General features: G+C 33.6%; 1 protein-coding gene across 1 annotated transcript; it reads right to left on the bottom strand.

The window, feature by feature from the left end:
• Positions 1-26,656: 26,656 nt before the first annotated feature.
• LOC129222691 (uncharacterized) lies at positions 26,657-69,872 on the bottom strand. Its single transcript, XM_054857223.1, has 5 exons — positions 69,802-69,872; positions 52,643-52,778; positions 36,708-36,801; positions 33,790-33,931; positions 26,657-27,147 (listed from the first exon to the last, which is right to left on the bottom strand). The coding sequence occupies exons 2-5, from the start codon at positions 52,647-52,649 to the stop codon at positions 27,028-27,030; spliced, it is 363 nt and encodes a 120-aa protein (XP_054713198.1). The 5' UTR covers positions 52,650-52,778; positions 69,802-69,872; the 3' UTR covers positions 26,657-27,027.
• Between the last annotated feature and the right edge of the window lie 2,217 nt (positions 69,873-72,089).

Below are 72,089 nucleotides of genomic sequence, written 5' to 3'. Positions count from 1 at the left end.
TTTACATCGACATTCTCTCGATTTTCCGCCATGGGCTTGTTTTGTTTGCAACGTGCTTTTGGAGGAGTGACTTTTTAGACTCTTGCCGTTTGACTTTTTTTTAATGCGTAAACTCTGTTATTTCCAATTCACTGCATTGCAGACCGCGGAGTTGCTCGCTATTCTGTCTGATTTTTCGAAATAATCGTCTCCAATTGAAATTTTAGCCTTTTCTCTTGCTATTTTTGATTATCCTTTCGTTTTTTTTTTCATTACCAGTTTTTTTTTTTTTGCAAACTTTACACGCATAAGTGAAAATTATCTGCGCTCTTAAAATGTCTTCAAGTTGAATCTGAATCATCGATTTAAAGTGATTGCTGATGAGATGAAACGTTTACACCACAACAGAGGGCATCCAAAGGGAATTTTAGAAAGAATTGAGGTGAAATTTCAAGCTGGTTTGAAACATTGATGGGCAACCGTTCCTGCAGTTTTAACAATAGACTTGAGGAATTACAAAATTCCAATGTCATTCAATACAACATTCGCTAGAATGGAAATAGGGGGGGGGGAGAGAAAGGAAACGAGAAAAATAACGGCAGCACGAGTTTGCGAAAAACCCTGCTCATGCAAAGAGGGTAAGTTCGCAAATTAACCCACGATATTTGAGGTCTTAAAACGTTTATATCTTGGACAATCTAAGAGAGGAGAGGGGGGGGGGGCTACTCAAGGGCTGCAGTATAAAATATTGAAAAACTGAATTGAAAGCCATTTTTGAAGCTAGGAGTGCTTCAAGATTTCTCCTCCGCAAACTCTTAAAAATTTAAAAGTCAAAAATGTTTTGGCTGTCTTTAATGATGTAAAAATGGGAAGGGGGAGGTTTAAAAAAATAGAAAACTGGAGTATTAAAAATACTAATTTAAGCAATTTTTGGTGAATTTATGAGAGATGGTTTTGGTGTTCTAACATGAAAATGTTGTGGCTGATGTATTAGAAACTCTTTGAGACTGTACTTAAATGGACCTAAGAGAAAGGGAATTTGGGACCCTCTCCCGAAAAGTGTTTGTAATTGAAGTCATAAAACTTTTAGGTTGTCTTTAGTAATGTCAAGAGGGGGGGAGGCTCTCTTTAGGCGAAATTCTGAAAGTGGAGTCTTAAAAGTGCAACTTTAGACCGTCTTGGGGTTCGGGGTCCCCCTTCCCCGAAAATTATTCATGGTTGAAGTATTCAGAACCATGGCCGCCCATATGCAAAATTTAAAGGGTGGCTCAGATATTTTACCCATGGTTTAGCAGGATATTTTCCCCGTAGAGACCGATTTCAGTACAGATAAGAGTTATTAAAATTTGATATTTTTAATAACCTATTAATTATAGGCTGGAGAAGAAATGTTTTTCAGTTGTACAAAGAAAAAAGTACTAAAAGCAAGAAAGTTCTAATTTTAAAGGGGGGGGGATTTGAGCCCCCACTTGCCCCCTGTTTGGGTGCCCTTGTTCAGAATTCAGCTTTAGGTCATCTTTGGAAGCCTTAATAAGGGGGAATTCAAAGGCTTTCTCTCAATAAATTTTGGAACTTAAATTCTTAAAACTTCGGTGATAAAAAGGGGGAACCGCAGATTTAAGTCAAATTTAGTGAACTTAGGGGAAAGAGTTCGGGTGCTCTCTCCCCCGAAAATTTCACCATGCTGAAGTATTGAAAGACTATTTTGGCTATTTTTGAGTGAGTTAAGAGTTAGGGAATTCAGGGGGGGGGGTGCTTTCTCGAAACATTTTCGAAATTGAAGTCTTAAAATTTTGGGGAGTTGCTCTTTCAATAGAAAAATAATTCTCAAACACAAACTTACATTGACTTTATTAAACACAATGAGAGGAGGAGGGGGGGGGGGGGGGTATTCCGTCGTGTAGCCCGAAATATTTCCGTTTCTAAAATTTTTAGAACTCTGTTTTGGGCTATCTTTGGATGATTTAAGGGGTAGGGTATAGGAAGCTTCTTTCAAAAAGTTTCCGAAATTAAAGTAGTAAAACTTTTAGGCGGTCATAAGTCATGTTTTAGGTAAGGAAGGATACTATTCCTTGAAAAAAATTTAGAAACTGCATCCTTAAAAATTCAAATTTAGGACATTTGTGGTGAATTCAGAGGAAGGGGTTCGGGAGTTCTCTTCCGAAAATTTTTTGATGTTGAAATATTTAAAACGCCACTTTAGGCTATATTTGAGTGCCTTAAGAGGGATGTGATTCGGATGCCCTGTCTGGGGTAAGGATTCAGTTACCCTATTTCTTTTTTTAATTAATGAATATTGGAAAGTGTACCTCGTTTAATAAAATATAATCTACTTTACTGAAGCGGTTTTTTTATTGCTAATTTCACCACCTGCTATCTAAAAAAGAATTCTTTTTCAAATGAAGACTGTATGGGGGAATGGTGCAAGTCCATTATCATTAGTCGCCCATACCCTTCCCCCACCTTTCCTTCTTTTCTGGCGCTACCTTGGGAAACTTTCCAATCAGAATTGATTTATGTTGCAAAAAGTGAAAATCTTATGTCCCAAGCGATCTTATTGCTGCGCTGCAATAAAAATGTTTACGATCGGCAAAAAACTAATGGCGGGGAGCTGCGAACGCTTTTACCCCTTCCTTTTAAAACATCGTCTAAAATTACGTTTTTAGAACTTCAATTTCGAAATATTGCTGAAGAAGTGTTCCTGAACTCCAGCCCTACGATAATGCATTCAAAAAGCATATAAACGTATGAAAAATGGAGTGCAATTTCGTTTTTGAAGCTTCAATTTCGGGAAGAGCCCAGAGCGCCCCCCCCCTCTTTCTCTATTATTTTTGAAGGTCGCCCAATATTGATTTTGGGACTATCAGTTTGAAATAATTGATGTAAGAGTCCCTAAGCCTCCTTTCCCTGAACGTTACCAAAATGGCCTGCCATTGCGTTTTTTGGACTTCAATTTAAAAAAATTTCTAGGGGAGAGCTCCCAGACCCCCCGTTATTGGCGGTTTTTAGGTTTTTGGAATTACGATATCAAAGCGCCTAAATATTACAATTTAAAGACTTAAAATTCAAATTAAACACAGATTTAAAAACTGGCATTGTTAAAATCTACAACATTTATACGCATAAATTTTTACTTTAGCACGTATGCCCGGGGGGAGGGGGGGCTGAAAATATTTTCCGTCTTGAACACATTACCAAACTTGCACCCATGATCTCCCTTAACTAAAACTTTTAGCTTGACGACCACGATTTGCCATTCAGTCGTCCTTTTTGATGCCTAACCTTTTATTAAAAGAATTAGTTTGACGTTTGTCATTTTTACATCTAGTAGTCCTTTTTTACTAGCTTTGTAAATTATCCAGATTAGACATATATTATGCAGAACACTTTACTTTACATGCTTGAATTATTTTAAGTTTACGCCCAAGTAAAACCTTAGGGCAACTATAGCAAAAAAGCTAGGTGCCATGGTGCCAATGACTTAACTTTAACGTCAAACACTGACTGGTAGATCTCATTTTCTAGATACTGTTCAAATTTTACAAAATTCCTGAGTGTATTTTTCGAAAGCTTAAGTTATCCTTTCTTACAGACAAAAATGTGAAATAATTGTTGTTGAATATTTGCAGGTTTTAAATTAATATTTTTATCAAAAAAATAGCATTTTTGCTTTTTTCCCACCCCGCTTTCTTCCTCTCACATTTTACTGGCACTTAATATCGTTGAGATTTAGTTAACTGTTTCAAGTTTGTAATCTTTTTCCATGTGTCAGAAACCTGAACCTTACTTCCCTTACAGTATTTAATATACATTGTTACTATTGAAATGTTTAAATATATTGTTTCTGTGAAAGGTTTAAGATCTAAAAACCAATTTTGATTGTCGGAAGTTGGCAGCTCAGGAATCTGTTTAGTTTGTTTCCTTGGAACCTTGTTTACAACAAAAATACCAAAATGGTTTGTCAAGTTGAGAAATTTTTGCACATGATTTTTATAATTTTAAATTTAATTAATTGGCAAAACCTAGATGTGTGCCAATTAATGTTATTTCTACGGCAAAAGTTAATTTCTGCAATTAGTTTCAGAAACTTGCCTACCCTGCTATGTATGTATGATCCTTTCTCAGTTTTGGAAATCATTAGAAGAATTTTCTCTTAGATGCTGGATAGTTTATTACTCAAAAATGAACTTTTAATTATTAAAAATTAAGAAACACATTAATATCATAGCAGTTATCCTGTCCAGACTTACTACCTCACATAATGCAGTATCAGACTTACAGATGGATTTTTAAGTGCATATTTTCACAAAATATATTTTTGTTTTTGCATACAAGCCTTGGGCACATACTTTTTGCTTTCTTTTTCCTTTAATAAAAGCAGGCCAACATGTTTTGTTTGCATAAAATATATTGTTTTAATTAATGTTACATAAGTAAAAGCTAAATAAGTTCCTTCAACAAGTCGTTCACCACTGAAATATAGGAAATATGCATGATTGATGTACCTTATGTAAGATATATTGAGGGTTTAAAGGATCATTTTAAGATACGTTTAAAAATTAGTTTTGATTTGCAATGATCCTTTATACTATTTTAAATTTTACATGCTATAATACTATTTTAAATTTTATTAATCCAAAGCAACCATTATTTTCATTTATTTTGTGTGGGCACTGAGTTACATTTTCAGGGGCAAAAATAATCAATTGCATTCAAGATTATGAATCACTGATTTGATCTTTGATATCAGATTTCTTTGCTTTCAAACTCATTCCAGTTTACATGGTTCTAGTTCCATGCATTCCAGTAGTTGAGCATTTAACGCAGGTGACTTGGGCTTGACCCTCTGCCTGGAAAAAATGAATTCTCCATGCTTTGCACCAACATATAGTCAGTGCTCTTGTTGAAAAGGAATGTTCGCTACAATATTAGGTTTATTTTTGCATAAAGTATACAAAATTAAATTGGTTTTAAACTACCTTTAGTAATAAATCTTTTGTTTTTGAAATAACACTGTAATAAATAATCTAAACTGGCCTTTTTTGGCAGAATAACAAATCAACTATGCTATCTACCCTATAAAAAAAGTGCAGAAGCCCCAAATACTTTTCCCCTACTTTAGCACTGCGTATGGTACTCTTAAGACTTGATTAAAAAAGGTAGAGTGATGGAAAGAAAAGTTAACCTTTTCTGCTACAACTACATCATAGACTTTTCTCCAACTCAACCTTTGAGCATGAAGTCTTATTGCTACCATGCAATGCAGCATAGAACAAGCAAAGTGATTGGTCTATGCAGAAAATCAAACCCAGGTTGCTGATCAATCGGCTGTATAACAATATATGGTATGACCGTAACTGATTGTACACATACTGATTGTTTGTATAAGGAACAAAACATATGGCTGAAGAACAAACAACTGTAAAACACTTAGATATTTGTAACAACTGTAACTGTGGCAACGTAACAGTTCTTAGAATAGGAATATTTGTTGGTCTGCAATTTATTCCCCCTTAAATAACGTTTTATTCTAATTTTAAAAACCAAGGAACTGAAAAAGGATTTTCGTATTAGACTTTTTTTTTTTTTGAAGAGGAAAAAAATGTGATTTATGTGCAGACAAAATAAAAAGCTTTCTGCGAACACAAATCCTAACTCGAAAATTTTTTGCAAATAATTATTTTGCCTAACTCACCCTTGAATAAAGAATTAAATATATATTCAAATTAGAGACGTACCGAGTAGCACTTTGGCCGAGTACCGAGTACTCGGCCGAGTTACCGAGTACTCGGCCGAGTACCGAGTTACTAAGTACCAATTATATTTTAAGAAGAACCACTGACACATATTGTGATGATTTTTGAACTTATTGCAGTAGTACTATAGACCTCCTTTTCGAATATAATAGTTTTTAAAACTAAATTCCTGCTCAAATTGAATTACACATTACGTAAAAAAAAAAAAATTTATGTTAAAAATTTTACAAAAAAATTATTTTTTAAATTAAAAATAAATAAATAAAAGGTATGATTAATCAAGTTGGAATTAAAACAAAATATATCAATCTCTTAAAGTTCTAGTCCACCAAACATAAATCATTTTTAAAAGCAAATAAAACAAATCTGTAGGAACACTGCAGACACGTTTTTCTGCGTTACAAGGAACGTCTTTTTCAGTGCATAAAATGTGAGCTAAAGTATGTAAAGACATTCAACAAAAAAATCAGACTTTTGTCGGATGCCTTTAAATCCATGAGCTCACATTTTGTTCATTGAAAAAAGAATTCCTTGTAATGCCAAAACACATGTCTGCACTGTGCTTTTAACCTTGTTTTATTTCCTTTTACTTTTTAAGCAAAGGTATTTTTATATTTCTTATAACTAATTTTTGTTTGTAACAAAAATCCATTTTTAATGTAAAAATTCCATATTTTCTATACTTGCCTTTTTTGCACAATTTTTAATAAATAATTTTTATTAACTTTGGGGACATTAAAATAAAGATTTATTCCATTAAAGCATTACAAACTTCTTTTTCTCAAAATGTAAATTTGAATTGTAAATGATTGCAGAATATTATATATGCTTGCACTTTTTTTATAAATTTTAATATCTGTCTTGGACAATATTCAATTTTTTTCGACTACTCGGTATTGGCCGAGTATCTGATCAAAATTCGGCCGAGTACCGAGTACTCGGCAAATTGGCCGAGTAAGCCGAGTACCGAGTAGTTACCGAGTACTCGATACGTCTCTAATTCAAATATAAAAGAAACAAAAAAAAGTGTTTTTAAATTTTTTTTTACAATAACTTACAGTTTGTGCTTATTTTTCACCAACTGAAGAAAACTGCCAAAACCCTTAATTTTTTCCACACATGTGTTTTAAAAGCTTTAGCAGAAACAAACTAAGATTTTTTAAAATTTTCCTTTATATATATATTTTTTTAAATTAACGTTAGCAGATTTTAAAAAAACTGCTGAGTCAAAAAAAATTCTGCGAACGCCGTTCGCCGCGTTCTCATCTATATTATGCAAGACTGTTTATGTGTTGATTTGATTGCTTCCTCTTTAAATAAAACTTATTTTAATTTTTAAAATCAAGAAACTGCAGTGTAATTTTAGTGTTTGGGTTTCAGTATCATTTTACTAAAGTGATATGATTTATATGTTGAGTTGATTGATTATTTTAAGTTGGATTAATTAGTCTTATTTCAATAAATGTTTTAAGTACTTTATTAATATCTAAAAAAGTACTATTTCTCAAAAAAGGCCAATTATAGCTGAACTTTTACAAGGGTAAAATAGTTCTATTTCTTTTCAAGTTATTCATAGCTAAATATGAGTAAATGAAAAAAAAAATAACAACTTAATTTAAATTAACTTCAAATTAGTGACTAAAACTCCACTTTCATTTAAGGAAAAATATCAAATTTGTATTGTGTAAAAATTGATTCTTTGTTTTTTAATAAACCTTCAAATTGCTAATGTATTAGTGCTGCATAAAAATTTGTTGTTTAATACAATACATACATAGGTATATTTAATATTTTGCTCTTCACATGATGCTTGTTTTTATTGCTTTGGTTTAAATGCAATCAATGTTTATTGGTAAAATGTTGTGTTGGTAAACATTTAAATAGCTAATGTAACATTCTAAATGTCACTTTTAGCTAAGTATTGTTTTATAATAACTTTAGGGGGTAACAAGTTTTATTTCTAAAAAAGTACTTACGCTGTCGCATTAATGTTCACTGGTGTGCAATCGGTTTACGTTTCCAGTGTATAATACAAGTGTTCAGTATTAATATTTAAAAGGCACAGGGGAAGAACTTCATCAGTTGGCTTTTTCAATGATTTTGATTCCATCTAGGGGTTGCTGAAGTGTAGTTACTTTTCCAATAGTTAATTATCTCTCATGCAAAACCCTGTAAGTCAGCTGAAATATTTGTTTGAAAATATTCCACAGGAGGGAATTCCTGTTAGTCATTCAAATGTGTTTTTCTCAAAATTAGCTTTTTTTGATTGAAAGAGATTTTTCCCTGTACCCTTCAGTTGTGATTTACTATTAATGTACTTCCATCTTTTGTTTTTATTAGTACTTTTCTGTTTAAGGTCACTTAGTTTGGCGACTTCTTTATTTTCTACCTTAGCCACAGTAGAAAAATCGTTTTTAACGATTGGCAATCTACCTAAGAATTGAGGATATGAAGCTGTTGGATGTCAAAAATTTTTTAGCTTGCAATAGCTACCAATGAATAAATTAAAATTGCCAAAACTAAAAAAAAATGTTCCAAGTGAACCTTTAGCGGAAAAGTACCCTTTACTTGTGAACTATGGCAATACTTCAGATTTGTTCTAAAAGTTTTCATTCAAGTTCATGTGCTGTTCCTATTGCGGTGTAGCTGAAAAATTGTCATTTTGTATTATGTTTTTGTGCATCCATTCATTTATTATTCACTTGCTTCTAATCCAATAATAATTCTATTTCGATATAATGTATCAAACTTGTATGAAACAAATATTTTAATTTTAAAGTTGCTCTTTGGAACTGAAAATTAAATGTTTTTATGGTGTTTTACGATAGATAGCACATTTAGTTACTAAACAAAAATTGGTTTTGCTCTAACATGGACAAACATGAAATAGAATTGATTATTAATGAAAGCCCATAATCTTTAATTATTGATAGCAATCTGATCAATTGTATTTATTACTTTAGAATGCTGCATCAAAATTTACACCTCATTACAAAAAACCCATTAACACAGTGATGTAACTGTTTCACTAACATTTATTTCAATGCTTATTTACTTATGAATTCTACTGAAAATAAAAATGTTATGTTTAACCAGGCAAAGCCTAGTAGTACTGTTTGATGCCAACAATAATTACATTAGAAGCATTTCTTTGTTCTTAAAAATGTCAATTTGAGAGATTCTGTTAACACTTGGTGCCACAAGTTGACTTTAAAATCTTTCTTTAAAGGATCAAGTAATGCATTTAGCCAGAGTTTAATGCGGGCAGTGCCTGGCTTTAAGGTCATCTCTACCTATAATTTTATATTAATATATTTTTGAAAGTTGTTATAGAATATGTTAAGCAATTTTAAAGGTAGATCACTATTATTATATTTTAATTATTGGAAAAGAGGAAGTTGGTTTAATTAATTAGTCTGTTTAAGCATACAGTAAATGTTTTTTTTTTTTTTGCACATAATGTGTTTTTGTATGGTTGATGAAGAAAATAGAAATGAACATTTGTATAAAGTGCATTTATGAAGTATAAGTGTTACAATTACTTAAATGTTCAAATTGTTTATCTATTTTCATACAGTAAAAATGCACATCTACATATTTGGATTTTTAAAAATCTTTTATGAATAATTTGTTTCTCCTATAAGTGCAGATTTTTTAGTGTCTCTATGTAATTTGTTTATGATGTTGAGAATCATAAAAAACTCAAATAGCTGCTTGTTCTTACATTCATATGCTCATACTTTATGATGTAACATTGTATTATTTTTTGCATTTAATATGTTTTTATGTAGAAATAGTGCAACATCAGCTTTCGAACTTGAGCCGTTGTATCTGCCATTTGTTAAGCTCACAAAAAAATATGGGGGTTATTTCATTCTAGGAACTCTAGCAAGAAACATCAAAGATTGTTGGTGTATGGTATGGAAAAAAAAAGCAACTTCGTAAGTTACTGATATTTCATTCTTTTCATCATTCTAACTCCCTGATATATTTTGAGTCATTTTTACCGCTGAAGTAATTTGATTGTAAGCAAAAAAAAAAACGAAAAAAGGCTCATCAGTTTGATTAAAGTGCTGTTGAAATTATAGGATATGTAAGTAATTATTTGAATAACATCTGGAAAAAATGTTTTTAGCAAATGGGCAATTTTTTGCATTAAATTATTTGTTAAATTTGCATTAGGATGAATCTGGTCTTGATAACATTCCTGAATAATTAGATGCTGCAGAAAAATGCATATTTCTGTGTAAATTTGATTACAATTACATTTTTGTAGCGAATTTGTACTAATAAAAGCTGAGATAAGAAACATCAAAACTCAGTATATGAAATTTGTTGTATTTAGTTGATGTATTTGTTTTCGTTTATTAATTGGGTTTGAGTGCAAAATATTTCGTGTTTGTGAAATAGTTTTCGGTATTAAGAATCCTGAAAAAGCCAAAGAGCTGCTTGTATTTTTTATTTTATGTTCTCATATTTTATGCTGCTACATTTTATGCATATTTTTCTCATGTGCTGTTGAATCAGCTGTAAAAATAATTTGCTAAATAAAAATTTATAAAATAAAAATTGCTTTTTCTTTAAAAATAGTTAACAGCACTTTCCCAAGTAATCATTTGTTTAATGATGCAATTTATTAAATTCTGATTAAGGGATATGCAATTAAAAAGACCATCATAACGAATATACAAGACGTACTTTCCTGAAAGCCATCTTGCCTCCTCAAGAGGGATATTTTTGAAACAATTCAATTACTTTTGAAACAATGTAAAGTATTGAACTTGAGAAAAACGAAGAAGAAGGATATGTGCTCAATATTCGTGTAACTGCCAATTTTACCCATTCATTCTGGAGACTCCCAAATTTTGATACCTTCTTACGAACTCCATAATGGAGTAAGTATCTCCTGAATTCTTATCAAAATAGCAAAATTCCCTTAAAAAGGGATTTTTCAGTGATTATTTCAGAAAAAAATCCCTGAAGTAATTCAATTACGATCGCAAAAACGAAACCTTTTCATACATGAGTGTACATGTATGATTTTTTTTTTTAAATATATATATAAGTATATCTGGGTTGGGTTATTAGAATCAAAAAGTCAAAAAACCTGTCAATGGTGAAATTCTCAGATTTTTGTCAAATATAGTCATTATTGACATTTTTTATGAACACAAGATTTTCTCATGTTCAAAAAGGATTTTTATTTATAATAAACACATCATACCTATTAAGTTAACTAAAATAAGCTTTGAAATTTTCTTTTAAATCCGTTTATTATGCTGTAAAAATAGTTATGGGTAACAAAACTGTTAAATTCAGTTTCAAAGTAGTTCTGTTTAAATTTTTTAATGACTAAAACAATTACTTACAAGCATTTTTATCGTTCTAAAAACCCTTTCTATGTCAGGATTTATGCAATGACTTTTCAATTTTTAGTAAAATTAAAACCTAAGTTGATCAGCACTCAATGGTCATTTCTGTACCTCAGAGCCAGAAGGATGCAAGTCACATTATGATAATTTTACAGGAGAGAAAAAAACATTTTTCCTGCGCATGTAAAGAATGTGATGCACACTCTTTTAACCCTGATAAAATATTGAAAATAATTTTTTTTAAGAATTACGTTCACCTGGCTAGATGTGGAATAGGCTTCTACATATGATGCACTTATAAGCGGAAAACCGCAATTTTTGGACTTGCGTCAGTCTGGGTCTGAGGTACAGATGTATAAATTATCTGTATTATTTTTGACGATACTACATATTAATTTTCTTTTGTAATTAACTTCCGTTAACTAATATTATCTGTTCATAAATAAGCTAATATTTGCTGGAAATACAACCAAATTCTTTTAAGATTTTAAATGCTTTTGAAGCTGAACCTGCATTATATCCTGGAAATTGCATCAGAGTTCAGAGTGTCTCAGCAAGTTGCATTGTGGAAAGGGTCAAGGATCTTCTCCAGTTTTTGATTGATCCATTCCAAACTTAGAAATGAACTTGGTGTACAAAAAGCTTCAAAGCTGGTTTTTGTTACTACATGCTTTAAATGCATACTTTTAGCATAGAAAATTTAAAAATAGTAAGGTTTTTTTTGTTTTTTTTTTAATATCTTGCTATTTATAATACTTTATATTTTGGTAGCACCAATATTTATCTTTCATCCTACAGACAAGCAGCTTGTTGCATAAAAAAAAATATGTTTGGATTTTTTTACTGTGCATCATTTTGAAAATATGCAAGTCAAAAAGTTTCCTTTAGTGTATGAAATCAGAATTTAAAAAACTAAGAATCGCCTATTTAAGTAATTTAGCTGTCAATATTAATTTTTGATAAGTTTTTGACAAAAACTTGAGTTTATGACACTTGTGTCGAAAAGGGGTTTTTGACATAATGGTAAAGACATCTAAAACCTCCCAAGTGTCAAAAACTTGCCAACCCTGATGATATTTCATTTCCCTTTTTAATTTTTATTTCCACGAGAAGTACGGTAAAACGTTAGGGGAAGCTGCTGTACCCATGGATGGTTATACCTACGGACGTTGGTCGAGAAATTCCAGGTATCGTCGAGAGAGATCCTAATTGGGATTCAACGTGTGTGTCACAGCCCTCTCCACTACCCCAGGAAGATTTTTCGGTTTTGGTAAGATCCAGGGTTGGCAAAAACCCGGGTTTTTTTAAAAAGCCCATGGACCCAGGGTTTTTTGGGTTTTTTAAATGAAATGTGGGTTTTTTGTCTTTTTTTAGGGAAAATGTGGGGTACTTGTAGCATATTGTAGCGTAAGTATATGGACAAAGTACAAAAAATTTCTACGGGTAAAAAAAGCTGGAAAACTAGTTAAAATTCATAGTTTTCTGAAGAAAAATATAAAAAACGAAAAAACCCAATAATGGTGAAGTTTCAGATTTTTTAATTTTCTTTATTGCCAACAGTTAAGGCAAAGTTACTTCTCGAGTGATAAAATCTATTGTTCCTTTTTAATTACTACATTTTTTTTTTTTTTTTTTTTGCATTTTACTTTATTGTATTTCATTTTGTTATGCAAAACTACTGTAGAACCTCAAGTAGTTTAAAATCCCTTTTTCCTGAATTCCAGCTTAATCAAGACATTTCTTTGAATTTTATGTTGCCTGTTTTTCTATTTCTGTGTACAGAGTAAGAAATATTAAACTTTTTCGTAAGATAATGAAAATACTGTACCTGTTCTGTTTTCTGTCGACCGTTTGAAAAATCTGTTTATTTCTAAAAAATATACCTTGTGTTTATTCGAGATTTGTGACGTGTTGGTTAGCAGAAAATAATTCAAATGAAAGCCTTTAAACTGGATTAGTTTCCTCTGTACAATCTACAAATATGGAGAAAATCAGACGTGATAGGACTTGGTCAATATAATTTGAGTTATTTATTGACCAGTTAAAGAAAAAAGTTAAATACATTTATTTAAAATCTTTGAAGTATTTTTTAATGCCGTTAAGAGTTAGGAAATCCTATTAAAGTTCAAAATTCATTTTTTATGTTCATTGTCTGTGGTGAAGAAGATATAAAAAAGAAGTTTAAATTGTGAAAGTATTTAAATTAATTTTTTTAAAACTTCTCAGAAAATTTTAAAAAACCCAAAAGTGGGTTAAATAATGGGTTTTTTCAAAAAAAAACATTGGGTCCAACCCAATTGGGTCCAATTCGGCCAACCCTGGTAAGATCTAAGTTAAAAAAAAAACAAGCAATTTCTCTCTTTTTTTTTCGTCCGTCGTGGATTGTATTATTTATTTTTGTTGTAGGTATCATGTTTCCCTATATTTTGAAGGTTTTGTTTCTGATTTTTAATGTTGTAAAACTGTGGTCTAGTCGATGTGATTGGCTTGCAAAACCAAAGCGGCGTACCTTTGTACCCAAGGACACATAACCATATGTACCCACGGACGGCAATTTTTAGTCTCCTTGGGTCACACGTGAGTCTTCTTACAATATGAAGTACCTCAAAATGGTGCCTTGTCATCAACGTCCGAAATTTGCTCTCAACAATGAGCACGTGGCAGCAAAAAAAAAGTTAAAAAAAAAAAGACTGATATGAAGAACTTAGTTTTCATTCAACAACAAACGATAACGATTTTGGACTTTCAAAATTGAAACGAGCTGATGTGTACATCACATGACTTCCTTTTTCTCCAATTTAATGTCATTTTCTAATTATTGGCAGTTTTAATATGATTCAATATTTTACTCTCTAAATATCACCAACAGTGGCCAATTAAAACAAGATTTTAAAAAAAAAAATATTAAATCGCCAAGTTGGCGACAAAACTTGGCGAGCAAAAGACTGGCGATATATCGCCAAGTGTCCGCCAAATTATAGCACAACTTGAGTTTACATCGAAATTAACAATGATTTCCCCCCAAAAAAAGGCAAAAGACCCTCTTTGGAGCATACAAATGCAACCAGAAAGGAAGGTGCACAACTAGACCCTACTAGGAGTCTACGTATCAAATTTCAACTTTCTGGGACATTCCGTTCTTGAGGTATGCGACATACATACGTACATACAGACGTCACGAGAAAACTCGTAATTAACTTGGGGACCGTCAAAATTGATATTTCGGGTGACTGTACGTCCCTAGGCACATATCCACGTGTTGTCGGGTTTAAAAAAAACTCGACATTCATTTGGGGCCGATTTTTGGGTGAAATTTTTTTCGCGAATACAATACTTCCTTTTTGTAAAAGAAAGTAAAAAAGTGAGCATTTTTTTTTCTTTCGTTTTAAATATTTAAGGGAAAACTTTCCGGATTTGAATTCTTATACTACACTCATGTACATATGCACTTGAGAGTAATCTTAATATTCCTTTTCATTTAATTTATTAATAGCTCTTTTTCTTCAAAAAAAATTTCTCCTATTTTCAACATTGATGCAATGATTCATTAAAATGGACCTTTTTTTTTTCTTTTTGGAAAAATCCAACTATCCGAATGGTTCCAATTGTTTCGGATAGTTGCAGTTCAACTGTTCTTCCATCCAAGAAAAATGTTTGTGTAAGGGGAATAACTTTTTGCTTGGAAATACTGTTTCCAGAAATGGGATGGGAGACAATTCGCATATTTCCCTTTTCCATGACGAAAGTTTTTTATTTACTTGTCAGTAGAATCGTTATTCAAATGGTGCCAACAGTCTAGGCAATAATTTCTTGGAATTGTACAATCGAAATTCTTCGACGGTGGGCGGACATGAGTGCAGGTGGACGGTGAGCGGACTGCAATGGGAGAGGCAAATTACATACATTTTGAGCAGAATAAAATCCTTAACCTTGCGAAATATTTGGGCCATGGTAATTACGACTTGATTATTTCTCCAAAAGGTTGCTTTGCCGCGATCTTCGCATTCTTGCATACGAAAGTTCCTGATCACAGGTGAAACTTGATACGAAACGAACATGGATATGCATGAAATATGCGATAATTTTTCACTTCAAAATATTGTTAGGAATAGTTAGTAAGTAAACATACTAAAAGTCCCCGGTCCTATATAGCTAACAGTGGGAGGGAGGGGGGGGAGAAAATTTTGGGTTTTTCTAGAAAATGTTGGAAACGGTGGAAAAAATGCGTTTAAAATAAAAATTCAAGCTAAATAAACTTCCTATGAAACTGTTTCTACACATATATGTCAAATTTCCAATACTTTCCCGGGTATATGTTAGGTAAAATCGATGATTTTCGGAAAAATTCTTTCTTTTTGTCAAACATTGGCTCCTAGTGCCTCCCAAAATCAGTACTCATGAAAGTTGTCAATGACAAAGTTGTAAAGCTTTAAATTTTCTTCAATTTGATATGCTATTTGGTTATATTTCATTCAACCAATCAAAAGTTACAGAATTTCAAACACGCACTTTCATGGCATAACATTGAACACTTGCTACTCCCAAATTTCAAACTGACTCAAGAGAATCGCGCACTTGCTCTTTCCTCAATGAATTTGACAATCCTGATGGCAGAGATGGGCAGATTCGTATTCGTAAATCCGAATCCGAATTTGATTCACAGCACCTTAACGTGTCAATCCGAATACGAATACAATCGTATTCACAAGTGTGAATTCGAATAGATTCACATTTGCAAGTGTAAATCCGAATTCGAAATTCGGATTCATACCTATGAATCCGAATCCAAATCTATTCGGATTCAGGTTTATGAATCCAAATCATTCCTGATTCACATCTATGAATACGAATCCATTTGGATTCGCACTTGGATTCACTGAAAAATTCAATTTAAAAGGCCAATATAAATAAATAAATGTTTGTTTGCACTTCGCTTTCGAGTTTTGGGTGTTAGCGAGTTTTTGGATGTATATTTATTGGCGTCAAACCGAAAATTAACTTCCTACTATTTGGAGCCCCAAGTCGAATACGACTGGACCCAGGTTTTAGAAGTCCATAAAAAGTTAAAAATCATGGTTTTATGGTCACAAACGCTAAAAATTTCAGCTAATTTTTTGTACAGTCAAGTGCTCAAACTTAGGACAGTTTTGAACTTTTACCTTTAGTAGCATATTAATCATACGTTTTCCATTCGAACGAAGTATTCTATTTTCAGGATCTGCCTTACTACGTCCCTTCAAGACAATGTATAAGTGTGTAGATTTGTCCCTTTAAAAATAAAACAAAAAAATGTTCATTGTCCCAAGTTAGGGACTTCCCTCCCTAACTTGGGACACTTTTTATTTTGATCTTTCTTTCATGTATTCAGCAAAAGATAATAGTTTGGGACACCGGCTGTCATTTTAAAGAAGTTTATTTTACAACCCAATAAAGAAAAAATATCATTAGATACAAATAATATGATATTGTAAACTTTTAACGATGATCAGAATATACACTTGCCTCTGAAAACATTGAAGATCTAACCTGCCTTCTTAATTCTTTTGAATTTAATATTTCTGCTTTCCCCTCTTGGAAACATAAAAGCAATTGATAAACCCAAATAATTATTAGCACAGCTTATTTTTAGCTTTTAATGTTCCTTATTTCACATCATTTCACATTCCTTCTCATTCCTTCATAGTAACGTTAAATTCACTTCAAATGATTTAGCCTGATCTATACTTAGAGACTCATTTTCATTTGTAGAAGTAACAAATGTGTTGTTTTGACGAAACGTCTTTTGTTCATGAATAGTTTAAATTTTTTTACCAATGACAACTGTTCTGTCTTCTTATGGTATGACATATTTATTGTCATCAAAATATCGCTGAATTTATAAAAAAATTTATCCATACGCATTTGTTAATACAATTATACAGTTTTTTCCTCAATATTCTTTATAGACACTATGGTTTAATGCCTTAACTTGGAACAGTCTCCCAAGTGTGGAACATATTTGCAATTTCTCAAATTTATGAATAAATAAGTTCAACTGAATTAGTTGGGTGCAAATGAATTTGCCCAAAAGAGACACAGCTACATAGTCGAGATGAATTGTGAAACGAATTCAAACTAATGTTGCTCAGTTAGGGTAGGTAACCAAAGTTATGTCCATACTTAAAAATTGCATATTTTTTTGAAATTTTCAAACTTATAAAAATAACCCATAAAACTGATACATCAAAGTTCAACTCACATAGCCTCACAAGAAAACTATTAATTTATTCTGTAACACAGCGTTTCTTAAATTGTGTTCCGTGGATCACCAGGGTTCCACGGAGCTCTCTCAAGGTTCCATGAGACTTGAATGTTATCTTTTCACACATTTCAAGTTTTTAACTTAAAAAATAGATGAAAATAATGCCTTTTCAAACATAAAAATAAATTCCTTTTTCCTTTCGTATACTAATCTGAGCATTATTACTCAGCACTTCTCACCTCATGGCTTCAAAAGTTACCTAAAAATGCGTTTTAAAAACTTTAGTTTTGAGAAAAATACCGGATGAAGCTGTTGACTTCCGAACATCACAACAAACAGTTTAATAGTGACTTCAATGTTAAAAAAGTTTCGGGAAGGCATCCCAAACTCCCTTCCCTACAACATTATAAAATATTGCCTAAAATTACGATTTTTACGTCAGTTTCAAATTTTCTTCTTTTCATGCTGGCTATACTCTCTCAGTATTTATGACGGCAGTTTAAAGGACAATTTCAATATTTAACAAGTAAGGACCAGTTTAAGAAGCAGTACTCTGTCGTGATAAGCACAAAAGTCATATCTGTACTTTTTATCAAAACTGAGTTATTGTCACGACGCGGTTCGCAACTTATTTTACCTACGTACAATGCTTTGGGATTATTTGTGGATGAGAAATATATTTTAAAAAATCCTGGAAAAGTGGAACTTTAATCAAATGTTTGTAAAACTGAAAAGCAGTTTCTTATTTTGAGCTCGGCTGCAGATACGACTTTTGTGCTTAGCACGGCAGTACTAGTCAAGAGCGTCTAAATGTTCTAGCTCTGTGTGATTCTAATGTCAACACACAATGAAAACAAAGTCTGATTTATAATTAACTAAAAAATTAAAAACTTTTCGGTGTAAATTTATGTGAATTATTGATACAATTGTTGGTAAAACAGATTACTTATTCTTTTCCTAATAAGAAAATAAATGAATCGTGTAACTCATGCATAAATTCTGAGGTCACTTATTTTTAAAAAATACTCAGAATCACAAATAGGAGTGTATTGGTATTTTACAATAACAAATAATTATTAACAGTTATCAGTAATTAGGCTGCTCTATAATAAATTCCATTTAATTAGCAATTTCATGACAAATACAATAAACTCCCGATTATCGGCGGTATCGTTTTATCCGCAATTCGAACTATCCGCGGGTCTTTTTACCATTTTTTTGGAACGGTCATTAAATGATTTTTTAACCTATGATTGTGTTACTGTTCGTTTTTAGCTTTTACATATATATCTGTGGTAAAATTATCTAAACAAATCGAAAGTTTCAATTTACATTACTTTGGTAGAATTCCAATTTTAACATTTTTGGACCCATAACAATATCGTCATTTTTCTTCAGAAATTCACTAGCACCCAAAACTCGACCTGTAGCGAGGTACAGACAGACATTTATTTATTTATATTGAGCTTTTGAATTGAATTTTTCAGTGAATCCAAGTGTAAATCCAAATGGATTCGCATTCACAGATGTGAATCAGAAATGATTTGGATTCATAGGTCTGAATCTGAATTTCGTATTCAGATTCACACTTTCAAATATGAATCTATTCGAATTCGCACTTGTGAATACGAATGTATTCGTATTCGGATTGACACGTTAAGGTACTGTAAATCAAATTCGGATTCGGATTTACGAATACGAATCTGCCCATCTCTGCCTGATGAACAATAAAGAAGTATTTGTGGATTACTGCAACACAAATAATGTTTTAGGGGGTGGAGTGAAATTGTGACAAGGGGGGAGGAAAGAGTAAGAAGTGTGACATCAAGCATTTTTTAATACGAATATGTTCATAAAAATTAGTTTATGAAACGTACTTTTTGACAAATGGGGAGGGGGTCCAAAATGTTGAAAAAAAAAGTCTAACATCATTTATATGGACAGCTCCTTACCAAGAAATTGGACAAGGATTGGCAGAACTACGTATATGCTGTATGAATTAGCTCCATACCCATGGCATTATTTAACAAAAGTGAACTGAGGAAGTGCAGAAAGCCAGCACTTTTGTTAAGAAATTTGTTAGAAGTAATTAATAAGTAATATCCTGAAAGTCCTCGACCCTTTGGGGGGGGGGAGTTAAAAGTGGGAAAGGGGAGCCAAATTTTATGATTTTCGATTGTATCTCGGAAACCGCAGAAAAAATGTGTTCAGAATGAAAGTAAACTAAATTAATGTGAAATTGTTTTCATACATACATGGTCCGATCCAAAAGTAAAGAGCCTTCGTTTAAAAAGAGATTTATTGAGCTCATCGGTACAACTGACTAATAGTTTTAAAAATAGACACCTCCTGCAGCAATGTACTGCTGTACGAGGTTTTTCCATGACTCAGTGGCAACCCTGAAGTCCTGTTTTGGGATATCTGCAAGAGATGCCTTTGGATGTCCTCGATGGAGTCGAAACGTTTCCTTTTCAGTTTTAATAGTGGAAACAAAAAGAAGTCAGGAGGCCACAAGCCCGAACTGTAGAAAGGGTAAGGGAGCGTTGACTCGGACCTTTTTCAGTCAGAACTCTCGGCACAAATTTCCCGCAGACTTTCCGCATGTGCAACTTCTCCGTAACAATGCCTTGCACCGTTGTCTCCGATAAGTTCAGGGCTTTTGCTACTTGGTAGAGGCTCAAATACCAGTCCGTGTTCAAAAATTTATACATCGTTGCAAATTCACGTCAGTACGGGCCGAGGACGGGCGTCCAGACTGATGTTCGTCAGTCATCACCTCCCGGCCTTACTAAAAGCCTCGTGCCACTTTTCTACTTGCGAATGGGACAGGCACTCAGTCCAAAACGCATGTTGAAGCAATGCGAACGTTTGGGAAAGAAACTGGAAGCAAAATTCAATCTCTTTGCGTTGCTCTGACGAACTTTCCATTGCCGTGCAGTGGCGCCGACTCCATAAGACCTGAGGGGGCAGAGCCTCCCCAATAAATGAAGAAAATTATTAGTTACTAGGGGGCTATCGCCCCCTGCTCGCTATCGCTCGCCAACCCCCGGAACTGCTTACGCAGTTCCCTGTGGATCGCTTCGCGATCCATGCTCGCTTCGCTCGCTCGCTGTATGCCAATACATTAGCCTAGCTAAAATTTTCCGTAAAAATTAAAGTTGGTAATTGCATTTAGGTCACCATCCATTTAACCAATATGAAAATTACGTTCATAATGTTAATTTGTCTGCTTTAGCCAGATTTTCGACAGTTTAACTTTGCTGTATGTAAGATGACTGCCTTGGCAATGTGCACAACTTTACCATTATAGATACAAAAGTGTCTGTCATTGCTTTGGAGAGATTGCACTTCTACCTGTTGGTCCGCGGAAGGTATTTTATTTCCCTTCTACCACCCATTGGAAAACCAATGAAGGCATTCCCCTATCCGCCACCTGGGGACGCGCCCTCTAGGGGTTACAGGCTCCCCCGAGGGATGTATTTACATTATTTACACTCTTATATATTTACATATTTACACTCTTATATATTCTAATCTGAGAAAACTTCCTCATATACACAATTAAAAATGTCCCGTTTGGGAGCCACAACTGACACTGCTTCAAAAGATCTTGTTCTTGATAATGCCACATAGAGCTGGCCATGACTAAAAACAGGCTCAGAGAGCACCAAACATATTTTCTCAAACGTTTGTCCTTCTTGTTGTTATTCTGAATCCTTGCCACGTCACGAACAAAAAATGGTTTAACTAAAAACGCGAAAACTCGCCAAGGCTACTTTGCTTGCACAATACTAAAACTACTATAACCCTAAACAAATTTGGCGAAACCTTTCAGCTGAGAATAAAAGGAATAAAGTAAATTCTTTCTCGGTTATTCATTTTGAACTGAACTGTCGTACTGAAGCAGAGAATAGACGACGCTCAAAGCGCCTACGCGTTCAAAACAACATTGCCGATGAACATGATTGTGGAGCAATGTGTGAAGAATGCGAATTTTGTGGTGCTCTTTATTGGCAGAAAGAGCGTAATACTGCAAATAAATATACTAAATGTTGCCATGACGGAAAGGTGCGGTTACCGGCATTGTGTGACGCACCTGATCTGTTGAAGGAACTGCTGACTGAAAATTCCCCAGCCGCTAAAAATTATCGGCAGCGAATCAGAGAATACAACTCTGGAAATGGCTCGTCTTAAATTGGATTCAAGAACGGTTTCCTGCCTTCTTTGAGCTTTTCTTTGCTGATTGAGGTTGAAATGGGCCACAGCCCGACTCAAACTCATCTCAAAAAAAAAAAAAGTTCGTTGAGTATTCTGTGATTCAAGATTTCAAAACAACGTAGAAGTTTGTTTACATGATTTATCGGCGAAGTGTTGCCAACAGAGGTTTAGAAATTCACCCCTTCATTTGCCGGCACGTAAGAGAATTATATATATAGATATTATGCTTTCTAAACTCATAAATTTATCTTTTATTTTCCTTGTTTGAAGATAGTTTACCTTATAAAATAGATTCAGTAATGAGTTAAAACAAATAATTATTACGGTAGTAAGCAGGTTAACTGAAAACGAGTGGGTGACTAATGATAGTGTTACGGGTGCTGCAAGCACACTTAGAATTTGTCCCAGTGCGCGAACTTACGAGTCAAGTCTGTTGCCGGTGGGCAGCGCTGCGGCGCGCTCATCTAAGTGTTGCTGATCTGGAAAAAAATATGAGGGTTTGATTTGTATATGAAATGGGAGGCGTGAGAGTTTTGAACACTTTTTGGAATTGTGTTTAAAAGGAAAATCTTCAGAAAATGATGATCCTTCGCTTCCTCGGTGGGATTTTGTATATTTCGGAATCAACGTATATACCAAATCAGTATAAAAACAACGAAGCCAGCTCACCGCATATTTTCAAAATCCTAAACGAGTACTACAAGGCATTACATTGAGGTTTGTAAAATGGTGCAATCTTGTATTATTGGGCGGTTTACATCAACTGGACTAACACAGGTCATTGCAGTTGAACAAGAGTGCTTGCTTTTATTAAACAGAGGTGAAACAAATTTTGAAAAATCAACTGAGTTTTTCAAATATGACCTAGACATGAGAGACTGCATTTACATTTGAATATGTTAGCCAATATTACTAAGGAAAAAACAACTGGTCTTAAAAAACATGCGTAAATTAAATTACCTTTTTACAAAAATACTGTGCGTGTTTGCATTTATTTTTTCCTTTTTTCAAAGCCAAAAAATATGCTTCAGGCTTTTCGAGTTTTTGGGGTTCTAATGCTGATTATATGACTTTAAAATACTTAAAAAAACTTTAAATCTCACTATTTTTCATTTCAAATTTAGAAAATTTGGTAAAATTGGGATTTCATTTGGCGAATTGAGAATTTTCGCCTTCCGAAAAAATATTGGTTCTTCCCCCACCATTTCACTTAAATTTAGTAAAACCAATAGTATTTGCAATTCGTTAATAAATATCAATAATGTACGTTCTTGAGCCAAATGAGAATAAAAAAATTTCAGTTCTGTTTATAGCAATGTATTTATTATTATTTTTTTTTTTCAAAATAGTTTTAACTTAAAATAGAAATTGTTTCAAACCAATAGGAGAATGTATATTAAACAAAATTTACACATTTAATAAAAGAAGAAAATACAAATTATTTTTTTTTCAAATAAAAATCAAAGCATTTAAAAAAATTATTAAAAATAGGAAAGCAAAGCAAAACAGAAAGCATTGATAATCTAAAACTGACTAAAAAACGCGACCATTTACATACAGGCAAAATAAAAGCACGATTTTATGTTGTTTCTAGTGTGCACCAGGAGTAAAGCATGCGTAGTATTCGATTACAGCTGATGAAAAAACAACGCGGTCATAGGCGGATTTACGGGGGTGCACCGCACCCCCAAAATTTTTGGTTGGTTTTTCAAAAAAAAATAATTTAGTATATTATCACCCAGAAACGCAGTTGGGGGAAAAAAATTCACAGCTGCTATACTAGTAAATTTACTTGAATCCATTGTATCACCACACTTTGCTAGTGCAAGAAAAGCATAACTGTGCTTTCATATTAAGAATTAAAGTAATTTTATCCATTTAAAAAAAAAACCCTAATAAATAATTTCATGCAAATAAAGAAATTTCTCTAACAATTTATTCAAAAAAAAAAAGGACTGTTGCAACAAACTTTATCAATGAAATCTACTCCGGAATCAACTAAAAACCAACGTTTTTAAGGTAATTTTTCAAAAATTTTTGGAGGGGGACCCCCGGACATTTTGCTGCAGTCAGGGCTCGATTAAGACATCGAAGGGCCCTAGGCCAAATACATTTTGGGGCCCCCCTGTATTTAAACTTCATACCTTTAGCCATTTGCTGAAACAATTTTGGCCATAGACTGAAGTAATTTAAGCCATTTGAGGGCCCTAGGCCACTGCCTAGTTGGCCTATTCAGTAATCAGGGCCTGCCTGCCATGCTGCATCCAGGGGGAGGGGGCACAAGATCGGTGACCCTCCCCACAAAATGCTGAGTTGATGTTTTTAAAAAAATATTCTTTATTATTGAATGGAGGAAAAGTTCTCATTTTGGGAAAACACAGTTACTTTAAGGAAAAAAAAAAGAATGTTGGGAAAAAATCTTAAAACGAATTATGTGCCTCCCCCCCCCCTCCTCGCACAATCCTCTTTCTTTCATATCTCCTCCCTTTTTTTTCATTTTTCATTTTTTTTAAATTTCGTTTTCATTTTTTCTATTTCATTTTAATCTTTTCTAATAGTGCTTAAAATTTTTCTTCTCCGAAGCCTCTCTCCAGCCGAAGTTATTACAGAGCATCTCAAATTTCGTTTATTGGGCTTCACTTTCGCAAAATTTCCAAGAAAGATCCTCTAATCACCTAAAAACATTGAAAATCATTTAAAATTGCCTTTTTGGAGCTTCAGTTTTGAAAAACTGCAGTGTCCCAAACATTACCAAATATGGTCTTACACTCATATGTTTAAGACTTTAATTTTGGAAAATATTCGAACAACGGCCTCTGACCCCCTTTCTCTAATATTATCAAAAGATTGTTAATGTTTTGATTTTTAAAACTACTATTTCGTAACATTTAGTAGGAAAATCCTTTTTTTAATACCATGGAGTATTTCATAAGAACTTCATTTTTAGGACTTCAATTTCAAAAAATTTCCAGAGAAGAGCTCCAGAACACCCCGTCTGGTAACAGCATCAAAACTTGTCCACCATAGCGTTTTTGGAACTTCAATTCTGAAAAATTAAAGAGGTAGTTTGCGGGGGGGGGGCGTATTTCTATCTGTTTTTCAAAAAATCGATTGGAGACAGTCCATAAGTATCATTCCTAACTCGAACTATAAATATGGACTGTAATCACATTTATAAGACTTAAATTTCTAAAAATAGCCTTGGAGCCCCACGTACCTTTCTCGCCCATAAAATATTACCAAGAACTGTAAAACTGCGTTTTCTAAACTACTATTGCAATTTTTTTCTGGGGCGTGAATGCCTTTCTAAACCAGAAGCTGAATTCACCCATTGCTTCTAACAACATCAACTTTCGTTGAAGACTTTCTGCAGTTTGAAATGTTAAGAATTGCCAATCCCCTAATATTACTAAATATGGTTTACATTAGGGGTGCGACATCGATGTTTTACTTTCGATGTTTTTGGACCATCGATGTTTTGGTTTCGATGTTGATGTTTTTGCATTTTAATGAAAATTATCATAAAATTTGCTCCAATTTTCTCGCTAGGTAATTAAGTTTACTTATGGAGTTGCCAAAAAAAAAAATCATTTTTTTTTTTTTGCACCCATTTTATAAGATCAATTTTTCTGTGCAGAGGATGATTTTTGGGAATACTACAAGACAGTAGAAGATTGTTAAAGAGTGAGGTAGAGAGGTCAAAGCTATTGGGAGAACCTGACACTGGTAGTCTGATGCCAGAACTTGCAGTCTATTTCAAGGCTCTAGTTCTTAAACTAAAGGAAAATCCTATACGTTACTACGGTGAAAATTATAACTTTAAAAATTCAGAACTGGTAAAAGTTGCTTTAAAGTATTTGATAGTGATGGCAACGTCTATTCCATCGGAAAGAGATGTTTTTCTGACTGGCGGGATAGTCTGCGATAAGAGAAATGCGCTTCTGGGGAACAAAGTAAACAAACTTCGTTTCTCCAAACTGTCAACACCAATATTCGGAGTTACTTATCGATTTCCCTCACCAAGTCGTCCCTCTTTTACTTACAATTTGTGTTTAATTATTAACTAACAGTACAAGACATATTTCTTGCTCTTAAAAATAATTGTTGGAATTAATTTTGTATTTTTAAAATAATTAGCACAACTTTTTCTCATCATTCAACTGACGGTAAGTGCTATGATACACTTTTTCTTAGATTCTTTTTTGATGTAAATTTACTTTTAGTTTCATTCAGTTTGAAAATATTTCCCTATTACTATAACTAGTTTGTATTAATCGGTGCTTGTCTTATTATCAATTTTTGTCCTACTATAATACGCAGATGTTGCGAAATTATTCTTATAAAATTATGTTTATGATTTGAGGTTCAGTATTTTTAATACATTCGTACTTTTTTTTTGTATTGCTTAAATTATTGTAGTATATTCAAAAATGAATGTTATACCAAGGCTTCACTCGCGTTTAATTTTATACGCGTTTAATTTTTGCCATCGATGTCGCACCTCTAGTTTACATCGAGTTTTTTAGACTTAAAAGTGTGCGCCGCCCTAAAATTACTTTCTGATTTCGCCACTCCCTTGTTACTCCGGGAATATCCCCCCTCCCTCCAGATCCTCGTTACTGTTGCACCCCCAAAACTTTCGGCCTAAATCCGCCTATGAACGCGGTCCTTTTAAGACTTGACTACGGAGAGATAGCGGATAAACCAGAAGCGGAAACGGAATACTTCATTTGTAGTTGGTATGATCGGTAATATATTTTTCTAGCGCTGTCAAATTAATAATACTCCTTTAAAGAATCGTCAGAGCAAAATGAATGATCTATGACTGAATGACTATGATATAAGAGTAAAAATGGTCGATGATTTTGTTAGCAGGTAGCTATTTAATTTACTTTTAACTCTCTCCAAAATGGGTTGAAATTAGTAGCAGGGATAAAATTTTGCCGTTTAAATTGCCATAAAAGTCAAAAATAGTTGATTGACACAGAGCAGCCGTAAAAACCAATAGAACTAACCATAAAAAGCTGGATATTTCGTGGTCAAAGAGTACCTGCTCCAGAAAGTAGATACACCTCTATATTGGTTTATAATCGTCTGTGAATAAACTCTTAAATGAAATCTGTTATTATGTCATTATAGCTCATCAAAAGTAGAGATAAAATATATAATTCGAAAGTACAGTAAAAACTCATTATAGTGAATGCCAATACAACAAAACAATCGTTTCAACGAACTATATCTTCAGTCCAATTTTAACTGCCATTACAGTGCTTGATATCCATTACAACAAACTTCCGGTTGCAACGAACAAAATTGGCGGTCCGTTGAAGCTCGTAATAACTGGATTTGACTGTACGTGCAAAATGTCTTGCATGATTTATAGTTTTGAAGTCAAAGTTTTCAAGTTTTGGCAAGAACTTTTCCCACATGAAAATGCCTGCATTATTTGTCATTGCATAATTTAAAGCAACTTGCTATCGTTCGAGACTTGATCTCGTTCTGCATTACATGCAATTATTATGTCTGTGAGAGCTTTCTTTTTGTCTTCTACACCTTCTTCTGTGTCACTCGTGAGGAATACCTGGAAGATGAAACAATATTATTTTCGTGCAGAATTCTAAAGATATTTATAAGATCCACATGACATATCAAGAAAACTTTAAATGCTTTAAAATTTGTAATTATTTGAGGCACATTTAAATAAAACTCTTATATAAAGGGTTCTTTGTTTCAACAGCTTCATTAGCCCACTTTCGCGTTAAAGTTCATAAAAAGTTAATAAAGATAAGAAAGAAGGCTTAATGTATTGTAAAAATATCTTTAAAAAAAAGAAGCAGTAAAAAAAAAAGTATTGAAAAGGAAAAATTGGAAATTGGGGTATTTGATGCGTGTCTGTCCGCCTTCTCCTCGTAATAATTTTTAATGAGCATTCTGATTTAAAAAAAAAAAAAATTCTCTCTCTCAGAGGGGTCAACTCATTCCTAATTTAATTTTTTGGTTTGAACAAACTGTCCTTCAATTTTGCTACTATTCATATTATTTTTACATTAGCTCCTACGAGGAAAATTAATACAGGCATAAATCTCGAACTATAACGTGCGTTTGCATCAAACAAAAGAGCTTTTGACATAAAATGTGTTCATAAAAGGATTGTCGATTGATTTTTCAAAAATGTTCTTTTGAATATTCAAACATTTTAAACATTAGTGTCTCCGAAAGAAAATCAAACTTTATCGAAAAAGCTGAATAAACTAAAAATTATTTTTTAGCGCTGAAAACCGGGAACATTTCAGAGATTCTGAATAATTTTAGTGTTTTATTTACAGAAGTAGAAAAAAAAATAAATAGAAACAAATTCTATTTTCCTCAGACGTCATATTGACATTATGCAAATACGATTGTTGGGATGAAGTTTTTTTAAATTTTATTTTAAAGTTTAAATTTCAACTTTTTGAATTTGGCAAGAGTAAAAAAAAAAAAAAAACTCTGGATCTGAAACTCTTTGTAATTTTCATCCGAAAGAAAAAGCTGCAATCGATTTTACTTTTGATAAAAATTTATTATTTAGATGAATTATTTTTATTTCTATTTATTTATTTACTTTCATTCTAAACATGCAGTTATTTATCAAAAAAGTTACTTATTTTTGGCAAAAAAAAATCAAACCGCTTAATTTTTTTATCAAAAAGAGCTGCAAACGAATTAATTAAAATCTTTACTAATAATGAAGCTGAAAGTCTCTCTGTCTGGATATCTGTCCGGATCTCTGTCGGTCAGGATCTCTGTGACGTGCATAGCACCTAGACCGTTCGGCCGATTTTCATGAAATTTGGCACAGAATTAGTTTGTAGCATGGGAGTGTGCACCTCGAAGGGATTTTTCAAACATTCGATTTATTTTTTTTCTATTCCAATTTTAAGAACATTTTCCCGAGCAAAATTATCATAAGATGGACGAGTAAATTACCAAGTTATCATAACGTGGAACCGTAACATGAGCAAGCCAATTGGCAAAAAATTCATCACACATTTGTAAATATACAGGCGAGCCAAAAGACCTTTTAATTTTCTACTATCGGGCAAAGCCGTGCGGGTGCCACTAGTAAATATATAAATAAAATAAAAACTTATCTACAAACATTATTTTAGTTAATTTATTTGTTTGAGCAGTCAATATTGCTCACTGATCTGGTAAACGTCATTTAATCGTCGTCTTTATGACTGGTAGATACGAGTCATGAAACCTTTTTTTAATTTTATTGAACAGCACCTAATAAAAATCACGGAACCATGATTTATATGTTGAAATTCATAAAAAACTCATCCCTGTTTTTTTGCATTTTTTTTTTTAAATTCTTTCTATAATTTCCTACGGTTTTGAAAAATTAATCATCTTTGAAACTTTACCATAAGAAAATTACGTCATATTTATAACACAATTCTAACACAGGTAAACTTTCACCAATATTTTTCCTCGTATAAATATCCAAAATTAAAAAAAAAAAAGCTCAACACATTTTCAAAACTTCAATCTATCAATGCATCTATGAATTAGGAAAATATTTAATTTTTTTCTGAAAGTTATTGCTGTTGTGTGTCAGCTATGCCGGCTATTTGAGGGGGGGGGGGGGGGGTGCGCTGCTTCACTTTTCCAACTGTACCGTAATTTGATGCAAGTTCGACTTCCACAGTACACACATGCAATAGAGACCCGTTTAAAGGGTAGGCAACCATTCACAGCACAACAACACATTCACACGAAGGAAGGACAAGGACAGAAGAGAGAAAGTACGTCCATGCCCGAGCCGGGATTCAAACCCGCACCTTCCTGTCGCAGTCAGACTTCTCTGACCACTAGACAAGGCAGGCTTTTTTTTTTTTTTTTTTTTTTTTTGCAGGTATTTAAGTAATTTTTTAGAGTGTTTGAAAGTACGTCATTTTATATTTTTAACGTTAAACGCTTCGCTACATTAATTATGCATGAGGCTGTGTTACGCTAACATGGCCACTTGGTGAGATTGGCAATAAATAATGGAGATGATGGTTTTATCATACATTTTACTTACACTATTACATATTTTAATTGGTCTTTTAAAACGGTTGTGTTGCAAAGATTTTTGAAAATGCGTTATAACCACGTTACCGTAACTCTGCCTACGTAACAATTGAGCACATCACCCAAATGTAAATTATTCTACTTCATAGATCATTTATATTTTGGTGATGCTTCGTGAATTGGATGGCTCATTTGCCAAATCGATTAACTCCATCAAACAAAAGGTCAGAAAAATTATGAAGATGATAGTGTTATCCATAGGAGTGAATAGGCCCTCGTGTTACATTTTCTTCCATCACATGGTCAGAAATGTACTGAACCAAAACTGTAATGTAAATTCACATGTTAACGGTACATTGAATTTCAGGGAAAAAAATATTGATTTAAGTAGTTTTATAACACTTTTATTTCCCGATCTATTTATGACCACTTTACCCCATGGGGGGGGGGGGAGTGGTCATAGCATGGGGTAAAGTGGTCATAGTTAAAAATGGATGCAAAACCATTATAAATAACCTTAATATTTGTAGATTTCGGTTATTTTTATAGTTCCAAGTATATGCACAAGTATATGTGTGTATGCACGAGTATATACGTGTCGTGTAAACATGAGTAAACACATTCATATATGAGGGGATACATGTATCAGGTATATGTATGCGCGTGCCTACTCAAGTATATACGTATATACATGAGTATATAAGCATGAATACGTGATTACCTACAGGAGCGTATACGTGTCTACACGAGTATATACGTGTCACGTGTATATACGAGTATATACGCATAAACGAACGTCATACGCGCGTATGCACTTGCATCTCGGGTATATACGTGCATACTTGCGTGTATAGTAGACGTATATACGCAAATATAAGTATACATGCTTACATAAACGGGTATACACGAGTTAATTCGTGGATACATCCACTGCGTCTTTGGTACGGGTCTACCCTCGCATATATATATATGGAAGCACAAGTACATACGTATGTATACGTGTAAACCACGATTATATACCTGTATAGACGCATATACGTACTATTACGCGCATACACCAGTATATATATGTATACACCAGTATATACCCTTACATACATGTATATGCCTACAGAGTGCATCCAAGCTCTTGGGCAAAAATCTAAGGGGTGTGAGAGGGAAGGATAAGAAGTAAAGAATCATAAGGAACTTATGGTCGTAGACGCGCTACATGCACACAAAGCCGAAAATTGATGGATGCAAAATAGGTCACGAATTTGTTGCACAAAGATGATTTTACCCAAAGTTTTAGTTTTTAAGAAATATTTAGAGCAGTTCTTTAAAGTTACGGTCTGTAGTAGCTCTAATACAAGCATCGCAACAAAGACGCAGCGACTGATGAAAGTTTTTCATAAGTCTTGTTATTGCAACAGAGAGTGATTTGTGATTGCGACAGATGTAAAAAACAGCTGAAGGCCGCAAATTTTCATTAGTCGTTTTAAAACTTTCTTAAGACCTCAAATGTTGTGTAAAATTGTCTTTGTGTAATAAACTTCTGACCTGTTTTGCATCCATCAGTTCCTGGCTTTGCGTGCATGTAGCGCGTCAGCATTGTGTTTGTGACCATATGTTTGTTCCTATGGTTCTCACTTCTTATCCTCCCCTCTAACACCTTTTAATAATTTGCTCAAAAATGTAAACTCACCCTGTATACTTTTGTATCATATGCTTGTATGTAAGTGTCTACTTGAGTACGTACGCGTATATACGTGTCTACATGAGTATATAAGTGTTCGAATCTATACGAGTGTAAAGGAAAATATACGTGTATATATGCATAGAATGTATATATGTATGGATAAAAAATACTTGCAGATGCCCTTATACGTATTTATTGGTGCATTTATGTGAATATATTTATATACGTGCCTACACGAGTATATATACGTATGCATACGCATATACTCGTATATTTAACCTCGTTTACTGTAAAAACAATGCACATTAAGTGAAATTAATAACTAATTTATATTTGCCTTATACTTAAAGATTAAATGACATTAGAAGAACAATATTCGTTAAGCCTAATATTATGACCACTTTACCCCATCTTACTTAAACTGTTCTAAAAAATTATCTAAAATGAATTCAGATAACTGCTAATGAACAAGAGTTCTTGAGACATGTAGGAAGCGACCTGTGCAGTTAATCTGTTCATAATTCCAGCAAACGAAATTTCCCAAGCAAGTTAAAAAAGGTGTTTAGATTTTTAAATTTTTCAAATTCCCACATACTATTTTTTCTTACCAAATCAAGTTTTGGCATTTGTGAAATTTTGTGTTCAAAATGTAGTTTCTAACTATCCTACTCGAAAATAAAATTTTCATATTCATTCGAACATTTATTTCCAAGCTATAGTCATTTATTTGGCGAATGACCACTTTACCGCATTGACCACTTTCCCCCACCAGACCCTATAATTTTTAATTTTAAATTAAATTACTATTATTATACATTTTTACCATCGAAATTCTAAAATATTAGCTGCCCAGTATGGCATGAAAACTGCTTTGACTTAATTAACTTGTTCATTCATTTATATTTTACTTATACAGATTTGATATTTTGTGTTGGGAGAAACGCTTTTCTGTAAAACTCTTCTGTCACTTACATATCTCCAAGGGCGCCCATATGGGAGGGGGGGGGGGGGCTCAAGCCCCCTTTGAAGTTAGAACTTCCTTGCTTTTAGTACTTTTTTCTTTGCAAAAATGTAAAAAGATTTCATCTCCAGCAATTAATAAATAAGTTATTAAAAATGTCAAATTTTAATAACTTTAATCTGCACTGAAATCGGTTTCTATGGGGAAATATCCTGCTAAACCATGGGGGAAATATATGAGCCCCCCTCCCTTAAAATTTTGCATATGGGCGTCCTTTGCATATTTCTATTAAAATTGTATGCTTATATATTCGTTAAAGTAACTGGATATTAAATGTTCCTAATAGAAATCTCATCGATGTCTACAACTTACTGAAACATAATGTCTCAGAAGTAATGTTTGCTTCATGGCCTCTTCTGGTTTTGGTCGTGCCCTGATTGTTACACTTCTCATAGGATATGAACTTTTTTTTGTTTCTTTTTCTTGCATTGAAAAAAAAAAGAAGAATGGGGTTGTTTCCGAAATTTTAAAAAGTTTTTTTTTCTGAAAGAGCATGCTCAAAAATATAAGATTTAACCATTTTTTAAATAATTTGACAAAGTTTAATATTTTTTAACAATTATTTTAATCGGTGCGCAGATTGAAATTCTTTTTTTTACGCTTCTGCACATGACATCACAAGCGATGAAATGACGTTCACCGATACCATTAGCGCACAGGGCAAATTATCATAACCTGGCAACGCGATTGACAACAAAGCATAAACATTTAGCACAGCAATAGAGTAGCACGCCAAAGTAAATCACTTGTGATGTCATAAAGACCACGCCTTATTTCCCAAATCTGACATTAAAAAAAAAAAAAAAAAACAGTTTGGAAAATAAAAAGTTTTCCTGGCTCCATGTTTTTTTTTTCTTTTTTTTCTTTTTTTTGGCTTATTCTATCACTTTCATTGACTACAAGTAGTACTTTTTACTGAAGGAAACAATTCCAATGTAGGTGACCATGAACAAGACATCAACAATGGGGTAGTTTCCTTCAGTCAAAAGTACTACTTTTAGTCACTGAAATTGATAGAATGAGCAAAAAAAAAAAAAAAAAAAAAAACAGTCACAAGTGATGTATTTCGGCAAGCTACTCCATTGGTGCACTGAATATTTACGCATTGTGACAAAAAAAAAAAGATACCATTAAACAATAATATTAATAGCAATCATAATGAGAATTTGAATGAAGGCTTTTCTGAAGCAAACATGAAACTTTTTACTATCATTATGCGCTGTAATATTTGTATCTTTTTCTAATAATATTCTATTTTTTTTAATATTAAATTTCGTCAACTTATTTAACAAATGATTAAATCTGATGTTTTTTAAGCATGCTCTTTCAGAAAAAAAAACTTTTAAAATTCCGAAAACAACCCAATTGTAGCTGTTTGTGAACAAGACAGCAATAATTCTTCAATCAATCTCATTGATAAAACTTGATGCGAACCAACAAAGTTCAACATCCATGTACAGATTCATTACCTTTTGCTTTAGGGCATCTTCGTAACTTGGTGGCAATGAATACGGTGGAGGACTATCCCTATCCATTGACATAATTGGTTCTTCTGGTATCACTATTCTACCTTGAACAATGTATCTTCGCTCAATGGTTCTACACAGTCGGCTGGAAAAAGAATAACTTAAAAGAAATTCTGGGTTGTAAAAGTATCTAGAATGTTTTTTTAAAATGTCTATTAGAAATAAGGAAGGAACTGAGAAATTGCAAAAATTTCACGTGATTCAGCATTGATCAATTTTAAGTCCGGATGATCAATTGAATATTTCAATACCATGTATGCTAATCCTTGCAAACATACACCTGTTGCTCAAGTTTTTGATGTTGTACGTAAGCTGTAAAATACTGAACGAATAGTGTTTCAATAAGTTGAAGTTATTACAACTTTATCTACTGCATGTCTTCACCTTCTGCTCCACAGTTTGGTACTAAATAAACTTTAGTTTTTATGCAGGGTAACGACAATGGAGGGAGGGGGAGGCGGATGTCCATGCCTAAAACTGTACTGTTGACATTTTTGAGGGGGGAGGGTGATTTGAGAGGTGTTTTGATCTCATTTTTGGGGGGAAGGGCTCTGTAGCATTTAAGAGGGTGCAACATTGCCCTTTGTAGAGATGGGCACCCTTTTCTTAGGCGTAGCATTATGTTTGCTTCTTTGATTGAGCCAAATTTTGCGGAATAAGGTCAGAAATTCAAGCAAAGGAATGAATGACATATTCTCTGGTACCTATCAGTCAGCATATTTTAAAATCTTGACATTCTGAACTCGTTCACGTTGCCCAAAAAGCCGGCTCATTGCAGATACTTCAAAATCTCGAAAATAATTATTCCATAAATAAAAAATAACTCTTAAAAACAAAAACCCGACAGCATAAAAACTAAAAAGAAGATAATTACAGCAGTTTAGAATGTTATTAAGTACTACTGAATAACTACACCATTAAAATAGTTTTGTAATCGATACACACATAAGACAAATCATAAAATCAAAAGCAGAATAGAAGGATCAACAGTCGGGGCCCATTCCCTTTTGACCAATCAAGGAGCCCCGTAAATTTGAATGGGCCCCGACTGTTGATCCTTCTATTCTGCTTTTGAATTCATGATTTGTCTTATATGTGCATCAATTATGAAAAAATTTCAATGGTGTAGTTATTTAGTAGTACTTAACAACTTTCTAAACTACTGGGTTTATATTTTTTTCTTTTTAGTTTTTTTTGGTTTTCACGCAGTCCGTTTTTTTTTGTTTTTATTTAATAATTATTTTTTATTTTACACTTTTTAGTTAATTTTCATTGACTTAGTTATTATGATTATAAGACGGTAAATTTCGCAATCTCGTCATTTTATTGAGAGAGTTTATATCGTGAGGATTATTAAGTAACTTGCAGAGGTCTAAACTACCGCTAAACTCGGCTTAAAACTACATATGCTTGACCTTTATCAAAAATGAGCGAATTTCCACAGCTTTATAAGCAGCCTGTATAATTAATGATGATGCGAGTTAAGAAAGATCAACCCCCCCCCCCCCCGGCAGTCAATTTTTCTCACAAAACTAAATAAGCCCGCCAAGAAAGTACTCGCGAAACTCAGTCCCCTGAATCACGACAAAAACAAATGTAACATGTTAGATATGAAAATCGAATTACTAGACTTAGTGAACAAAAAAAATTTGGTAGCGAAAACGATACCTGCATTTGTCGCACGCTGTGTCGCATGCAGGTAGCGTGCGACACGATCCCGAACTGACAATATGACGACTGATTGTTGATATGATGAATTTTCATTACTGTCATGTATTTAGTGATACTCTCGAGGTTAAGACAAATCGATGGACGTAAGAATCATCAAAATTGGCCAAGGCGTTTAGCCTCTACAACGCCACATAGGAATAAACATACATACATAGACTCATCAACACATTACTCTCCTTTGCGTCGCGCACGCGCAGTCGGGTAAAAAGAGAAAACAGGCAGATTATTGCATATAGAATTTCGAACCTCTACTCCTTTCCCAATGCGAAACGGGAAAGCTCAGAGGAAGAATCGGTCAACTGCAGGTTGTAATGTAAAAGGAGGTTATCAGAAATTCCTATCCCTGGTAATAAGCCGGATCATTGATTTTTTTTTTTTTTTTTGGAAATGAGCACTATGTGTTGAAAATTTGAGGGATCTTTATAGTTCTAAACTTTTTTCTTTATTTTCAAAGTTCTTTACATTTAAAGCACATGAAAAGGAATACAAATTAAGGACAAGACGTTTTGAGCTTAGGCTCTACAATTTGTTAAAATATGCGCTTATGCCCTTTCTCATGTCATAAATGCTGAAGTTTTGGGATGTTGGTGTATAGTCTACATTTAGGAAATTTGTTGCTGAGTGCAATGAACAACAGTTTCTGGTTGATCTGAATGAAAGTTTTCAGTTAGAAATAGCCAAACTCTTCAGATAATAAGGGGCAGTTTGATTGAATTTCTTGATTACTTGATTAGTTATTGATTTTTATTTTTGTTGATGCTGACAAAATATTGTTGCTTTTAAGGATAATCATGACTGATATTAACGTCAAAATACAAAATATAACAGGAATATTATCCATAAAATTGCTTACTAATGTCTTGCGTAGAAATAATAAAATTTCCAAAATAATTTCAAGTCTGGGAAGTGTAGAAATGGATATATGTGGGTTGTATGAGAGTACTTTGATGCCGAAGAATACACAGAGGTTTTTTTTTTATTCAAAATTTAAAAAAATGACAAAGCGTTTAAAATTTAAACTTATAGTCACAAAATAACACTTTTATGTACGAATAAATTTTATTATCGTTTTAAAATTTTCAAGAGACATATTTTACAAAAATGTCAAGAAATCTAGAAGAATTTCTTACTTTAGTACAACGCATGTGACCAGAAGACAGAGCATGAAACAGATCAAACCAAAGAAAAAAACTGAAGCTGGTACAGAAAACAAAGAGTCAAGATCTGAAAAAGAAAAAGGATAGAAAAAGTTTACTCATTAACTCAAAAGATACAAACAAAGCTTATCATCTATTTGATAGTAAATAAATATTTAATAATATTAAATAAATAATTAATATAAAAAGTGACTTAGCCTTTAACTAGAAACAACTAGTTAAAGCACAATCACTAATAAGAATTTAAATGCGTATAGTAGCCTCTGTCTCACAATTAGCTGAATAAAAGAGATTGCTTCATAAAAATCGAATTTCAGCAAATTTTTGCACTAGAATTTTTTTTTTTTTTGAGCAATCACGATTGCTTATTGCTTTCATTTGACTGTTTTTGGCGTGCTGTCATTTTATTTTCCCACCGCCACCCTCCGCACCATCACCGTGGACCGGCTCCTCACGATGCTGCTCCCCTAGCGAAAGCCGTCTCCAGGTTGAATCCATGTCCTACACACACGCGCATACATACACAACTACACACACACACACACACACACACACACACACAAGCATACATACACCTACACACACGCATACATACAGACACACATACACACACACACAAACATACATACACCTACACACACGCATACATACAGACACACATACACACACACACACACAAACATACACACACACATACACACAACTACCCGCACATTCATGCCTGCACACAGACACAAAAACACATATGCCTACACACACATACGCATACCCCCTACACACACATACGCATACTCCCTACACACACATACGCATACCCCCTACACACACATACGCATACTCCCTACACACACATACGCATACTCCCTACACACAAACACACATACCCCCCCCCCCACACACAAACACACGCCTACATACACACACTCGTGATTGCGAAAAACATAATTTGAATTCAATATGTCAAAATTCAAATTAATTTTTTTTCTTTCTACCCTCTTATATGTTTTTGTTGTTGGTCAATCCTTTTGCTGAAGAGTCACTGAAATTATGCAGCCAAGGGAACAGGGGAGGAACTCAGGAAACGCATAGACGGTCTGACGGTGACAAACCAGTTTGAATTTTACTTCAACTCATAGAAAAAATAATAATAAAATCACAGGAAAAAAAATATTTCCTAGCTTTTACGTCAAATAAGAGCGACATGGTTTAAATTCTTGCCTTGAAACGTTGAGAAGCATAACGTGAAATCTCGAATGCACGAATTTTCGTTTTAGGGGAAAACTGGGTAATGATGCTCAGTGAGCAATCCCATCCACTCATATCTCCCCAAATACCATTGAAAGCCTGCAATTAGTATTCTCATTAAATCAAACATCATTCATAAATCATCTCATTATATCAAGTGTCTAGTAAGGAGTCATTGTCCAGAGGTGCCCAAATGGGTGGGGGGGGGGGAGTCATGGCGCAGGAGTGCGCCTGAAATTCAAATTTTTAGGAAGGTTGTTTTGAGGGGTATTTTTCTAATTTTTAGAAAGGGGGCCCTAACTTTGAGGGGGGTGCGCCCTTGATCTTAGGGGGTGGATGTGCGCCCCTGCATTGTCGGAAGTAAACTATCGGCAAACTCACGTTATTGTTTCAAACAAGTTTTCAATTGGATTATAGTTAACTCATACATACATTTCAATTATAGCTAAAAACGATAACATTGAATGTAAAAAATATGCGTGTATTTGCAGTAGTAGCAATGCATGGAGCAGAAAGCACCGTTATGTACTGTGGATGATCATGCTCGAAAGTGTGTTTTTTTACTTCCTTTTACAAAAAAGGAAGTATTGTATTCGCGAAAAAATTTTCACTCAAAAATCGACCTGAATTTCAATTTTGCTCACCCCCCGATGAATGTTGAGTTTTTTTTTTTTTTTTGACTCGACCACACGTGGATAAGTGCCTAAAAACACATAGACACGCGAAATATACTTTTGACGATTCCCGAGTTAATTACAACGAGTTTTCTCGTGAAATCTGTATGTACGTATGTATGTATGTGCGTACGTGCGTATGTACGGATATATGTCGCATAACTCAAGAACGGTATGTCCTAGAAAGCTGAAATTTGCTGCGTAGACTCCTAGTGGAGTTTAGTTGTGCACCTCCTATTTTGGTTGCATTCGGGTGTTTCTAAAGGGGTCTTTTGTCTCTTTTTGGGGGACATCATTATTAATTTCGATGTAAACTCAAGTGGTGTTATAATTTGGCGGACACTTGGTGACATATCACCAGTCTTTTGGTCGCCGTTTTGTCACCAACTTGGCGGCAAATTTGGCAATTTTTTATTTATTTATTTATTTATTTATTTATTGGTATCAATTTGGCCATTGTTGGTGATATTTAGAGAGTAAACTATTGAAACACATTAAAATTGCCAATAATGGGGAAATGACATTAAATTGGAGTAAAAGGAAGTCACGTGATGCTCGTTTTTTTTTTTTAATTACTGCTCAGCAAGAATTTTACTTTCGGTCTCAATTTAACCGGTATGTTCCTGTTCCAGATAGAAACGCGCTGATGTGTGCATCACATGACTTTCTTTTACTCCAATTTAATGTCATTTCTCCATTATTGGCAATCTCTAAATATCACCAACAATGGCCAAACTGAAACCAAATTTTGAAAAGAAAAAAAATCTCTAAATTTGTCGCCAAGTTGGCGACAAAACTTGGCGACCAAAATACTGGTGATATATCACCAAGTGTCCGACAAATTTTAAGACAACTTGAGTTTACATCGCAATTAACAATGATTTTCCTCCAAAAAGGGGCAAAAGACCCCCTTAGGAACATCCGAGTACAACCAAAATTGAAGGTTCACAACTAGACCCCACTAGGAGTCCACGTACCAAATTTCAACTTTCTGGAACACCCCGTTTTTGAGTTATGCGAGATACATACACACATACACACATACGCACATACATACGTACATACGGACGTCAAGAGAAAATTCGTTGTAATTAACTCGGAGGTCGTCAAAATGGATATTTCTGGTGTGTGTACGTTCCTAGGCATATATCCACGTGTGGTCGGGTCGAAAAAATACTCAACATTCATTCGGGAGTGAGAAAAATGGAAATTAAGGCCGATTTTTGAGTGAAAATTTTTTCGCGAATACAATACTTCCTTTTTTGTAAAAGGAAGTAAAAATGGTGTTTGGGGCTTGGTACTGCACTGAGAAAAAAAAACCTGGCTGACATCAGATCGTTACATCGTAGAAAAATGTAGCACTTGTGAGGTTGTTCATCCAGAGTATCTCTGAATTGCTTAGCACTCTTGAACATGCAGCTAGTCAGCGATTTTCTGATAGGAATGTGAAAAAAAAATCTTTACAGTGATCTTCATAACGTAAATAGTTTGCCTTGCCGAGCAGGATCATGTCGGCCTAGTTGGAACCGAATAAGAAATTCTTGAACCGTAATAAACGGACCACCATTTCGAATATGCTCTTCCATAACACATGATGATGCTCAGTGGCGGTGGTTTTTATGGTTAATTTATTGAGCAATCACGATTGCTTATTGTTCTCATTTGACCGTTTTTGGTGTCCGTGTCTTTTTCAACTTGGACCAGAAGCCTTTGCAGCACCACCGCCCACCGTCCTCTGCTGGCGGCGCGGCGCGGCTGCTCCGGTTTTGAGCTACCCGCTTCTCCTGGTCGGAGGGGTCCATGTCCTACACACACGCACGTTCACACACACACACACACACGACTTCGCACACATACCCTCACACACGCCTATGTGCATACACACAGGTCTACGCACACACACAATTATGCACACGTAACCGTCCAGGAGGAGAGGCAGGCTTGGGGGGGGGGGGGGACAGGAGCCGTTTCTAGAAACAATAACTCCAATGAGTAGGGTCCTGTCTCAGTTCGTGACTGCGAAAACAATAATTTGAATTCAAAATTTCAGAATTCAAATTAATTTTCTTTTTAATTTTATTTTCCAATTTTGAAACCAAAACTAAAGATTATTAAAAAAGCATGCTCTATCAAGCGTTTGAGCACAATGAGGTGGTTTCTTTCAGTCAAAAGTACTACTTTTAGTCACAGAAATTGATAAAATGAGAAAAAAAAAAAAAAAAAAAAACATGGAGTGAGAAAAAACTTTCATTTTTCCAACGTTTAGTTTTTAATTGATTTTTTTAAATATCCGATTTTATAAATAAATCGTGGTCTTTATGACGTCACAAGTGATGAACTTTGGCGCGCTGAACGCTTACGCTTGTTGTCTACTGCGAATCCAGATTATGATACAGTAATTAAGAAGCGATTTAAAAATTGCGCTAAACGCTTGCTGTCAACCAAATCGTTGCCACAACATGTGAGTAAAGGAGCGAATTAAATATTGCGCTCCGTGCTAATGGCATCAATGAATGGCATTTCATCACTTGGGATGTCATGTGCAGAAGCGTAAAAAGTGAAATTGAATCTACGCATCAATTAAAATAATTGTTGAAAAATATTAAACTTGTCAAATTGTTTAAAAGATGGTTAAATCCTGTTTTTAAACATGCTCTTTCAGAAAAAAATACTTTTAAAATTTCTGAAACAACCCCATTACCCTCTTCCATGAGCGGTATAACCCTTCATCAGTGGTGAAATCAAATAGACAATAAGAAAATTTACTAAAACTTTTAAGGAAATTTGTTAATTGTAAACTGTTTCTTATACTTTGGAGCTATACTTCATAAAACAAAATATTGACTTAGTGCGTAAATTTGTCTAAGATGTTCACGTTTTCCCATAAGTGAGCGTCATTCCCCTGCTTTAACTCTTACCATAAAAAATCGAAAAAAGTGCCTTATTTTCGAAAGTTTTTTGAATTAATATTTTACGCGACCTTCCCTAACTAATGCATTTCCTATTTGATCGCGGTAAGTGTGACTGATTCGTCAGGGCATCGCGCGTGCTTACACCACACACAGACAGGCATTGCATTTTATTTGTGTAAAGTTATCATCAGTGCTACTCCACATACGCCGTATACTCTCAAACTTTTTAGACACATAGCGTATACCCTCAAGCTTCAAAAAATTTCATATTATGACATATTATGTATATCGCATTCACATATTGTGCGTAATGGATTACTGGGAGTATACCCTCGGAAAAATTGATGGGAACATCACTGGTTATCATGTGAATTGGTTTTCTTATAATTTCTTCGTTTTCTCTCATATTATTAACATGGGCGCCCATATGCAAAATTATAAGGGGGGAGGGCTCATATATTTTCCCCATGGTTTAGTCGGATATTTTCCCCATGGAAACCGATTTCAGGACAGATTAGAGTCATTAAAGTTTGTCATTTTTAATAACTTATTCATTAATGGCTGGAGAAGAAATGTTTTTACATTTTTGCAAAGAAAAAGTACCAAAAGCAAAGAAGTTCTATTTTGTAAGGAGGCGAGGGGGGGGGGGGGGGCTCGAGCCCCTCGATTTCCCCCCAAAATGAGTGCCATTGATTTTTAATTTTGTCTAAAGTTCGCGAGAAAGTGAATAAACGTGAAATTCTTGATTCATTGTCAGTTTGATAAGAACTACAAATGCTGTAGGGATCAAATCAATCGCAAGCCTATCATCAAGCAGCCAATAATCAAGCAGCTTTATTTATACGAACATATCTAATCAGTCAACTGAAAAGCTTAAAACAAAAATCATGTTGCACTTTATGGAACACGTGAACTTTTAAACGTGAATATTATTAGTCATTCTGAAATCTCTTTGTCTGAAACAGATAACTTATGTTATTGCTGTTGACTGAAAAATTCAAATGATAAAAGAAAAAATGAAGAAGAAAACAAAAGATCATTAGTACAGTTCTGGAAAATGCATGCAGCTTTGTCAATTGAGATTTTCAAAGAGTTTTCATAAATGTTCAACGCAATTGTGAGCATTCTTGATCACTCGAAAAATATTGAGGAGGCCAGCGGCGCCTCGATCTAAAATTTTTGGGAGAACTCTTGAATTGCAAATGCATATCCAGTTTTGTTAAATCACAAAACACGAGCATGCTTACACATCATTCGTAACATCTAATGAGACAAACATTGATTAAAACCAAAAAAAAAACGAAAAAAAGTATGACTAAACACAACTTAAAAAACGAATAAAAAATCTCAATGTTACAATATTGTCTCCGCTGAACCTTCAGCAAAATTTGCCAAATAAGGAATTTTTGGGAGGTCACAGTAACCTCCCATCCGAGTGCCCATGAAGGCGGCATCCTATTTCTCGCCTACAACATTTGGGCTGCCTATCAGACGGACTAATATCACTCCTTAGATTTTACTTTCTTCTGTTTTTCTTATTTACATTAGAAAGTATTGGATTAGTGAAAATTTCTTCATTTCAACGGATTTACACGCTTTGAGGTTAACAGAATACAAACTGACAATTTTTAAAAAATGTGTCTGTATATATGGACACGATTTTCATAAACTCTGGCTCAAAAGGCTCTGACAAGTTAAATTCAGATGAACTGAGGTCTAAATGATTTCAGTTGCTAAATTAGCGGTAAGGAAAGACGGTTTGCGTTGCCGATAACGATAATTGACGTTTCGAATCAAAGAATTTCTCCTCTTTCAACCCAAACATATTTGTAAATGAATTCGGCCAAGGTCAAGCATATTCTTAACAGGGTCAAGCTATACTGTTTCAAATCGAACAAAATTTGGTACAGATACGTACCTCCATGGAATGGCAATAAATCATTTTGGCACCAAACGCTTTAAGGAGGGGGGGGGGGGTGGAATTGACTAATTTCCCCGTTTTTCGCGCTATATCTCAAGAAATAATGCCAAATTGAAATTGGTTCATAGATAGATCTCAGAAGATACAAGGGCAGATTTCATTTTGGTGCCAATCGGTTTAAAGGGGTGGTGTGATCGAACGTTTTTTTTTTTCGTTTTTTGTGACTGATAAATCTCAAGAGGTAAAGCAAGGAAAATGCAAAATTATTTCTGGTAGAAAGAGCCATTTAATGCCATTTTCGGGACCCTAAAATTAAAATTCGAACGATTCGGTTCTTTTTTGGAGTTCGAAAATCTCCCTACGTTCCTTCTCGGGTGTCCAAGTACCTACCTGCCAAATTTGGTCGCGATCCGACGCAAACTCTGGATTTGTATAGGGAACATACACACATACATATATTCTCTGTTTTATTTATATATGTAGATTTAATAAATATGTTACTGTTGATAAACTGTTTGTTTAATTTTTCACGTAGAAGCTGCAATTCTGCTATGTTGAAAAATTTCCAACTCAATCAGCATTCTTCACAAGCAGGGTGGTTAAAACGTACTCGTACATTTCAAATTTTGATAGCAATTGAAAGAGCAAATTTTGTACTTAAAATTGAATTTGTTGGGCGATTTTAAGTTAAAATAGAGCTAGATTTGTAACAATGAGGTCGTTTCAGAAAATTTAAAAATATTTTTTTCTGAAAGAGGATGCTTCAAAACATAGGATTTGACAATTTTTTAAATAATTTGACAAAAGTTTAATATTTTTTAAAAATTATTTTAATCGGTGCGCCGATTTAATTTTCTTTTTTACGCTTCTGCACACGACATTACAAGTGATGAAATGCCCTTCACCGATATCATTAGCGCACAGGACAAATTATCAATACTGGCAACGCGGTCGACAGCGAAGCGTTAACATTTAGCGCGGCAATAGAGTAGTACACCTAAATACATCACTTGTGACGGCATAAAGACCACGCCTTTTTTCCAAAATCGGACATTTACAACGGGCCTAAAAAACAATACCATTCACTGATGCCATTAGTGCAGAGCGCAATATTTAATTCGCTTCCGAATGGGGTGTTTTCCGAAATTTTAAAAGTATTTTTTTTCTGAAAGAGCATGCTTAAAAACATAGGATTTGACCATTTTTTTAAATAATATAACAAAGTTTAATATTTAAAAAAAATATTTTAATCGGTGCGCAGATTCAATTTCCTTTTTTACGTTTCTGCACATGATATCACAAGTGATGAAATGCCATTCATTGATGCCATTAGGGCAGAGCGCATTATTTATTTCGCTTCTGCACTCACATGTACTGGCAACGATATGGTTGATAGCAAACGTAAAGCGTAATATTTATTTCGTTTCTGAATAATCATAACCTGGAAACGCAGAAGACGGCAAGCGTAAACATTCAGCGCGCAAGTGGAATAGCGCGCCAAAGTTCATCACTTGTGATTTCATAAAGACCTCGTCTTGTTTGAAAAATCGGATATTTAAAAAAATAATAATAATAAAAATTAAACGTTTTGAAAATAAAATATTTTTCTCGTTCCATGTTATTATTCTTTTTTTGCTCATTCTGTCAACTTCAGTGACTAAATATAGTGCTTTTGACTGATAGAAACAACCCCATTATCATAACCTGGAAGCGTGGTACACAGCAAGCGTAAACATTCAGCTCGCCAGTGGAGCGAGCGTCTAAGTTCATTACTTGTGGCGTCATAAAGACCCCGCCTTATTGAAAAATTGGATATTTTGAAACAAATAATTAAAAATTAATCGTTTTGAAAATAAAAGATTTTCCTCGCTCCATGTTTTCTTTTTTGCTCATTCTATCAACTTCATTGACTACAAGTAGCACTTTTGACTGATGAAAACAACCCCATTCTCAATTCAGATTCTGAGGCTAAATTATAACTTTAAATTAAAATCTTAAGGCTGATTGCGGAAATTTCTTTTTCTCAGACGATCAAAAAAAAAAAAAAAATAATAATAATTTGAATTTTGACATATTGAATTCAAATTATGTTTTTCGCAATCACGAGTGTGTGTATGTAGGCGTGGGTGTTTGTGTGTAGGGGATATGTGTGTTTGTGTGTAGGGGGTATGTGTATGTGTGTTTGTTTCTGTGTGCTGGCATAAGTGTGTGGTAGTTGTGTGTATGAATGTGTGTGGAGGGGGAGGGTATGTGTATGTGCGTGTAGTCATATGTGTTTGTGTCTGTGTGCAGGCATGAATGTGTGGGTAGTTGTGTGTATGTTTTTGTGTCTGTGTATGTGTAGGTGTCTGTATGTATGTGTGTGTGTATGTGTTTGTGTGTGTATGTATTTGTGTATGTGTGTAGGTGTATGTGTGTATGTGTTTGTGTGTGTATGTGTTTGTGTATGTGTGTAGGTGTATGTGTGTATGTGTTTGTGTGTGTATGTGTGTATGTGTGCGTGTGTAGTTGTGTATGTATGCGCGTGTGTGTAGGACATGGATGCAACCTGGAGACGGCTTTAACTATAGGAGCAGCATCGTGAGGAGCCGGTCGACGGTGATGCTGCAGAGGGTAGCGGTGGGAAAATAAAATCAAAGGACGCCAAAAACAGTCAAATGAAAGCAATAAGCAATCGTGATTGCTCAAAAAGGAAGGAACTCAACAATTTTTCCATTTATCTGTTGCCATTTTGCCTATTTATTAACAAATAAAATTCTTATACAATTGTTTTTTGAGCAGAGAGAGGTTTCTCCGACACATCAGTCTTTTCAATTTTCTCTCTCTCTATCTCTTGGGTTCTTATTTCGCTTTCACTTTTAAAAGTTATCGTAATTTAATTTACGTAACACGGCTTTGCGCTATCTACCTCGAAAATAAAAGTTGCGTCACGAGACATATGTTCAACAATCAGAATTAAATAAAAGAAAAAAAATAGAGAAAAATCTTTCGTCAACATGCAGAAAACTTCTATTTTGTGACTCAAAATTTAGATTTAGACCACTTTGAATTTTTTTAAATTCCAAAACATCAGTCACTGTCTTTAATAGGCGTAAACATTCCGTTTCACGAATTTTCTCTTCCGTGCCAAACTTGGTAAAAATCCGACGCAAACTATGGGTTTGTTCACGGGGCATTTTCTCCCCCACAGGGGAGCGAAACCCCTCCTATGTGAATTCTTGAGCATTAAAGGACCTCTGCCAAATTGGCAAAGATTCGGCATAAACTGTGAATTTGTATTAGGAACATACACACATCCATTTTTACTGCTCAGACAACGAATTGCGCCAGCCGAAGCTGAAAAGTAAAAAAGAGATGCCCCGAAGATGCCAAATCTTGCTAAACTGAGATTTTAGATTTTGCGCAATATCCGGACATCCCTAGGAAAGATACAGAACAAAATGTCGTGTTTTCTACATCACACTAGTTTCTTTTCGGAGTACAATGTTTACTACATCAGCTGAAGATAATGGTTCAATTAAAGGCATAACTACCGATTCTGAGTGTATAGTGTCAGTTTAAGTAATGAACAACACTTGGTGGGAACTGGAATACCATCGTGACATTCATCGATCTGGAAAGAGTGCTCACATCAAAATTTACTGACGTAAGTAGTTCAATTAAACTTTTTATATATGTCTTTAGAGTGTGTTGCTGCAAGCACATATACCGAATTGTAGTAGTTTTTGTTCCATATTTGTTTATAAACCGAAAACTACTTTATGATCACAATGAGTGTTCAGCTCTCAAAATCCCTTTCTGTTCAAAATATTACGATAATTTTTATATGCGTCAGCGGGGTAAATATTTTCAAATGATCTCGTACGTCGTACATCGACGAATTGATTTGCTCGTGAATGGGATAGTATACGAAGTTACATGTTGATCTTTGTTCAAAAAAGAGAAATAATAATAAAATCAGCGTTATGAAAGCAAAAAAGCGCAGGAATATTGCATATACTTTTTTCAGGGTTAGAAGCTGCCCTTTTTCATGTTGAGCTGTTTTGTTCTTTAATGACGTTGTTTTCATTACATACGTATACGATAGATATCTTATGCTGTTAATTTACTACAAACAATGTTAATGCAAAAACACTTCTTCAGAAATAATTTTTGATATTGTTCTTCATATAAATTTTTATGTATTTGTTCATGCCCAACTTTTAAACACAATAAATGTGTTTTCATACATTGTCGATGGTACTTTGCTGCTCATCTAAAAACATTTTATTTTTAGTAATTTATTATTTGAGAACCATCTTTTAATTCCCCATCACACATTTAAAACAGTTTAGTGTTTCACTTTGAATTCGTGTGCGATATGTATTATTTTACTTGTAAATAAAGAGTTCTAATTTTATATTTTGTACAATTTATAATTTTTTTTAGAGTGTTACCTTTCATCAATATTTCTATTTTCAATCATGATTATAGAAAGGAAAAAAATAAAAAAATAAATATCACTCTTCAATTTAATCACAAACTCATCTGTGGTCGTTAAAAATAAAAAGAACAATATAACACATTATAAAATTGTTTTAATAAATTTTTTATCAACAGCAAGAGTTTCCGTTGATTTATCGTACGTCAAACTTTCATAATGTGAGGACTGTATGTAGATGTCAAATTAGATATATTTATAAATACATAATACGAGGAAATGAGGAGCAAAGGGATGTAAGTGGCGAAATAAATAATTTGGAAATAACCAGTAACTATGGTAGGTGAACCTCTCCTCTCTTGGGGCAAGAGATAGTACTAGTAGTCCTGGTAGGTTCTGTTATACGGTATGATTTAGAAAAACTTTCCAATGAAAGTGTACCTAGGACCTTATCTTTAAACACGTTATCTCAAGACTTAAAACTGTCCACTTACATCCAATTGCTTCTCACTGCCTCATATGTATTATTAATATGACACAGATATTTTGATAGTATTACAAAAATAGATTATAAAAGTATATACGTAGAGTAAGTTAGTGTACAAGCACCAGCTCCCCCCCCCCCATGAGGGTGCACGGGAAGTATCAGATCAATGAGGCCTAGATCAAGAAAAAACATTGGATAGAAAATAAAAAAATTTTGAAAAAAAAAAAAAAGAACCGACTTCAAAATTGCTCTAAAAAGTGAAAAATAATTTTATTCTTTAAACACCATCGATAATGCTTTTAAACATATTTTTTGAAGTTGGCGCAAAAACAAAACGTAAAATCCAGTGTAACCACGCTTCGTTCATATTTTTTACAGAAAAGCATCCAAAGTTACGAACGAAACATTTATATCGCTATTCAAATATGTTGTCATCAATGCATAATGTATGTGATAGTGAAGAAACTGGTCCTGGTTAAATTTATAGTTGTATTTGAGTTATGGCTGTGAATGATTTTATCTATCGTTTTTGCGCCAACTTCAAAAATTATGTTTAAAAGCATTATCGATGGTGTTTAAAGAAAAAAAATTATTTTTCACTTTTTAGAGCAATTTTGAAGTCGGTTCTATTTTTTTTTTAATTTTTTTATTTCATTCTTTTTAGTGTAAATGTAGGTATTTCAGAAATAATATGAAGCTACCATCACGAAACTTCACATTTTTTTCTTAAAAATGCTCCATACTAAAAAAAAAACTATTGACACGCGTCAAACTTTAAGCGATTGGCATTAAGAACTTATCTTTGTTCCTCTCTGGAAATCATGCGTACTTAATTTAATTATAACCATTTAAGTATTACGTTTTTCCTAACTAATTTACATTCCACAGCATCTAAGTTGCTCATGATGCAATCCTGTATTTTCTTTACTTAGCTCCGATCATCTGTTATCGGCATAGATGATAACGATTAAAATACTACAGAGTAGTTGAGTCAAACCTAATGGTAGCATTGTGAAGGCTAAGCAGATCCTAATCACTGTATCACCTCGCTTCCAGGTTAGGTTTACCCCTACTATGGAGCAATAGCACTGAAGAAAGGAAGATTTTGATAATTCACATAAGGTTACTATAAATCAGCAGGGTTACTAAACTAAAATTATTTACGCCAAAAATGAGACGACAGCGCCAGATTCCCCATTATCGAAATATCCCTTGAAGAAATTTGATGCTTGCTTCAGAGAAGCCTTCATTCAAAATTATCATTACAATTAATGTTAATTAATGTTACTGTTATATGGTACCAAACTTTTATAACAATGAATTTCATATTGTCGCGTAGATGAAGATAGCGAAGACAATGTGAAAGCCAAATGAAGCGAATACTCGTTAGTCTCAACTCGAGATCTTTATTCAGAACCACGAATGAACGTTACATCTCCTTATATACAACTTGAGAAAGTGCTGGAATTTTCCAGACTTGGAAAGATACAGAAATTAATAGAAGATTCGAGAAAATACAGGAAACAGTAGAAAAGAAATTTTAGTAAAATTCACTTTGTCCTAGTCGGGATTTGAACCCAGGTCGCTCGTGTAGGAGGCGAAAATTCTACCACTGAGCCACCGTTATCCACGGATGCCCAAGTGCGAACTTCGCTACAATATCATTTTAATCATTTAATAGGGAAAGTGCATAAAATTTACTGTTTTTTGCCCATAACTTTTTTTCTAAAGAAGAAATATGGTCAAACAAAGTAATGGGACCTAAGTTGAGCCATCCCCTATCCATTAAAAATAGAATCATCAAAATCGGTTCACTAGGTGAGACGCTATGAGTGGACAAAAAAAAAAAAAAAAAAAAAAAAAAAAAACATACATACGGTATGAATTGATAACCGCCTCCTTTTTGAAGTCGGTTAAAAAAAAATAGAATGGAACTTATTTTGATGTAATCATTTGTAAACTTGACAAAAATTGTAGGAGACACATCATGGTTTTGAAACGGGGGCCCGTCGTAAATGTGAAGCCATAACAAAGAAATACGCAGACGCAAATGCACGTATCACAAGTTTCATACAGCCCAAAGTATTTTTTTCTTCAATAGATTGCGGGAACTTTTAATTAAGTTGGATTGGGAGTGAGAAGTGAGCTGTTATTCATTTTATTTTATAACCGATACTTTTTTTTGTTGCGCTTTTTCATCTATGGATGTATCTTGATGATCTATTTTTTAACAGCCATTCGCTTTTTGATTTGCACTGTTCTTATATTTTTGCAGGGGCGTAGCTAAGGGGGGGGGGTTTTGGGGACAACCCCCCCCCCCGAAAAGTTAGTCTCAAAAAAAAAAGAGAAAAAGAAGAGAGAAGAGAAAGAAAAAAAAAGAAGAAAAGGGAAAAATTCCAAGCGATTATATATATATATATATATATATATATATATATATATATAAGAAGTAACCCCCCCCCCCGAAAGTCGGGTCTAGCTACGCCACTGTATTTTTGTACAGATAAATTTGATTATCTGAAGATCGATTTGGTTTTATCAAAAAGAATTTGCTATAACTGAATTTTTTATTGATACATCAATAATTTATTCGTCACGTTTATTCCTAATAGCAGAAATCAATTTGTCTTATCTGATGGATTCTCATGATTTCTTATCAGCAGTGCTTGAGTCATTACAGAAGATAGTAAAATTTACCTTTCTTTTACTCACACGTTTTAAATGAATGAAGAAACTCTGATTTTTTTTATTTGCTTGGATTCAGGTTTTGAAGTTTATTTGCAAAAATATTTAATTTGAGTTTTAGAAAGTGTACGTAAGAATCCCGTAACTGCGCGGGCATTTTGATGGACCTGTTTTGCACTCGCGTCACAGGATAACCATAGTTCGATGGTATTTTTCTACTTCATGTAAACCAATGACAGTAGTTCAATATAATATAGTGCTAATAAATTCTGAATAATATCTCCATGCAAATTTATCATAACTACATCGCATAATACTGCATATAAAAGTATTTTAAAGTACCAAAAATAAAAATATTCATACGTATCAAACGCGAGCGAACTTATAACATAAACCCAATAGAATTTCAGACTGATGGGCATGTAATACAATTTTTCCTAGTATAGTAAAATAAGTTTAATGCGAAATATTTGGTGTGAAACAAATTTGAGATTATATAGACTTAGCGAATGGTAAAAAAATTATTTAAACTAAGTTCTTTAATATAAAAAACGATCTGATCAGAGAGGGGAGAGAACCGGGCTTGGATATTCAATATGAATCATTCCGCCCCCCCCCCATATTTAATTGACCAAAGATAGCTTAAAGTTGCGTTTTGGGAATTTATATTTCGAAAAATTTCGTGTCGACGAAAAGTAGAAGACCCCCCCCCCCCACATATTACAACCGATTACTCTGTACAACGAGGTTCTGCTGTATTTCGTTCTTTGTAACAGGGAGTCTCAATGTGGGGGTTATGCTGATAGCACCACATGATTTTTTTTTTTTTTTTTTTTTGTGCTTTGTGGCAAAGCTACTTTTTAAAAGATTTTTAAAGCTTGCATATTTCTGCATTGATTTTAGCAGAAAAACAGGGAAATTCTTACGGTTAGGGGTTTGACATTGAGTGTGTGTGTCTATACTTCCAAGTTCAAAAGTTTAGAATCTGTTAGAAACAGTAACAGGAATTAGATAGAAAGGAGGAGGAAGGGGGGGGGGGGGTAACGAAGAGAGAGAGAGAGAGAGAGAAACGCAAATTTTTCGACTTTTTTGCTTGGTTCCCCTGTATACACTTTTGCACCAAATAAATCACAAAAATAAGCTTCGTCTAGTGCAGTGTTTACTATGGCTCTGTTACAAGATGTCTGACTATGGACGAACTGATTTAGATTTGGGTTGAAAGAGGAGAAATAATTTTATTGTCACAACGCTAGTAACCGTTATCGGGAAAGTAAACCGAATTCCATCACCCCTTTTTTAACAAATGAAACCATTCAATCCTTCTTCCATCGGAAATCATCTTGTTTTTTCTGACTGTTAGGCGTTTGAGGTTCTTGAACCATTAACCAAGAAGTACAACAAACAAACAGCTTAGATCATTGCAAGACTAAAATAACGTGAAATATTCTACTTTTACGATTAAATTATAATGCATGGAAGCCTAACATCGTCCAATTTGTTTTTGATAGAACAAAGAAACTAAACTCTTTTAAAGAAATATTCAGTCTTTCCGATTCTGACTTACCCGCCATCTTTCGAAGCTCAACTTAGCGAATCCTGTGACCAGAAATTAACCGTCTTTTCGCAATTGTCTTCATTAGAGTCAGAACTAATTGTATTTTTCTTCTTTTTCTCTTTCTGTCTGTAAAATACTTCACAGCCTAAAAATAAAAATCTTAGTTACATGTTTTAGTTTATGCGTACTTTCGCTTATTTTATATCTAGTTTATTCTTAACATAGTTAGGTTATGCATATTTTATTTACTATCCCATATGTAATAATAATCTGATCTGGAATTCAGTATGAATTTTGCATTCGATAATGTGAAAGAGTTCCCTGTTTTTCCAAACAATGTATAGGAGTCGTCATTGTTTGGAAATGAGACTGAAAAAAGTTGTTTTTCAAAGTTGAGTGATTTTACATTTTCCTCTCCAGCAGATTTTCAAATGCCAAGTGCAGTCAACTCTCAATAACTCGAAGTTCCAAGGGACCGGCTAAACCCTTCGAGTAATCGGTAGTTCGAGTTATTGAAAGTTTCTTTTCCAGTCATCTGAAGAATAATTTTTATTTGCCTTTTTAGGAATAGGATAGACCATATCACTTATAGTTTGTATAAAATTAATTATTAGCGCTACGGAAAATACCTTTACAGAGAGAATAAATGTTATTAGTACTTCGAAAAAAGGAGTTACTTTTGACTGCTTACATTTTTATCGCATCTTAAAACGTCATTACGTTTGCATGTAGTAAGCCCTATTTCTTTTCTCTAAATTTCAGTTCGTATTACTTTTAAACGTCTCTTTGTCCTAAAAACAGATTATTTGAGTCATCCAGAAAAAAAGCCAATTTTTGCCAAAATTTTAAGTTTTTAATAGATTTACGAACAGCAGAATTTTAGGTCGTCAGCCACTGCAGAAAGTAGCCCAATCGGCTACTTCTTACGTAATCTTCTAACACTGTGTGCATTAAGGATCATTTATTGTAAATAAATTTTTCCCTCCATTTAAGTTCGTAAACAAAGCAATGAAAGGGGGAGGGGACTTTTTTTTAAATTGTGGCTGTATTTTTATGTATAAAATGAAAATGAAACTCTCGTTTAAACTTCGACTTCAAAGGAGTACATTCGAGATATAGAGACAACTCTGTATTGAAAGTACTAAATTATTTTGGTACTGAATGAAAACTTTGAGATAAAGATTCGAGCTATAAGGCTTCGAGTTATCGATAGTAGACTGCGAATGGTCTCAACAGTTTTACTTATGTGGAAGGTTACTAAAAGCATTTATTAATGAATTTCACCTTAGCTATTTTTGATAAGTACTTAAGGTATCTCCATTTACCCCATAAATACTGTTCTGGGAGGGGCGGATTTAAATGGAAACAACTAAGTTTTTCGTTCTCCCTTTTATTTTGGAAAACTTAATTTTGATATAAATCACACTTTTGTGTGCACTTTGCATAAATTCAGCGCGTTGTTAAATTTTTTTGTATGTATTTTCTTTTGAAATGATTTCACTTTACATTTGGAGGTTTCGATGGGTCGTATGTGACCTATGGGCCCTAGATTGAGTATTGTTGATGCAACACTTAATAAGCTTCTAAACTGATTGCGTATCGTGCTATTATCTACCTACATCAACAACCATCAGGTGTAGGCGGTTCGAAGGAGGAGGAGGAGGGGGGGGGCAAGGGGGATAACCGTCCCTTCAGCGTCAAAAGTGAAGGGGGCCTTAATGACGAAATAAAAAAGAAATTACTGCTTAGATTGGTTTATTTTACGAAAATAAAAACTAAAATTCCAAATGAATAGACCTTTCTTATGTTACTTCATAAATAGTCGGGGGACTACGGGGGAAGAAACTGCAAATTGTGATAAAATTATGAAACTTGGCATGCTTGTAGAGATTGTATAAACAAAAAATTTTAGGAAGGGGAGGCATTCCAAAATCCCCCCAAAACCCCCCCTGGCGGCCATTTTTGATCCAAAACCAAAAAAAGGCGATTCTTTTTAAATTTTCGTTATTATAATTTTTTAAATCATTGGTTGTGTTATTCTATGGATGCTTATTGCATTTTTCACTATTCAAAACTCCAAAAAATGTCTAATTTTAGAAATAACTTCACAAAAAGTGTTTTTTTTTTTTTTTTTAAATAGATATTTTTAAATTGTGAGTTCCCTGAAGTGATTTTCCCCCCATAACATAATTACAGGTTTCTGAATTTGAAGATACATTACATTAGTGTTATATCAAAGTAGGGTTCCAGTTATCCGAACTATAATTGCCCGAACTGTCCAATTATCCGGTCATGATGCCCCTCGTTTTAAATGACTGAGCACACATAATTGAAACTATTTGCGAAGGGTATAATAGAATAAGGACTTGAAGAAAAAAGGTAGAAATTAATTTCAAGACAACATAATTATAATAGAAAGAAATTTAAAGTTGAATTTTAAATTTCTGTTCATTATTATTATTACTATTGTTGCTGTTGTTAATTCTCCGTCACCCAATTGATCATCAGTAAGCTTTTTCTCATTATATATATATATATATATATAAACATGTATATAAACAAATTCAAGTTTTGGAGCACCGTATTAAAACTGGTGCTTTTAAAATGAAAGTTTATTAGGTCATAGATATCAATCAACTTTAGTATCTTTACTGAAACTTTGAAGGAGTTGATTTTGTGTGATGTGTGGTTTATTTTTTTAATTACTGTACGCTATACATATACTTTGGCAACTCTGCTGGATGGTTACCAGTTTTTATTCAAAATCTTTTTCTTTTACCCACAAACCTTCCAGACGTACACAAAGCCTTTGAAAAAGGAACGTTTATTGTAAAAAAGACAATGAACGTGTTTTCTGTAATTGGATCGGGCCATGCTTCGCAAAACAATGCGATAGTGAAAGGAGATGGTGGGGCTATTGGTCTTTCACAGATCCAACTGCGTTAAGAAGATGGGTGTTGGCTGGTCTTCAACTTTATCGATTTAATTACACAGTTTGAAAAAGTTACCTCTGCTGATTTAAAGAAACGTTGTATATGCGCAATGAAGAAATGTTACGTTTCCAAAGCATGTTTTCAAGAAAGGTCTTGAAGAGAAATAGCTAAACATGAGATCCATTTTTAGAGTCATCGAAGGAATTGTTCTCATTGGAGACGAATGTAGCAGTAGACGAAGAATATGTGGAGCAACTGATGAAGATAGGGCAAGTTGAGGAAAAAAACAGTGCAACAAATTTATAGAGAAAAGAGTTGTGACTCAAAAGTCACTTTATGTTCACGGGTAGAAAAACAACTTTTTATCATTTCATTTTTCCAGAAAAATCAGTAAGTCTGCTCTTTTACTGAAAAGATTAAAATCCGATACAGATTCGTTTCAAAGCTTTTCATTATTTGCAATACCGTAACTTTCAACCTAGTTGAATTTCTTCTCTATGAAAATCGACCTCACCCTCCATCGATTTCAATAAATGGAGCTCTTTGAACGGGAAATAAATCTGGTCAATAACATTCCTGCTCATTGAGTTAAATTATAGTATTCCTACTGATGAAAACAATTCGAGAGAAGAAGAAAATGAGTAAAGATGGGATGATGAAGATGCAAATGATGAATACTAATTTTAAAATAAGTGCAATGGAGATACATTGTGACGCCATTGTCTATGATGGTTCTTTCATCGTTCACATAAAACGACATAAGACAGAAAATTTTTCGGTGGAGTATCTGCATTCTTTTCAGGATACAACAAGACATATAAGAGGAATAAGAGAAAGATATCATTTTACAGAAAATGGTTTGCTTTCTAAGAACTGGTTTCTACGAAACGCAGATAAGACAAAATTGTTTTCCATGATTGCACTAGCTATATGATCTTAGTTTGCTCTTAATGATGCGACGGTGATTTTCATCGAATAAGACATCTCTAGTGCCATAAAATCACTAGGAAGCTAATTTCTGGATCTTCGTTCAAGTTTTGCATGCTACAATAAGAGGACACATGAGCATATTCGTTGGAACTGTTGACAACGATGACATCAGCTGTACAAAAAGGGGATAAAGAAGATTTTGGAGCTGGAAAACACTTTCGACTTATACTAGTCCAAGACTTAGCGTACAAATTCGGTCAGCAAAAATCAGTTGTTCTAAGAGAATTCCACTCATTCTTAGCGGAACTCTCATGGTTAAATCTTTTCTTGCAGGTCGGAAAAAAAGTGACGATATGGAAATGATAAAAATACTATCCTGATGCTATTGGTGCATTTTCATATATATATCCTAACCTAAAAAAATGCACTCCTAATTAAAAATTTCAATTATCTTAGCGATTCATTAATCTTTGCTACTCGTCTGCATGCAACTTGCCGTCCGTAAATGAAGCTGGAAACTGTTTTTCCACCAGCGAACAATGATCAATGAATAATTTACCACCCACAGCTGAAGCTCTAAGGCAAGTTATTTAGTGCTTATCAAGGTGGACATCAATGCGGCAGTATGTCCAAAAATTTAGCCTTAACCATAGGCGGATTTACGGGGGTGCCAGGGGGTGCACCGCACCCCCAAAATTTTAAGTTGGGTTTTGAAAAAAAAAATAATTTGGTATATATCACCCAGAAACGCAGTTGGGGAAAAAAATTCATAGCTGCTATACTAGTAAATTTACTTGAATCCAGTGTATCACCACATTTCGCTAGTGCAAGTAAAACATAACTGTGCTTTCATATTAAGAATTAAAGTGATTTTATCCATTTGAAAAAAAAAACCTAATAAATAATTATATGTAAATAAAGAAATTTCTCAAACAATTTATTCTTCAATGCTGTGTTATTATTGTACTAGAATAATTGCCTGTTCTGTAATTGGGTATTAATTCGTATATCATTACCAATTCTTCTATTTTGAAACAACTATGGCTAATAAAGTCCCCCCCCCCCCCAAAAAAAGAAAAAAACCCATGTCTGTTGCAACGAACTTTATCAATGAATTCTACTCCGAAATCAACTAAAAACCAACATTTTTAAGGTAATTTCCCAAAAAAATTTTAAGGAGGACTTCCGGACATTTTGCTGCAGTCAGGGCCCGATTAAAATATAGAGGGGATCTCGGCCAAATACATTTTAGGGCCCCCTGTATTTAAACTTCATAACTTCAGCTATTTGCTGAAACAATTTTAACCATAGACTGAAGTAATTTTAGCCATTTGAGGGCCCTAGGCCACGGCCTTGTTGGCCCATTCAGTAATCAGGTCTTGCCTGCCATGCTGCATCCGGGGGAGGGTGATTCTCCCCACAAAATGCTGAGTTGATGTTTTTAAAAAAATATTCTTTATTATTAAATGGAAGAAAAGATCTCATTTTGGGAAAACGCAGTTATTTTAAGGAAAAAAAAAAGAATGTTGGGAATAAATCTTAAAACGAATTGTGTGCCTCCCCCTCCCTCTTCGCACAATCCTCTTTCTTTCACATCTCGTCTCCTCCTTTTTTTCATTTTTTTAAATTTCGTTTTCATTTTTTCTATTTCGTTTTCATTTTTTCTAATAGTACTCAAAATTTTTCTTCTCCGAAGCCTCTCTCCAGCCAAAGTTATTACAGAGCATCTCAAATTTCGTTTATTGGGCTTCACTTTCGCAAAATTTCCAAGAAAGATCCTCTAATCACCTAAAAACATTGAAAATCATTTACAATTTCCTTTTTGGAGCTTCAGTTTTGAAAAACTGCAGTGTCCTTAACGTTACCAAATATGGTCTTACACTCATGTGTTTAAGACTTAAATTTCGAAAATATTCGAACAACGGCCACCGACCCCCATTCTATAATATTATCAAAAGATTGTTAACATTTTGGTTTTGAAAACTACTATTTCGCAATATTTAGTGGGATAATCCTTTTTTTAACACCATGGAGTATTGCATAAGAACTTCATTTTTAGGACTTCAATTTCGAAAATTTTCCAGGGGAGAGTTCCAGAACACCCCGTCCGGTAACAGCATCAAAACTTGTCTACCATAGCGTTTTTGGAACTTCAATTATGAAAAATTAAAGAGATAGTTTGCAATTTTTTTTCTGGGGCGTGAATGCCCTTCCAAACCAGAAGCTGGATTCACCCGTTGCTTCTAACAACATCGACTTTCGATGAAGACTTTCTGCACATGGAAATGTTAAGAATTACTAATCCCCTAATATTACTAAATATGTTTTACATCGCGTTTTTTAGACTTAAAAGAACGCCCCGTCCTAAAGTTACTTTCTGATTTCAGCACTGCCTTATTATTCCGAGAATACCCCCCCCCCCTCTCCAGACCCCCGTTATTGTTGCACCCCTAAAACTTTTGGTCTAAATCCGCCTATGGCCTTAACTCCAATTTATGATTGGGGTTTTACAGTAACTGATGAAAAGCACGTTCTTATTTGTTTGAGTTTGCCCGAAGTTTCAAGTTCTTGCTGAAAGCGAATTTACGTTATGCAAGTGTAAAAAAAAACTGCTCTCAAATAATTTGTGGGTGCTTCAAAAATGGACTTATCTAAACACCTATGTGTAAATATTGCAATGAAAAATGTTATGTACTTGTGTAAATTACTTGTAAATTCAAACGTTTTAAATTGCCTTTATATAATCGTTGTATGCATCACTTAATCAGATTTGTGTTGCAGTTTAGTTGTAGTTATTAATAGTAAAATATTGCTAGCTTTATTAACATAGCACTAAACTTCTTATTGTAGTAATTAAATATTTTTTCCTCTTACATCGTTTAAAACATAGAACAAATGCCTCAAATTGTCCAATGAGAAAAAACTTGAAACATGTTTTAAAGCGTTTAGTAATAATAATAAAGATTGCTGTTCTGTAAAAATAACGTCCGTGCCCCCTCCCATTTATTTCATGTGCACATATGACTGATAAAACTGCAGAATGTGAGTGAAACTTCCAAAAAATTGCGTACTTCATTTCCAAGTGTTTGAAGTTTTTTTTTTTCACCGATAATGAAAATTGATTTCGGTTTAACTAATCAAAGTGCTGTATTATTCTTAGACAACAATTCAAATGTATGTTTCAAGTTTTGAAAAATTACTAGCTTTGTTTATGGTTTTTAATTTCTAGTTTTATTCTCAGTTTTGTAATCAATTTTTAATAATAAACTTTGAAACATAGGTTCGGATTTTCTGATGTTTCGGATTTCTGGGGTTCGAATTATTGGGTTCTACTATAAATGAATTGATTTTCCTTAACACAGTGCTTTATAATGCATAAAAAAAACATTTCTTAAACGACCCCTCAAGAAATGTTAAAGACTTTGATTACTTAAAGTTTTGTTTCAAAAAATCAAGTTTTTAAAATTAATTTTAAAATTAGGAGGTTTAGAGATATTTTGATGACTTTTTACGCTTTAGTAAGCATAATAGAACTCCCAAAAGAAGATAGAGTGGGTATTTTTCAAAAAATAAAAAAGAAAAGTAGTTTTGGATTTTTGACCAAAAATGGCTGCCAGGGGGGGGGGTTTGGGGGGATTTTGAATTGCCTCCCCTTCCAAAAATGTTTGTTAGTACATTGTCTACATGCATGCCAAGTTTCATGATTTTATCACAAAATGCAGTTTCCTGCTATATTTTCTACCATAGCACCTCTACTAAAAAATGGAACTTTGAATTGGAAGAAGGAAGTTGACGGTGGCCATGCGCCCAAATTTTTGAGGCCTTTGACCCTCCAACCCCCACTTTTGTGGTGCACCAGCCGCCAAGCCCGCTCGGCGTCTTGAGTCGAGTCGTAATTAGTGGTTGCGAGATGCACTTCAGAGATAGTGAAAGGCGTTCCCGTACGCTCTTTTATGGGAGCATTCTGCAGTCTTCGTAAGAAAGAAACTGTGTGTTCGCGAACGGTCAACCACAACGGGAAGGAAATTGGAATGTTTTCATTACCCCAGATGCCACAGTCGCTTGAGTCAAAAAAAAAAAAAAAAAAAACAGGCTGGGGTCATAATTTTATTCAGGTGCGGATACAAGGGGGAGGGTCATGGGGGTCATGACCCCACTAAACCGTCGGCAATAATATCTGTCCACATTGTGTTTTACCAGTTTATGAATAAAATGTAAACGATTTCAGTGATCTGTTGCATTCATTTATTGTTTTTAGAAGTAAATATTTGAAAAATTACTTTTTTTATTGCTTTCGAAATTAAATAGTAACGTTTATGCTCTACAAAGTGCTTTATTCCTGGCCGATTTGGTACTTTTTATTGACAACCCAAGCAGTTTCAGAAACTTTTCGTACCCAAAACCGTAGGTTTGTTCATAGGGGAGGGGGGGTCATTCTTCAGCATGACCCCACCCCCTAAAATGGTAGTCTGTATCCGCCCCTGATTTTATTTTCCAACACGTTGTCCCTACCCAGACTTTAAGCGAGTAGTCTAGGATACAATGCACAAAATTGTATGCTTCAAATTATCTAAAAGGAAACGGAAGGGTGTAAAGTTGAAGAACTGAAAATCTGTATCCCTTTACCCTTCTCCCTCCCCCAACGATAAGGAAATGTACTTAGAATTAAAATAATATCTTGTTTTAGCAAAACGACAGATTAGAACAGTTAGTAATCCAACGTTGTGAAGCACAAAAATTGCAAAATTATTGCAGACACGTGTTTCGGTGTTACAAGGAACACCTTTTTCAATGCTAAGAAGTGTGAGCTTCTGGATGAAAAGTCATCCGAGAAAAGCAACATGGTGGAACAGGAGATAGTATAAATATCAAAAAATAGAAATTAAACAAAAACAAAAAATGATAAAATGACACCTAGAGGCATAATTTATTATATAATTCCATCAGGAAAAAACCGTTAAGTAAAAAATTTTCCAAGAAAACCCATAAACAATGCAAAAAGTCCAAAAATGAAACCACTCTGCATAAATTAGCAATAAATTTACCAGCGGGAAAAACTATGTATGGAAGCAATCTCCTGTTCCACCATGTTGCTTTTCTCGGATGACTTTTCATCCAGAAGCTCACACTTCTTAGCTTGAAAAAGGTGTTCCTTGTAACACCGGAACACGTGTCTGCAATAATTTTGCAATTTTTGTGCTTCACAACGTTGGATTACTAACTGTTCTAATTTTCAGCACAAAGGTATTTATTCGTTATTTAAAACGACAGATGTTTACAGCCTAATACGAAGGAATGTTTTATTTACAAAACGATGCACAAAATCTATTTTCGTCATTTTCTGTAAATTATTCATGTCTCTAATGTTTTTAAGTCTTTTTACTTCCTTTTACAAAAAAGGAAGTATTGTATTCGCAAAAAAATTTTCACTCAAAAATCGGCCTTAATTTCCATTTTTCTCATCCCCGAATGAATGTTGAGTTTTTTTTCGACCCGACCACACGTGGATATATGCCTAGGAACGGACAGATACCAGAAATATTCATTTTGACGACCCCCGAGTTAATTACAACGAATTTTCTTGTGACGTCCGTATGTACGTATGTATGTGCCAATGTGTGTATATATCTCGGCATAACTCAAAAACGGTACGTCCTAGAAAGTTGAAATTCGATACGTGGACTCCTAGTGGGGTCTAGTTGTGCACCTTTAATTTTAGTTGCATTCAGGTGTTCCTAAGGGGGTCTTTTGCTCCTTTTTTGGGGGTCAATCATTGTTAATTTCGATGTAAACTCAAGTTGTGTTATAATTTGTCGGACACTTGGCGATATATCGCCAGTCTTTTGGTTGCCAAGTTTTGTCGCCAACTTCGCGACAAATTTGGAGATTTTTTTTTTCTTTCAATTTGGCTTAAGTTTGGCCCTGTTGGTGATATTTTGGGAGTAAACAATTGAATCATATTAAAATTGCCAATAATGGGGAAATGACATTAAATTGCAGTAAAAGGAAGTCATGTGATGCACATATCCAGCTCGTTTGTAACAAAACTTGTATTACTTTCTAACGTTACGTGTAAATATTAAAATGTCCTTCTTCAAAACTATTTAATTCCATGCTCCCCAACCCTATACCGTGGGGACAATAGCTCTCGCCAAACGTTCTTCGTGAACCCGCCGGCAGCAATCAGTGAAAAAAAAAAGTTTTAATTTTCAATAAATTGTTATGCATAACTTTTTCATCTTTAAATCACACAAACGTAGAGACTGCGTTGAATACAAAGGCACACATTGCACAGCTTGCTCCTTTAAGCACAGAAGAACTGGAGTTATAAAAGTTTTGTATATTCAGGACGACATCTATATACTCACCTATTTCATCTATACTCACGTGAATCATAATTTTTGACAGTGAATGTCATAGAAAATCAATACATATCATGCCGTATGAATAAGAACCCCCCCTGACGATTGCTTACAACCAGTAAAATCATCCTTTTTATGAAACAACTAGCTGTACCCGACGCGCGTTGCTACGCCAACTAAAAAATACATCATTATACTGATTTTCATGACAATCGGTTGAACGGGGCAGAAGTTGCTACTCTGCAGTGCCACCTGGTGGCGAGTGGCTTCAGTGAGCATATTATGCACCTTCTCCGTGGAAAAATACATATATATAGCAATTTTCATAATAATCGGTCCAGGTATCAAGTGAAGCCGTGACTATACTCAAATTTTGTACTCACGCAGTTTGCAAGATCAATCAATCGCTAAAAATATCAAATAGAAAAAGTTTTAAATCCCCCCGTTGCATGAAAAGCCATAAAACAATAAGGGTCATTCCATGCGAAATCAGCAAAATTCGCAAAAAAGTGGTGGCCGCATGGTAACAGATTTTTATTAAATTTGGTATACAGGTTCCTTTTATGCCTATATAAAAATATCTAAAATATTTTTGCTTAAAATCTTTTTTTAAAATAGTTACGTGCGATTGAAAATTGGTCAAATTGAACAGCATTCTCATAAATGCTAAATGTTGCACTTTTGAAGGCTTGTATCTTGTGAACTATTTAATGAAAACGTAAAAGTTATATGTTTTTGCAATCTATGGAGTAGGGTAATCAATCTGATATCAATAAAATTTTCAAAGTTATTATAGTTAACTTTTAACCGAGTCTCAAAAACTGGAAATATTTCAATTTTCTCATAATTAAGCATTTTATTTTTTAATCTCAATCTTTAAGGAATGCATTAGCTTTGATGAAATTAATACCCAATAATGTGCTAAGTATCATAAAAGAAATACCTTACTTTTGAAGTTGCATTTTAACTCATTTGTCTTCAAAATCACTTTTAAACTTAGTGACATTTTGTAAAATGATGATTTTCCCCTTCACGTACACACAAAAAATCAAATGAGGGAAAGTTCAGACAACTTTAAAATTTTTCAAGAATATAGAGCTGTGTTTCTACTATTTGCTTGAAGAAACTCGAAATTGGTTTTTGATTTCCAAATGTAAAATAAAATTAAGAAAAATAGCATTTTCTTTCTGTTTTATGGGTCAATCCATATAGGTTCGACGGATGGTTGCGCTCGACCATTTTTAATTTTTTTGAAATTCATATCCCTAAAAGCTGTATATGAAATATGGGTAGAATTACGGTAACCGGGTCGCGGCGATAAATGTTTCATTCGGGCAACCCGCTTCCTCAGTTGGCGACAGAACAATATTAGCAACCCTACAACAAAGCTGATTCGCTTTTCGTTTGGCCAATCGGCGATACACAAAACTGTAATTGATTTGTCTCATAAATCTTTTTTTTTTTTTTTTTTAATTCTATAGAATTTTTTTTTTTTAATTTCTGAATATTGATTTTTTTCTGAGAATTGGCAACATAAACTGTATCTTTTCAATTTTTGGATCGTCGAAACATTTTATGAAATTTTACATCGTGGAATGTTTTTCACTCTTAACTATTTTAAGTTGTTGATTTAAAAATTAGTCATTCATATCTTTCGGATACTTTTTTTTTTTAGATTTTGATCGTTGTAAGTACCTTCCTTCATGTTTTATTGTTCCATCTTTAATTTAAAATTTATTAATTATTGTAATTATTCAGTAAGGTAAAATTAAAATTTGCAGTTATGATAACGTTCTCTGACTGGATCTTTTCGTGTAGTTTAATTTATTTAATAGATTTTTTTCGTTTTACTATTACACTTTAACTGTACTTAATGGCGTTTTCTGTTTACTTGACGATTTATTTCATACTTTAATGTCGTTTTCGATCGAACTTTTAATGTTGTTAAATTTTGTTAGAATTTATTTTAAATTTTTTTTGTTCCTTTGAATTTGTTTCAATGTGTTTTGGTACAGTAATTTAAATTTTAATGGAGTTGTTGAATCATTTAATTAGAATGTTATTTTACATTTTAACAGAGCTTTAACGTCCTTTTGTAGTATTATTAATTTATTTAGCAATTTTTTTGAATTTTAATACAATGTTAATATTACATAATGTTTCGTTTGCTATTTGCTCATTTCGCTCATTGCTAGTTCAGTATTTTGTTCGAATAAAATGTGCACACTAGCCAAAAACAGCTTAAGTTTTTTTTTTTTTTTTTTTTGCATTAAATGTTTTTGAAAACTATCAATTATCTGTTCCAAATATCCACTCCCCCACTATTTTTTTTTCTTTCGAATATTTAATTGTTTTCTCTCTTAAAAAAATGCCAGCTGTACTCTATGATTTCCTAAATTAGGTTTAATAATATGTTTCTTTGTATATTTTGTTACATTATCATCATTTAAAAGAGGAAAAAGAATTTTAATATTTTTTTTCTTTGCGGTTACGATCAGAGAAAGAAAGTTAAAAGACTCTTTGTTACCAAGGTGATAAGTTGAGCCATTCATAGCTCCGCCCATTTTCTTTGGATCTATTCTTATTGGTGGATTTCCTTTGTTTACATTGAAGTACTTTGTTTACATTGAGTCGTAGGTGCCAACTTTGGCTGTTTTTGAAAAAATCCGCCAACGCGACCCGGTTACCGTAATTCTACCGAAATATGTTTAAAACCTCTTTTATTTTTTCTCTCAACTTTGATTTTTTGGAGGTCATCAAAAGTGATTTTCGTAGTCAAAAATGGGACTTTTAGACCCTTGCATTTTGGCCAAAATCTATTTGAATTACATTTATGACAGTTCATTTAACGCTTTGAGGTTAAAGTGCATAAGTTGATAGTCTTACATGCTGAGTTACGTAACTGTATGTTAATAATTAAAATGATGGCAACAGGTTAAAGTTCAAGACCAATTTTACTCATTTCAAAGGGGGATAACTCACGTAGGGGACGGAAACACAAAATGAAATACGGCAAAAACTAATCATTGGAACCATGCTAAAAAGAGTATGTAACTGTTGCTGTGTATTTGTGTACCCTTTATAGATTACAGCCCCTCAAAATTTGGAAAAATGACAAAAATGACATTTTTAGACCCCTATAAACCAAAAGGGGATAGAATTAAAAATAAAATTTCCTGGCCAATTGAATATTCCATTCAAGTACTATACATGTTATACATATTGTTTTTTTTTATTTGGTTTGTAAAAAAGATACAGGTCTTTGAAATTAAGCAATTTCGTAGTCAATTCACACACTAAAACAGAAATAAAAAGTAAAAACTTCATGGCACCTTCTTAAATTACGTATATTGTGCCCTTTATAATACATTATACTGAAAAAACATATTGTAATTTTCAAAATAATTATTTTAATTTGATAACTTAGAAATATTTGGACATGAATGAGAATTTTATACTGTTAGGAACCTGTATGGATTGACCCTTATGTGAAATAACGAGAATTCAAAGAACTTCATAAACGACTAAATGATACAAAAGCAAGTAAAATTGACATTTATTTCAATTAAAAAAAATTTAGATTTCAGCATGTACTTCATAAACATGCTTTTGAGAAAAATGAAACACGAAAAAAAAAAATGGTTAGTTTTGCTAAACTTACAAAAGAAAAAGAAATTACTAATAAAATTTTACCTTAGTTCAAGTTAATCTAGTAACAAAAATACGCTGATACCAATGATTAAAATTTAGTAGCATCTAAAAGACACTTCGATATATTATGTAAAAAAAAATGAGCAAATTTAGAGCATTCCCTCATTTTCAAAAAAACATCTGAAATAGAGGAAAAAATTAAATTTTTGGAAATTTTCGATTTTTTTAAGTACAATTTCGTCATCAAGAAATTCATAAACAGTTACTAAATTAGAGCAGATAGTTACTTATGGATAGTTTTTCAATCTGAATCATTTTTACTGTTATTTTTTCATTAAAAGAGCTAGAAGAGTAATTTAAAATCTGAAGTAAATTGGCAAAATTTCAATCTTTGTTAATATCTCAGATTCAAAAAAAGATCCGAGTAAATTTTACTTTGCTCTTTCTCAATAGAGATTTGTTTATAGAATGCGGAAATATTTATTTTTTAAGTGTACGTTTATAACTTATGGAGTTATTGAGTCACAAACTGGAAGCAATGAACTCTGAAAATTTAGGCTTAGCGTAAGCATCAACTTCTAATTTCAATAACAAAGCAACATACAGTTTTTAAACTTTCATACTTTGCATTTCCTCATATAGATATGCATGGTTTACCTAAATAAAAATTTTCATTGAAATCTGTGACATGTCAGCCACAGCTGATTAGCTCATTTCGCATAGAATGACCCTAAAGAAAGAATTTATTTGTTCAAACTCAAGAAAAATGGCAACAGCTAACTTCTTTCGCGAGAATTAATTTCTGCAGCCGATAATTTTATTCCTATTTATCCAATGGATTGTGACTTAAATTGGAGTAAAAAAGGAACTATCGATCGGATTTTTTTCGAACTGGTCTATAAACATTCCCAGTACCAAAAATAACAAACGGTGAAAGTTTCAGCCAAATCTGCCGGGTAGTTTTTGAGTTCATGGATGACATACAGACAAACATTCATTTATATATATATATAGATGGCTAATGAAAGGTAATTCCTAAAATCATATTGACTTTGAAATTAAAATTTTTCATATTTAGAGCCAGACTAACGAAAGTCTAAAAATGGCCATTTTCAGGTCAGGCCCGAATTTAACTCTATCCCACCCCTAAGTAGATTTGAAATTTGCTCGATCCCCCTTCCCCTCCCCTAAAAGAAGCAAAAACTCTAAAACACGCAAAAAAATTGTTCCGGAAATTTAAACTGTCAAGCTTATGAAGAAATGATGACGTTGCACATTCAGGGGCGCCCCGATGGGAGGTCACAGCGATCTTAATTAAAAAGATAATATTGAAATATCTTCTTTTTTTAAATTTTGAAAATCGTATTGTTGAAAAAATTATTTGTGGAAAAAAGAAAGAATGCTAATACAGTCGAACCTTGATATCTCGAAACCCTTGATGTCACGAAAAAACATTTTTCCCCTGCATTTTTTATAAAACCCCAATGTATTTTCCATAGTTATCTCGAAATTTATTTTTCGAAACCCTTGATATGTCGAAATTTTTGCACAAAAGCAAGTTTCAGTTGTCGTTTTTCTTAGGCAATTTTTGTAGTAAAACCAGTTCCAGGGACCAGTTTTCATCTCTCTTCTTGGAAACTTTGATTAGGGGATTGAAGCAAGATAATAGGGAAGTGTTGGTATGAAAGGGGTGCTGTATTTTCCCCAGAGTTTAGAATCTTTGTGCATTTCTCTCGAACATGTTGTCCACTTTCAGGAAAGGGGGTTGATTTTTCACCAGTCAGATTTCAAGTGAAAACGGAAAATGCGTTCCTCATTTTCATTAATCTGCTTTTTTAACTCCTACAAAATGGCTACTGAAAACTTTTTTGAATGTGGGGAGCTACTAGTTGAAGACAAGGATTTTTGAATTTTTAGGTGAAAAACCAAGTTAAAGTTGTTGTTCATTTCAAAATCTCTTCCTGTGCACTTTCGACAATTATGAAATTTCAAATCTAGTAAAATATTGAAGACTACTTTATTGATCGTAATTCAAAGTGGTCTCATATTACATATATAAATGCATATAGCGTATGTGTATGTAATTGTGAGAATTTCTACTGTAATATTTTCAAAACCTTAGTAACTCAAAAACTCAATATCTCGATTTTTTTTCTGTCCCGAGAGATTTGAGACATCGAGGTTGTACTGTATTTTGCTTTTAAGAATAAAAAATTCATTTAAAAAATGTGTGGTTAAAGCAAAATTTGCCGCCCTAGGCAGCTGCTTACTCTGCCTATTGGGAACTTGGGCATTGTTTCAGGTTGTTACTGCTTTAAATGTAGAATCTTATTCCGTATCTAGTCATCACTAAGTAATTCTATTTAAAAAAAAATATATGAATATATATATATATATAATATATATATATATACATACACACATATACATACATATATGTGACTTACGTTAGTCTGGCTTTGAGGTACAGGTTTTAGACTTTGTCGTTTTAATATTCGTTATTATTTAGTAACCATTTATTTTTTATAGGAATATTAACAAAAATTTAAAGTGCTAAATTATACTCGTATTCTTAAAACTACATTTTTTGTACATTGTGCGGATGTATTAGATGATATTTCCAACTCTAAATGAAATTTTTTAAATATTAAAGGTGCCGGCCGTCCAACCGGTTGTCTGAAATGCGCTCTTTGGTTCAGGAAGGTCGGGGACCTCTGGTATATAGCGGACGCCGGTTAATTGAATCTGTGTTCAATTGAATCAGCCGCTTTAATGAATCGAATCGACAGACACAGAACAGAATCCAGCTTTATTGAACTTGCCACTTCTTTGAATCAGCCGCTTTAAGGAATCAAAACTGCTTAGAACAAACGTGATTCATATATGCGGCGGCCACTGTACTTGAAATTTTTTTCCGACAAACTAACTTGTTGGTGCTTTCATTACATGAGGGAGTGAGAAGCAAAGTGGAAATTTTCAAGTTTTGTGTTAAAGGACTTAAAAGATAACATCCTAGGTAGGCTTTCAATGAAATTTTTTTCTAAATCATGCAATGCAGCCAAGGGTACCAGGGCTATTAGTGCTATCTCTTTCCCCGAGACAGAGGGGGGGGGGGGGGGGCGGGTTCACCTACCATTTTTACTGGTTATTTCCAAATTTTTATTTTTTACCACTTACATCCCTTTGCTTCTTACTGACTCATATGTAAAATACGCTAGTAGAGTTTCTTAAGTCTTTGAGAAATTCAAATGAACGCGAAATTAAAATCAAAATTTAAAATAACGATACTTACATTTAAACTAACAGTTCAAAACTCCCCATCAACATTCGAGTGTGAGAGTATCAAATGTGCTACTAACTCTGAGTACTAAAGAACTTCTTGTTTGTTTTCGATTGAATCGAGCGCGAAAAGGTGCAAAGGGCTCAAAGATATCGATATCTTCTCATCCTGATAAAAAGAAGAGAGGAGGGGGGAGGGGGTTCAATAACTTTTACAATCACTTATATCCCGTGCTTTGTTAAAACAAAACTGAGTCCTTCAGATTTTTATTTATATTTTAAGTAAAATTATAAATAAAGAGATTGAAATTGTTTCATACAAACTGTAATCATAGTAACTGTAATCATGTTTTGCAATCATAGATTACAGCAGCCAGGTTTTGAAACGGGGATTTTTATTCATTCATTCAATTTTTTTTTTCTTTTTCCTTCTTTTTACCTAATTTTTTGCTCAACAGTTGAGGAATTGCTCTGTGGTTAAGAAAGTTATAATTTTTTTCAGTCTGTCTTTTCAGATATTTAATTCATGCAAAATGATATGCAAATAGATGATTAATAAAATCAAAATTTGTTACAAGTTATTCTATAATGCAAAAAGCAATCATCAAAAAAAAAAAAAAAAAAAATACGTTCTCTCTGCTGTAAAATGTTATGGGCAATTGTATCTTTAAATAAAAGATGCTGTTATAATATATTTAAAAAATAATAATAAGCATATCAAGTGAAGAGAAAACCATATTATAAATGAATTCAGTTAAATATCTTTGATCTAAGAAATTTTTCAGTCAGATATGCTTTTAAAAATAACCAATCATAATCACCTTAAGGGTTTAAAATTAAATGATATTCGAAGAGATATATAAAAAAATACAATTCGAAAGTATAACTGTGGAAAACAGAGAGATAAAGAGAGAATTAACTATATTTTTACATACGAAAAAAAAAGCATGCGTTAATATTTATTTTCAGAGATGTGATTTTTCCCTCTCAATTATCTAGCTTTTATGAATTTCAGTCCCCATGCAAATGCAATTAACCCTGTAATTAGCTATCTAGTGATCAGAAGATTTTATACATAAGGGCATGGACCCGAATTTTGCCCTGTTTGGAACTTGAATTATTCTAGAGCCAAAAGTACTAAGAACCTCTCTGTATCTTTTAGCAATGAGATTATCTGAAACTTTTTTTAGTACATCCTCGTTTATCCGGATTAACTGTGACCAAAGTCAATCCGGATAGTTAGCAAACAATATTATTAATTTGTTACAGTAAAAAACTTTGTCTTGTAACAAACTTACGCAGAACTGTTTACAAGTCATTAAAAAATAGACACATTTTTCCAAGGCTGCGGAGTCGGAGGAAAAATGGTCGACTCCGACTCCTGTATTTTGATACGCCCGACTCCGGCTTCTTCTTCTTCTTTTTTTTTTTTTTCAATTTTTCCGTATCATGAGAAGGGGGAAAACCCTAAACAGTGACATCGTTGGAAATTCAATTTTAAAATAAAATTTTCCAATTGTTGCGATTCTTAAAGTGAGACTACTCAAAAACCATATATATACATATTCTTAAATGGGGAGGATTAATTTGCACTCCTTTTAATGTTTAACAAAATAATTTTGATCAAATCGTGAGAATTCAATTTTTGAAAGCTGTAACTTTAGAGAAAGAAGCTTTCTTGCAAAGCACTCCGCGTCACACCCATCTGGGAGGTGACACCCCAAATTAGTTTAAGAGTCTGTAAAAAATATAAATAGTACTTTAATTCTGAAATTTCCCCACAATAAATTTTATTTATATTTCCTTTATAAAATTTCAACAAAAATAGGGAATTATGTTTCTGGGAGAGGACGGGTACATATGCGTCTGGAGCAGATTTCATACAAAATGCGGAAATATGAAGTATACGCCTTTGTATGAATAGCTTTGAAATCTTAGAGCAGGATTTAGTAAGTGGAGGGAGCAAGTCCAATCATTGGCTCAGCAAAAGCTGAGGCTACGACTCCAAGTCACGTGACTCAACACCGACGAATGGATGACAAGTTTTGCGTTAAACAAGCGGAAGATACCTGATTTCTTCCAATGCTTTGCTTTAAAATCTATCACGTGACTTTGGGTCTTTGGTTCACGTAAGAAAGTCTTCACTCCCTCCATTTTATCTCTTCTCATTTGATTGAAACTATACTTACATTTCTTCCTCTTTTAGTTTTGAATTTTAATTTTATTGGCTGATTTAGAATTAGCCTTAATACAAAGATTTTTTATTGAGCGCTGCAATAAAGAAATTATATAGGGGAAAAG

The sequence above is a fragment of the Uloborus diversus genome, chromosome 5, assembly GCF_026930045.1.
Source record: "Uloborus diversus isolate 005 chromosome 5, Udiv.v.3.1, whole genome shotgun sequence".
Taxonomy (NCBI): domain Eukaryota; kingdom Metazoa; phylum Arthropoda; class Arachnida; order Araneae; family Uloboridae; genus Uloborus; species Uloborus diversus.
This window is presented reverse-complemented; position numbering and strand designations above follow the sequence as displayed.

What these genes read in the sequence shown, in the direction of transcription:
- LOC129222691 (XM_054857223.1), bottom strand. An exon ending in GTCACATGCGTTGTACTAAA is followed by an intron (nt 33,932 to 36,707) that starts GTAAGAAATTCT and finishes TTCTTTTTCCAG; the next exon opens with CCGACTGTGTAGAACCATTG. An exon ending in AAGATGCCCTAAAGCAAAAG is followed by an intron (nt 27,148 to 33,789) that starts GTAATGAATCTG and finishes TTCATCTTCCAG; the next exon opens with GTATTCCTCACGAGTGACAC.